This window comes from Musca vetustissima, unplaced genomic scaffold, assembly GCF_032173495.1.
Source record: "Musca vetustissima isolate MV318-11 ecotype Yass unplaced genomic scaffold, APGP_CSIRO_Mvet_v1 utg23282, whole genome shotgun sequence".
NCBI lineage: Eukaryota > Metazoa > Arthropoda > Insecta > Diptera > Muscidae > Musca > Musca vetustissima.
The window spans coordinates 89,225-151,683 of NW_026873961.1; the positions used below are offsets into that span (position 1 = coordinate 89,225).

At 34.8% G+C, this 62,459-nt stretch overlaps 2 protein-coding genes, 1 long non-coding RNA gene and 1 pseudogene across 3 annotated transcripts; 2 read left to right on the forward strand and 2 right to left on the reverse strand.

Annotated features, from left to right (window-relative positions):
* The first annotated feature begins 15,344 nt into the window (after positions 1–15,344).
* Positions 15,345–19,561, forward strand: LOC133329453 (ATP synthase lipid-binding protein, mitochondrial). The gene is made up of 4 exons (XM_061537929.1): positions 15,345–15,493; positions 16,345–16,460; positions 18,380–18,584; positions 19,201–19,561. The coding sequence occupies exons 2-4, from the start codon at positions 16,413–16,415 to the stop codon at positions 19,362–19,364; spliced, it is 417 nt and encodes a 138-aa protein (XP_061393913.1). The 5' UTR covers positions 15,345–15,493; positions 16,345–16,412; the 3' UTR covers positions 19,365–19,561.
* A 23,158-nt stretch (positions 19,562–42,719) lies between these two features.
* Positions 42,720–43,468, reverse strand: LOC133329432 (jerky protein homolog-like; annotated as a pseudogene).
* A 2,157-nt stretch (positions 43,469–45,625) lies between these two features.
* On the reverse strand, positions 45,626–46,780 carry LOC133329475 (uncharacterized). The gene is made up of 2 exons (XR_009754311.1): positions 46,478–46,780; positions 45,626–46,403 (listed from the first exon to the last, which is right to left on the reverse strand). It is a non-coding gene; the product is annotated as an uncharacterized LOC133329475 (long non-coding RNA).
* Positions 46,781–60,251: 13,471 nt separating this feature from the next.
* LOC133329443 (kelch-like ECH-associated protein 1) lies at positions 60,252–61,991 on the forward strand (the record flags this gene model as incomplete). The annotated part of the gene is made up of 4 exons (XM_061537919.1): positions 60,252–60,255; positions 60,815–61,149; positions 61,254–61,511; positions 61,572–61,991. Coding segments are annotated over exons 1-4 (1,017 nt in total), but the record flags the coding sequence as incomplete, so codon positions are not given.
* Between the last annotated feature and the right edge of the window lie 468 nt (positions 61,992–62,459).

A 62,459-nucleotide genomic window follows, 5' to 3' on the forward strand; every position in this document is an offset into this window, starting at 1 on the left:
TAATTAGCTTTTAAAGGTAAAAAAGAGAACGGAAGAATGAATTACAAAAATTAACGACTAGAAAATTCATTAGAAAAAGTCTGCGTACAAGGTACAAAAAATTAATAATATGGCTATTATTTCATATTTTATATTATAGCCAGTTGGATAGCCTTTACGTTTTAAAACATCTGCTAAGAGAGAATCCAATAGAGAATCCAAATCTTAACTATGTCAGCAGTGTACCTGGGATCATTATCCTGCTGGAAGTAATAGTCGTTTTCCCGACCTAATTTATCGGCGCCCGCTCCAAATTTGCCTTGAAAATATTTAGGTATGCATATTTATCCATAATAGACTCGATGAACTCCAACAAACTCTGACGCCGCTACTAGCCATACATCCCTACATCATTGCACCAATGCAATGCGTTTCTTTCTATCAATTAAAGATATGAAAGGGCTTTCTACGTGCAATACCGCCATAATATACATTTTTTCAGTATTTTTCGAAATGTTCTTTTGCGTGTCCTGCAATTTGCCATGCTGAAATAGATGAATTTTGTTGCAAACTTTGCGCTTTTCACTACTTGTGAGTATTATCGACAGGCCAGAACGTGGACGAGAGGAAACTCTTTGTATTGAAGAATGTGTTCGACCAATAATTCGACTAATTTCGAACGACGAAAATGCATTTGTTCAATAATTCATGTAGCTACAATTCACAAACTAATCGATTTAAACAGTGTTGCCAGATCTACAAGTATTTAAACGCCACCGATTACATTGAGACAATACTATAATGCGTATGATAAAACTTTGTGTAACAATTTCGTGTAGAAAATTTGTTTTCGAGCATTAGAATCAAAACAAAGTCAAAGGAGTCAGCGGCATACTTTTTCGCCGGCATGAAAGCCAAGCGAATGAGTTAGCGGCACAAAATGCCAATTATTTGTTTTTGCTCTGCAATGCTCTTCAAAATATCTTAATTTTTGATTGTGCTTTTGTAATCAGGAGGTTCCAAGTTATACAACATGCCATATTTTTTATTTCCTCGACCAGTTTTTCTTCCATTTTATTATTAATTCGGTGGTTTTTTCCTAAAATGTGGCAACTCAATATAGAGCAAGAGAGAAAAGTTGAGTATGACGCTGAGCAAAAATGAATAAAATCTATTCTAGCGTAAAGCCGCTAGACGCCAACGTCAGCCTTCGGATTTCCCGTTGCCAATAATAAACACACGGTAAACGATCGTCGTTGACTCCAGACTCTCTGGTTGTGTTTAGAATATTGAAGAACAATCTCGTCATAACTGTTCTAAACTGGCGAAGCCTGAAATTCAAATTCCTAGTCGAATAATTACGTGGCAAAAGAAGTGAACATAGATTTTGCCAAAAAAGACTAACCCCAATGACCACAACTGACCAGGTAGCCTCACTAAAAATATCGCTGTCCTTTCAATCGCCTAGGATGCGGCAAAGAGGATTAGGTTTCCGAAAGAGGAGATAAGGTAATCTCGAATTTGTCGTTCACCATAAAGAGTCGATCGCCAAAAGCAACCCTGATAAATTCGATAAATTCTGGTAAGCTTTAACACAATGAGAACACAAAAATGCCGTTTAATGAGGTATACAGTTATATGGGGTCTATATGAAACTAGGACCAATATTTATAATTTTTAGTAAAAAAGTTGTTGCATTTATCGTCCAAAATGTTGTAGTGATTTCAGGTGCAATAGATTTATTCTCCTTGTGAACATTTAATTTCAATTCTTTCTGCTTTGAAGACTAGTTTGGTACACGAAGCGTTATCCATCAGCAGTAAAATTCTTTTGTCTAGGACCAAAAGTGGTCGGAACTAAATTGACATAGAAAATTAATTTGATCAAGAATAAATTGAATTTTCGGTCATTATAAAACGTAAGGTTGTACCCAGACTTTTAGTACTGAAATTTGTATAGCTTCAACCGCTCAGAAAAATACATTGCACATCTTCTAATTTTTGGTGATTTCAGGTTCAATAGATTCGTCCTCCTTGTAAAAATTTCAATAAATTCTAGCGTGAAGTCTAGTGTAGGGCACGAAGCTTTATCAATCAGCAGGAAAATTCTGTTGTCATGTTAAGTTTATCATCTAGAACTTAAATGATTTCACACCATATATTGCTGCCCATGCAAGCCTTTTTGTTAAAGTTATATGATAGGGGAACGGGCTTTCCGCGAAAATACCTTGATTGTTTAAATTTACCGATTGGGTAAACAAATTTCTGGGAACCAGTTGCATAGCTTTTCAAAAAACAATGTTATTCGGTTTTTCGGTGTCTCGGCTGATATAACTTGTTGACCTTCATAATTACACGATTAGAGCCCAGTTTCGTCGGCAATATAATTGTACTCTAAAGTATGTACTCTAAGTATATTTCGTACGGGGCTAAATTGACAGAGGATTTTAAATTGATCAAGAATAAATTGAATATTCGGACGTTATAAAGTGTAAGTTTGTACGCCGACATTTAGTACTGAAATTTGGTATAGCTTCAACCGCTCAGAAAAATACATTGCACATCTTCCAATTTTTGGAGATTTATAAAACATTCATCGATTTATATTTCTTTGATCTAATATTTGTAAATATTTAAGAGAACATTTCTTAAATGTTTTGTAATAAGGCGAGAGTGGCTTTTCTCGTGACTAAGTACCTCAATTAAGTATAGACATTATAAATTATATATAACATTAATCCTCCAAGTCCACCATTCTCCACATAATTAAATTGCGCCTCAATAATTGACAATCATTAAAGCTTTTCAAAAAAAAAAAGAAGAAGAAAAAACACATTTGCCATGATATCGAATTTCAGGATATAAATATTTCTATTTTAATTAAAACGTATCTATGAATAAATAGTACTATGACCTCATACATATATAGATAGAGACACGCGTTTCACGTTTGCTCCTGAGGGTAAAGTTAGCTAGCTAGCTACCCGAAAAAACCATATGTAATGTATATTATACCAGTCAACTGTCATTACTACTTACTGACTGACGGCGGAATGGGGTGGGATATTGTGTCTTTGATGTACAATGATACAATATTATCGTAACGCTATGGGTGTTCTTCTTGTTCTTCGTCTTCTCCCATTGACTTCTATCTCTACACATGGCTCCATAAGACAATTTTTAAGGGTAAAATAGTATAATTTCCTTATACAACCACAATGTGCTACCTACCACATGCAGTTTCTGTTTTGCGCATTCAGAATAATTCACAGCCATTGTTATGGGATTAATAAAAATAATATCCAATCGAATATTTGAATTGAAAATCGTAGTAAAAATAAATAATAATAGAAAAAATCATCAAAACCTTGTAATTTGTGTGGACAAGTAGTAGCGCTCTATTCTAAACAAAGATTATTGGTAAATGGCTTTCTGTTCTAAGTGGGGGATGAATTATATTTCAATAAACCTATCAAAAATACGACGTAATTATAAATCATTCGACATGGCCCGGCATTAACACGTGTAACTACGTTTTATTTCTGATTGGGGTTTTTTCTGGCATTTGACAACTATGATTATACGAACAATGGATAGGATATAATTATATTTTCGGTTTTCTTTATGTGTGTTGTTGAGGGTTTTATAGAGAAGTTCGGTTTTATGCCCAAAAATAAATTGTTTGGACGGTTGGTCTTGTGTTGTAAATACCACCTTCTTCACGGAAGGTGGTATAGACTGTGTTAAACTGTTTTTGTTTTCCATCAGGATACCTGTGTGGGTGGGTGAATGGGAAGTTATGTCTCATATACTTCAACTTCAGCGTATAATTTATTGGTCACCATGGTTTTGATAACGAAGACCTCGGAAATTTGCTGTCATGCTTACAGCTTTGTGAATAAAGGTAATATTTATGTATATGCCATTTAGGGTCTTTAGTATTGACTTTGCATCCACTGTTTGACAATGGGACAACAAGGGATGCAGCTTTTATGAAAGCATTTCAATTAAAGCATCGAAAAAAATATTTCATATTATTGACAAAAAACTTCGAAGAGCAGCTCGACTTTAAATGACATCTGATTGTTTTATACCCTTCACCATGAGGAGACCATTTAAAATACCTAAAATCTATGGGGATTTTTATATGAAGTCTAGTCAATGTAAATTTTTGGTTGGAAGATTTGATAAACGTGTGAACAGACTCCAGTCAGAGACTTAAGACATTTTCCTATTCCAACAGTTGATACGCGTTAATGGACGACCTTCGGCCGTGAACTTCAATGTGTCCGAAAACTTCTCTCTGTTAAAAAGATGCAGTCGTCCAAGATATTAAAGTGATTTCAGGTTCATTAGATCTGTCCTCCTTGTGGAAATTTTTTCATTCTTTCTGGCTTGATGTCTGGTTTGGGGCACCAAGCGTTATCAATCAGCAGTAAAATTCTTTTGTCATTTTATACCTTATATTGCTGCCAAGCCTTTTGTTAAACTTATAAAATTATCGGATATAAAAATATTGTGTCTTATCTCAAAACGAACATTTCTTTTAAAAAGCTGCTGTATTCATCGTCCAAGATATTTTAGTGATCTCAGGTTCATTAGATTTGTCCTCTTTGTGGAAATTTAATTTCAATACATTCTGGTGTGAAGTCTAGTTTAGGGTACGATGCGTTATCAATCAGCTGCGAAATTCTTTTGTCATTTTAAATTTATCATCTAGAACTTTAATAATTTCACACCATATATTGCTGGTCATCCAGGCCTTTTTGTTAAACTTATATGATATGGGAACGGGTTTTCCGCAAAAACACCTTGGTTGCTTAAATTTGCCGATTGGGTTAAAAAAATTATAGGAACCAGTTGCATTGCGTATAAAAAACTATGTTATTCGTTTTTTCGGGGACTTGACCTCCATAACTACACGTCGGTATTATAAATGTCCTCCAAAGGATATGTTTCTCCAATAATGGAGGCATAATATATTCCCTGAAATTTGTGACGTACTCAAGGTAGACAGAAGCACCTTCGCCGTCTGAAAAAACTGGCTATAATGGCCGAATACACGTAGAAAGCCCATCATATATTTAATTAATAGAAAGAAATGTATTGCTTTTGCCAGGGAGCATTTAAAAAAGGCCTCGGGAGTTTTGGGAAAAAGTTATTTCCCCAGAAGAAAGCAAGTTTTGTGTTTTTGGAATCAAATGGGGCGCAAGATAATATGGCGAAAAATGGTACGGCGCTTGATAAGAACAAATTGGCAAGGACTATGAAAAATCGCGGCGGCGGTGCAATAATATGGGGATGTATGGCTAGTAGCGGCGTGGGACAATTGGAGTTTTAAAGGCAAATTTGAAGCGTAGGGCCGAAAGATAGGGTCTGGAGAACGACTGATATTTCCACCAGGATAATGACCCCAAGCACATTGCTGACATAGATAAGCTTTGTCCCTAAACAGCTTTGAGTGCCGCCACAGTCCACTGATCTTAACTTAATAGAGCACATATGCGATGCCTTAGAACGGCGAATCCAACATCGCAAAATTACCCCTAGGCAATGCTCAAAGAAGTGCTGCAAGATGAATGGAACCAAATATCATCGACAGATACTTCCAAGCGGATCTCTTCAATGTCAAAGCGCTTAGCAGAAGTTTTAAAACTTAAAGGCTACCCAACTGGATATTAACTAGAATGTAAAATATTAAATAAAAAGTAAATGATTAATATTTTGTTCCTTGTATGCAGACTTTGTCTAATGAATTTTCTAATCTTTTGAAATCATCTATTTATTTAAAGTTATTTTCTGAATGATGTCGAGTTTACTCCGAAAGTTTTTTGGCCGCTATATCGCCATGAACATTGAAAGTTTTTACAGGTTAAATTCTATTTTCTCCAGAAACTTGATTAATTTACTGTGGATGTTGAATTTTGGATACTCGGATGTAAACTTCTCTCCTGCGTAAATTTTTGGCAGTGAAATAATACATGATCAACATTTTCCCCAAAACTGCATGTTTCACATAAGGCTGATAGGACCGCTTTCAGTGTAGCTTTACAGAAAACATGAATTGTCAGGACTCTATTGATTTGTTTGATCTCGCATGGTTTGTGATTTTATGGAACCATGGCCGCTTTACAGTGTCGGGAAAGATCGCAAAGTAGTGAGAGGAAATGGACATGACACGGGTCTTTATATTCTAATGACCATGCAGACCAGAGTGTCTGTGAAATCTGGGCAACTGTGTCGGAAATAGTCAGATTCATTTTTAATTGTGTTCTTCGGATCTTTTTACCGCTTGATCTGTTTTTTCATTTAAAGCTATACCCGCACGGCCCGGGGTATAGTGTAGTTCAACCTCATCATTCAAATCATTAGACAACTGTATTATCTTATCAATCAAGAAATTGTCATTTACATAATTTTTTTATTGCTAGAAGTCCGATTAGACGATTCGATAATATTTCAATTTTCGGAATACTATTATTAATGGTATATTCTAAAGCTTGTTATAGCTATCAACTCAGCCCACATGGATGATATCTTCTTCTTACAATAGAATGAGAAGAGACGTATTGATATTTTATTCCTTATCATTAAGACACATATTTTTTCAAATTAAAAAAAAAAATAAAATGTATGTTTTAATAGATATAAACTGGATTTTTAAAGCTTATTTCTGGATGTTTTTTATACCCTCCACCATAGTATGGTGGTACCGCCCAATCTTCAATATTTTGGTGTTCTTGAGCGCATTTGCCAACCGAATTAGCTGAAATTTGGTACATTCTGTTCTTTTTGTGTACCAAATGTCTCCACTAAAAATTATAAATATAGGTCTATTTTTTTTTGGTTAGCCCCCATATAGAGGCACCCCCTATTTTTGAAATTTTGGGGTTCTTGAGCACGTTTGTCAACCGAATTAACTGAAATTTGGTATATTCGATTATTTTTGGGTACCATATGTCTCCACTGCAAATTATAAATATCGGTCCACTTTTTCTGGTAGCCCCCATATAACGGTACCTCCAATTTACGGTATTTTGGGGGTTTTAAGCGCGCTTTTAAACTGAATTCGCTGTAATTTTGTACAATGGGTTCTTATTGTGTACCACACTTATTCGCTCCCATATAAGGGCACCACCAATTTTTGGTATTTTAGGGTTCTTGAGCGCTCTTTTCCACCGAATTCGCTGAAATTTGGATTTTGTAACAAATGTCTCCACTAGATATTATAAATATCGGTCCACTTTTTCTGGTAGCCCCCATATAACGGCATCCCCCAATTTGGGGGTTTGCGCGCGTTTTTAATCCGAATTCACTGAAATTTGGTACAATGGGTTCTTATTGGGTACCAAATTTCTCCACTAAAAATTATAAATATAGGTCCATTATTTTGGGTAGCCCCCATATAAGGGCACCCCCAATTTTCGGTATTTTGGGGTTCATGAACGAGTTTTTCAACCGAATTCGCTGTAAATAGGTATTTTGTAGTCGCATATGGTAAGAAAATCTTAATACCAAAAATTATAAATGTTCGCCCCCCTTTTAGGGTAGTTCCCATATAACCCCCGTATATTTAAAATAGTTAGCTGATTGTTTCGTGCGTAGCGGTTGTCCACATATGGGCGTATTCTACCATAGCATAGGGGATATTCGTTACTCGAAATAGTCTGTTTTACCCTACAAATTATTGAATTCTAAGACGATTTAGCCATCGGTTGTAATCATTCCGCTTTTTAAGGAAATTGTGATAAAAAACGCGAAACTGACGATAATGAAATATATCGGCCAGCATTTAGGCATCTCCCTCATATAATTATACCTCTTGAAGAAAAGAATTGAGATATAAAACAATAATATTGTATTCGAAATTGACATATGTCGGTCATTAATTAGGCATAGACCTTATATAATCATAACCCCCAAAATATTCGCTAATTCCTACGCTATGTAATATAACTTTTTAATCTAAATTGTAGTAGTTAGAGGATTGTATATTCTACCATGCGTTATTAGTATCAGTCCACGCTTTGGGGTTTCATTAAAAATTGCTGACATTTTTATTTGGTGTACTTAATGGTTTAAATAAACCGGTTTGTAGAATTATCGGTATAAGTTCACTTTTTGATATGTTCCCTATATTTTCATTTTAAGTATGTGTTAGTATACCTATGGTGTAGGGTATTCAAAAATCGGCCCGGCCGACCTTAACGCTTTTTTCACTTGTTTTTTTTTTTTATTATTAAAGTTTATATATTGGTATCTTGTACGCAGACTTTTTCTACTGAGGGTATACGCGCGACGTAATATCATTCGTACGTTACGACAACAACATTTACAACTGTGTGGCAAATATTTCGAAAGTCAAATACAAACTACTTTTTTGTATTATTTCGCACACATTATTTCTGTCTGTTGTTTGAGATAAAAAACAAAAAATCACAGATCTACTGACAATTGCATGTTGTGACAAGCACGTGAATTTTTGCAAATCTTTTAGATATGTGCATACATATGAATATTTTAAAAGCTCCTATATGTCTTCTATCTATGTGTGTTTACATACATATATGTATGTACATACATAATTTATGTGTATTTACATGCCAACGAATTGCACACATAATATGTACATACATAAATACTGTCTAGAGTTATATATATATATATACGCGGCGAAGCATTGTATACATATGTTTGTATATACATATTTACATACAATACAATAGATACGTTGTATTCGCATAGACAGAAGCCTATTAAATAACAGCGAAAAAAAACAGCAACGAACATGATATCTTTTATTACCTTGTGTGTCACTGCAACTGCTGTTGTTCTCTTTTGTTGTTGTTGTTATTACTCCAAATTCAGCATTATTATTTTTCTATAAAATCTGCATAAAAAGTGGTTAAACGCTGTGGCTTTCAGCGGCAATATGAATGTTGTTGGCAAAACACAACACGCCGATACCAATAAAGAACGCCGATATTAATTATGATGATGACGACGACAATGAATATTATTGTTGCTGTTCTTGTTCATAAAATCCATTTGAGGTTTCTTTGCTCTTTTTTCTCTCATCTATTTTGTTTTGGTTTATTATTATCTATGTTTAGTTCACAACAAATTATTTGTTTGGTTATAAGTATGTAGGTATGTCTGTCTATCGGCTGCTGTATCTCTACTCTATTCCAGACAATTTATGATTAAAAACAAACACTTGGCACAGACACACCACATTTGCGGCTCTTGTTGTTGTTGTTGTATTGTATATGTAATTACTATGTTGTTGTTGTTTGTGTTATTGCGGATGACGATGGGCGCATACTTCAAATCATTGGACGGAATTTCGGTTTTATTTTCTTTTTTTTTTTTTTTGTTATTCTATTGTTAATTTCAATTTACATGTTCCTCTAAAGATATCTTATTTTTCTTCTGGTCGCACCGCAAAGCAAAGCATCAAAATGACAGTTGCTATGTTGGTAGATGGGCGCTAGTAGCGGTGACTGACTCTGACTTTGATGATGACGACGGCGACAACAGCGGCGGCGTTGGCGGTGTTGTTGTATATGACAAACGTAGTAGTAATTCCAAAGTGGTGAATTTATTGTATTTTTTTTTATTTTTTTTCTTCTACGATTTTTGTAATAATGAGATGTGCAAACAACAAGCACACAAACATCGCATATAAAATTCTCCTATTTCACACTTTTTTGTTCTATTTTGTTTTGTTTGTCTCTCTCTCGCTTTGAACACACCACCACGACGATTCAACTCTCAGCGGCCATCATCACGTACTCACTCACACTGCGCTAATTGTAGCCAAACATACACACACTGACGCTGTTATGCAATTTTATAATTTGGGGGCAGCAGCAATACAAGCTAAATACACAAAACGAACTTTCTACACTTCTTTTTGTTACTTTAACGCAAGCACAAACTTGTTCATAGTTTTACACGTAATTATTTGGTTACTAAATTTAACTAACACATTTACCAAACCGTTTCCTATTTCTTTATTAAAAACTAATTTTGTCAACTGAGGGCTCCGAGAATTTGTTGAGTTAATATTTGCCCAAAATACAGAACATGAACATGTTCGTATCGCGTTGCTAAGACGAAGGCAACTGGAGACTGGCAGCACAATTGAACGTTTACAAGCGTGTATATGTGAAAACGACCCACACAGAGAGTGACCGAGAGCACCGGAGAGAGACCAAAACATTGTTTTTTGTTTTTCTGTGGTGAATTTGTGGAGAGTGAAATAAGGCAAGAATGCACACACACAGGCACATATTAAAGCGGTAAATGACACCCCCCGAAAGCGTGGTTTTATATTTGTCGGGATCGGGATCGGTGTTGAGAGTTTCTCTCTCTCTCAGTGGTAAATTGTGAATTGTGTTGGAAAACATTACCACAGGTAGAAACAAAAAAGTACGAAAAGGTACCTAAAATTCTACTTCAAATGATAATAAATCACGAGAAATATTGGCCAATATTTATACCAGTTATTTGCATAAATAATATATGTTATAATTTAAGCGTAAATGTATTCACGAATAATAAAAAATATAATTTTTGTTTTGGTACGTTTATGTCAATTCGTACCTTTTGTGAACAAAAAGTACGCTTGTTACAAAATTAAAAATAGCGCAACTCTAATTACTCTCTCAAGAGAGAGAAACTCTCAACGCCGATCCCGATCCCGACAAATATAAAACCACGCAAAAAAAATATCTACAGTTAGTTCCTTGTGTGTTTCCCACTTCCTTTTTGCGCCCCATTCCGGTCATGTAATGTAGAATTTATTTTTAAACATCCTTGTAACCTACCCTTATTATTATTTTTTCGTTGATTGTTAGGTAAGGTTGCGTGGTACACCTGCAAAAAACAAAAAATGCTGACATACGTAAAGTGTGCCTGGTAGTAATGCTTTTTGTAAACCATACGTCAATTTATGTTATACAAATTGATTATTGCCGAAAAACCGAATATAATTGTTTATGATATCCTCCACCATCAAACGGAAGAGAGGGGGTGTCATATAAAAGTTGTTATTGTGTGTGTGTTTCTATTCGAAATGTGTATCTTTAATTGTTTGCTACTTCAAGTGCATTTTTTCCCATTACACTGTGCAGAGTTTCTCAAAAAAACTGTTATTTTTGAATATAAAGAAGAATACATTCTTTTGTGATAAATAAATGATAAATTTTAATTCCGTTGACACCACGAGCACACTTTCAGGATCATATTCATTTCATGCTCATTTGCATAACCAAACCGGAAAGTGACTGCCCTATTTCCTCGATAGATTTATATCTTTGAATTTTTTTATATTCGCTGAACTGTTGGCTTATATCTTGTTTATGTTCCAAAACTGCAAGAATATATTCATATTCAATATATGAATTTTTCGCCCAATTTTTTCCCAATATCTTAGTGGTGAAAGAGGAAACACGCTTAGGTCTCCAGAAATAATTTCTCTGAGCTTCGATTTAAATTTGCTTTTGAAATAATAAGGTGACGACGCCGCCAATAACTTCCGACCCCTTTTTACGCCATAACATCTTGAGCCCTGTTATTCCACAAACACAAAACTTCTAATATTAGAAAATAATTTTCCCCAAAATGTTCGTGGACCTTTTTACAGTACTTTAAGATATATGTAATAATTTATTTGTTATAGTTTTGCTGGAAATTTATTTTTTTATGAAAACAAAATGAAATAAAACTTTTTCACTCCACACATTAAAATATGCGATCAGTATTCTACTATGTGAACCCTAAGATAGTACTTTCATACACTGAACATACTCTTTCAACAACTCCATCAAATAACGTGAGCCATTACACAACACTAAAGTTACACTGAACATACACATACATACTGTCAATGTAGCATACTAAATATTCTTACACTGAACATACTCATTGTTGTACAATATGATTACATGAACATTAAATTATGAAACAAACTACATTATGAGAAGAAAAAATAAACAAAGTATATGCTTTGTTCTAATAAAGCTTGTTCTACTAGTACAAAAAATGTCAAAACTATATGGTAATACTGTAAAATCAACACAATCAGAATTTTACATTCCTAGATACCATTTTTATTCGACTAAATTTCTCCAATAAGAAAACGATATTTTGGCATGTGTTCTGATAAATTTGGTTGCAAGTTTTATTAGTTCGGGAAAAAATGACAAAACTAAACGGTATTTACATTAGAACTTTTTACAGGGTTAACCTACTTTATGAGGATTTATTTGACATATATTCAAAGGAATTGAAAATTTAAACCCACTGGGTTGACCTAATCCAGTTCAATGTAAACGGCCTTTTAGGTTGTTATTCTTCGAAATTAATAAAATAACCAATCAGAATTTTGGATACCTGATTACAATTATTATAGATTTGTTTTGACTCTCACGAATATTATTAATAATTACCGTATAAAATATAATGATTATAATTGTTTCTCGAGGTGGCTTGTTCTATCAAATCAAAATACATATGTGTGTATATAGTTTTCACCTCAAGTTCTGATTAAAATGGCAAGAACTAAATGATGTTTTTCAAATATTTTTAACTTATGAACTGTTTTACATATAAAATTATATCATGATTAAGACCCGTACCTAAATTCAGTGCGTTGCGTACTGAAATACCCACCTTCTCACCTTTACAGGGTTTGTTGAACGTCCGTATTACCCAAATACGCAAGGACCTTATTTACTTGACTGTCAATTGGAAATGGCGAAAATTAATGAAACATTTTCTTAATTAAATGAAAAATGTTTACATTTATAGAAGAACTATTTTTTTCAATAACTAGAATTTTATTTTCAAAAAACAAAAAATCCAAAAACGCATTGTCAATGTTGAAATTTGTCAACTTTATATTTTTATACGCAATACATGTATTTAACTTTTGAGGTATATAAAATCGTGCGCATAAGCATAATTTAGGTACGACCCTAAAGGCCGAATAAGGGGTATTTTCTTAATCTAGCTAAATTTGACATGAATTACCGTACAATCATCTTGTGGCAGTGTTTGTTTTAAATCATGAACGGGATCTTGGTACTAATGAGATGCAACGAGGTTTAGTACGAAAAAATACATCTCTCTCACAATGAACCAAAATTTGCAACTGTTTTCAAATTTTGTTTGATTTTATATCAACCGGTTTCCAAATACAAAAAGAAAAATTAAAATGATTTAAAAAATTTAATAAAATTTTGTGTTTACAGGTGATTTTCTTACTTTCCAAACGAACACAACATTGCAAAAACATTTCCCTTGCTGTAATTTTTCTTTTCATTTTCAACTTGCAAACAAATATTTTAGGAACAAATTATTATTTTTTTTTCGTCTTTACTCCTAGTCTACTTCCTATTTAGTATAGGAGATATAGGACCATATATCATGCGTAGAAAAAGTCTAAAAATCTTAAAAAAATATAGTTCAGCTTCAATAAGTTGTTATTTTGTGACTTAATAGGTTTTCCGTTTTTTTCTTTTTGTAAACAACTATCAGCTGACTTTCATTCCTAAATGATCTTAAAGCCTTAATTTATTTTCAGAACTTCGGAAAGTAGAACTTTTCAGGAAGTGTGTATGCAAATGTACTATTAGCATATGATTAGATTGATTATGGATTTATCGTGATGAACTCAGTTTGATTTAGCAATTAATTTGAGATAATGCAGATTATAATTATTATTCTAAACTCAGGTTATACTTAATTTCAATTATTAAATAATAATATTTTAAGATTTTACATTCTAAAGTGTTTTTCTTTAATTTGTTTGCAACTTCATCAAAGGATGCGAACCCTACAGTGAAATTGCATGCACTGAACATACTTATTAGAAGACAACATGGTGATTACGTGAACACCAACCGATGAAATATTAAATAAAATGAGTAAATCTTATACATAAACTTTTTTTAATATACTTGTTTGTCATATATCGCATGTTTTACACTCATGGTATGTCTTTATGTTTGTATTATCCATAAATATGAATCAATTGTAATACAATTTTTTTTACACTGAACATACTCATTGCGGAAGGAACAACAGGGTAACATAAACATACATTTATGAAATAAAGAAATTAATTAACATTATTTGTCCTATTGTGAGCAATTCCTATGAAATGTGACCAACAATTCAACAATATTTTTTCCCACACTGAACGTACTCATCAAAATAGACAATAACAAACAAAATTAAATAAAATGCACGTTTAGGTTTTTATTACACGCCAACGATAGAAAAAGGAAGGAAGCTATTGTTTTTATTATTTTTTTCTGATAATATAATAAATAAAACCTTCAGTGCAGAATTTATCGACCACCTTAACAACAAACAAGGAATTATTTGACTATAAATCCAATTCTACCGAAGTTAAATTTATTTTTATGATGAAAAATATATATAAATATATTTAATATTCAATATAAGCATTGTAAAATACTACAAGAAGAATCAATGGCTTAAAATATGCTTAATACAAAATCTGTAAGGAAGAAATTTACTATTTGTGGGATAAATCTAAATTATATTCTATTTCGAATTTGTAAGAAAAATCGATTATTATTTTTACGTTTTTAGTAGTAATATGTTAAGCATATGTAAAATAAACATATGCGTATCGGTTTCAGTAATATGTACAATTATAATTTCAAATTTTATCAGGAAAAAAAATTTCCTCATTTTTTGAAAAACCTCAGTTTCATTTATTTGTCGAGTTTTCAGTCATATGTTTAAAAAATGTTAAAACAACGATAATTGTATTGTACTAACTGTATATACAACAAATTCCTATTATAAAAAAATATATTCGAAAGGTTTTTTTTAAATTTGTACAGCAATTATAAGTTTGTAATATGTCTATAACATTTCTGCATTAATTATAATTTATAATAACAATTATTATATTTTTCTTTAGTAAGGTACAAATTATAATTTATAATGAATAATCTATTTTTTATTGGCCTTTAAAATTTGTCAAATTTGTAATTACCATGTAATATTAATAATTGGACGATAAATCATTTAATTTTCTAACACAAATGGCAGAAATACAACTCTTCAGTTTCATTCTATGCACTGAACACACTCCACATGGGAATTATTCCAAGAAAACTGGAAATAATCAACGTGCGGCTGGTGTTGCCATATTGTAAATGGCAAAGTTATATGCCTAAACAGAGTTAAATAATGTATTAAAATTTGCCTTATAACAAATATTTAATAAAATTAAACAATTTTCTTTATTCTTTAAAGTTAGTTAAATGATAACTTAAGAATTTTTAGCAAAAAACCCTCATGCCATTGTAATTTCACAAAGATGTTTGTCACCCTGTTGTAGATTTTGACATTTCTTGTCATTATTCCAATACACCACAGACCTATAAATTCCAATGCAGTCATTGACTTTGCTGGTGTTAGTAATTCTTCTCAGTTCAGTTTGCCACTGTTGTCAGGGTTCGTTCGAAGTGAGTACACGCAAAAAACTAGAAGCCGCAAAAAATAGCAAAGAAGAGATTTTCTTTACCAACCACATTGCTGCTATTGAATAATCAATCGGTGCTGAATAGAAAAAAAAATTTACAAGATTTACGATTTGTTTTCATTCTCTTACACAATGTTGTAAAACAAACGTAGAAACATTAATTAAGAGAATAAAATAAATTTGTAATTAGAAAATAAATGGAAAAAAGTGAAAATTAAATGAAAAAAAGAAATGGAAGAAAATTTGCCGATTTTTTTCTCAACTCATATTGTGTGAAGAGTGTGTGTGCTGGAGAGAAGTTACGTGAGTGGTGAATATGTTACGAAGCCATCAGCCATCTTGAGTGGTGGATAACGAAACACACTTCCAATATTTGCCGAAGCAACTTCTTGCACACGACGGGCGATAGTGCTTGTCAGTTGGAATCAAGTACAGCGGCTTTCAGCAGCTCTTCACCGATTGGGTTAAAGAAAAATGTTAGCAAACTTTACTGATTTTATAAAGTGAAACTAGAAAAAAAAAAAAATAATTTTGAAATAGTGAATTGAATTAAATAATATTAAATGTTAATTTATTTGGAAAATAATTATTAATTTTTATTGAAAATTTAGTTAATTTTCGGCTTTGCTTTTGCTGTGGGTTACGTAACCCCAAAGAGAAACTTTGAGAATAATTTGCAAATAAGAAATGAAATGTGGTGTTACCTCTTCTTGCCAACTTAAAAGAATAGCACTGGATTTATTTTTGAATGCGGCTTTTTGTTTTTTACTTTATACATTTTTTAATAATCCCTTGAATCCTAGTAATTATTTTATTGTATCTTTTTTCTTGCAGAGCTTACGTGCGCTAGCTTCAATTTCTTGTTGATCTTCAAAGCAACTTAAAACAAAAAACAAATCAAAATGTTCGTATCAACAGTCTCCCGTATTGCCCCCGTTGCCAGGACCGCTGTAAGTATTAAGAAACCCCTACAATATTTTTGCAAATTTATTTGCAATTACATAAGTTAGCTGCGAGGAATCGATTTTTTTCTATACAGCAGTAGCCGTCAGCCGCGCGCCTCTTTCGTCTGTCAATTGTAGTTCTTCATTTTCTCATTAATTCTATTCTCTCCCTCTCTTTCAATAATTCCATTGACTCTTTAGTGGTGAATTTCCATTGACCGCTCTCAATTGAAAGGTGTATTTGTCAAAGCAGCGAGAAAGAAACGAAAAAACGTTACATAAGTAAAATTTGAGGTTAGGTGCCTTAAAGTTAGTTGAGAGTTGATAAAAGGAAAAAAATACATTTGCGGTAGTAAAGAACAAGGTTTATTTTTTACTAAAGTAATATGTTTTTAAAGTAATTATGTAGAATCAATATATTAATAGCTTGTATTTGTTTACCATTTGTTGTTAAGTGGTTGCCGGGTAAATATTTTTTTGTTACTTCCTAGTTTTGGGATGTGGCACCGTATATACCGGTATAATGTTATGACATTGTGTTTATGCCTTATTGAATAATAATCCGCGTGATGTTTTTTATAATGTTATTAATATTTTAGAATACTTTCTTTGGTAAATAGTTGGAGTTTACAGAGATATTGTTCTAGTTATTGCAATTATGTAATTTTTGGAAGTTTTTTTTTATGACCATGGCCTATTATAACATAAATTACATAAGGCTCCGCCGAAGAGCAGACTTTGTGGTAGAAACTTCTTTAGCTCATTATGTTTATAACAATTTAGGTGGGTGTGCAATATAAACAATAATTCCCAGCAGCAGCTGACTTTTCAATACAATTGAATTAATTTATTTTAAAACAACATTGTAATATTCCGGCTTCTCAACTTGCCAATTTTTCTCAATTGCATAACTTATTTTTGGCACATGTATCTATTATTGGGGTATATGCTTTGGGCCTTTTTTATTCTTTTATCTTTGTCACAAAAGGTTGAATAATTTCCTTGCCTTCTTTATCTTGAATTGTTAAATAATTTTAATTTGAAGATATCAACAATATAAAAAGGCATACCGGCAAAGTAATTGATTTTTTTATTTATAATAAGTCAAAGGAAATAAAAGCACGTATTTAAAATACTTAGCAACATAAAATTCTTGGCACAATGGAATTATATTAATAAACAATTTTATTAATACTATTTTAAATGATATACTTCTTTACATTGTTTTAAGAAAGGTTATGTGTCGCTCATGTTTATCTTTACGTCACAATGCGGCGTTGTTGCGATTAGTGATTGACTTTGTTCTCTTACCTCTCTTCATGTGTTTGGCAATCAGCTGATTTACATGCCCTAGCAAATGGAATAAAAGGGAGAATTATTGCAAATAAAAGAAATAATGTTAAACAATATAGTGTAACATAATTAATACAATTTAATTTAATTTTTTTTTTTATATCATGGTAACATTTCTTTTTTGGCAAAGGAGAAAACTTGTTAGTTTTTCTTTCTCTCGCACACTGAACAAACCTAACCTTTAAATTTGCCAAGCCGTGTGTTCAGTGAATGGAATTGTCAGTGAATTGAAAGAAAAAACCTGCAAATTGTGATTTATAATTTAAAGAAATCGAAAATTAAATTGAATTTTGTGTTCATATTGGATAATAAGTGATTTAATGTGAATGTATTAAGAAACCACTGTGAATAATTAACGACCCAGGAAACAAAAATATCTATTGAAAACTGGTAGCCAAAGAAACAACTCCCTTCAACGAAATAAAAAAAACAGATGTTGCATAACTTTTGGTGATTGTTAGAACAGACATACAGTGCACTACTGCCTGTTTTAGGAAAAAATCGATTTTTTTTTACATAACGTTAACTAAAAACACAATTTATAAATATTTTTTTTTTTAAATTATTTCCAGCTCCTTAACGGCTCCAAGCAATACTTGCGACCATTGAGCAGCGCAGTCATTAGCCAAAGCCAAACCTTGGCCGCTCAGAACACAACCCCCGTTGCTTTACTGCCACAAATCAGGTCATTCCAGACCTCCCCCGTCACACGTGACATTGATTCAGCTGCCAAATTCATTGGTGCTGGTGCTGCAACAGTCGGTGTAGCTGGTTCCGGTTAGTATTGGAAGAGATAACAAATTCTCAACAAACATAGCAGTGGCAAAGAAAACTTTTTCCGTCCACCATTATTGGATGGATGGATTGTGCATATATATTTCACATTTGTGTTTACCCATAGCCGTCATCTAGTCAGTTGCAATCTAGCATCTGGGACACACAAACGAGTATCTGATTACTCTCAAAACAAAATTGTCCCGGGAAGGTCTGAGATATGGTCAAAAGTTCAACAAAAAACGCCAAGTTGTATGGTGTTTGAACTTGTTTATTTTCTAGCAGGAAACTTGTATGATTCAAGAGGCGAAAGTACAAGAAATTCTGTATTTTTGTTAAAATATAAAAATACATTGAAATCTTTTGTGACCAGCAATTTTAGTGCAATGTGCTCGCCATTTCCCTTGCCATGGGGGAATATGGAACTCAATTCAGACTAATCTGTGACTGACTATCTTCGGCATGGGAAAACATTGTGTGAATTTATTTGTGCTCACCAAAAAAAAAAACCAACAAAAAAGTTTACTTTGCCGCTGCTTTTTTAATTTTTTATTACAAAAACTAATTGCTTTCTTTTTTCTTTCTCTTCTTCCTCTTCTATCATCTTCCAATACAACAGGTGCCGGTATCGGAACAGTATTCGGTTCCCTCATCATTGGTTATGCCAGAAATCCATCATTGAAACAACAATTGTTCTCCTACGCTATCTTGGGTTTCGCCCTTTCTGAAGCTATGGGTCTTTTCTGTCTTATGATGGCCTTCTTGCTCCTCTTCGCTTTCTAAAGTGTATTTGTGTCCTAAGAAGACTTTAAAACTTAAAAAATATAATACAAACAACAAAAATAACATCTGTACCACAACAACAACAAACAGCTCCATCATCTTTATTGTTTTTAAAAAACATCCAAGAGTAATAAAAAAGCAACACTTTTATTTAAGTTTAAAACGGAAATAAAACAAAAAATTCGATAACAAAAAACCATCCCCGAACAAAAACAACTATTTCAAACAAAAGTTATTTATAGAAGAAAAACCATATAAGAAAATGGATAATATTTGGAATATGTTCCGTCTATGAAAACATTGCATTTTTTGTATACAATGTGACGACGACCGATTAGACGGCGTTACATAAATGAAACGACCTAGTGAGAGAAGCCATTCACCTTTAATTTTTTCTATTTCTGTTTCAAAAACATTTACCCGATAGAGAGAGGAATGGAGTAAGAAGTATTTCCTGAAATGTCTTACAGATGATTTCGGTCTATCTTTGCGCGCTCTCATCATATATAACTTAAAAAAAAGATTGGCGATATCATCTCTGATAGATAAATGAAAAATAACATCTTATTCACTTATCGTCTAGACATTTTTTAGAATACATTTTTACCCTCCGTTCAGTTTTTCCTCACTACTACATAGTCATTGTTTTCGAATTTATTTGAAAATATGCTATTTCTTTTGTTTATTACGTTCGTTTCTTTCGTTTCGTATTAGTTATTATTTAATTCTACTTAGTAGAAGAAAAAATAAACGAATAATACTAGCCAACAAAAAATATCTATATCTCTTCGCTAAAAAAGAAACATGTTTGTTCTCGTCATCATCATGTATATTAGAATTTGGTCTAGAAAACAAATTTTAATCTTTTTTTCATCATACATGAAATTGGAAAAAACAAACATCAAACTACATTCACTGCTGTACAAATATAAGTGTTTTGAAAATGAACAAAGAATGAATAAATTTCAAGGATTTCGTGAATTGAAAACCAAAAACTTTGCAAAGGTTATTTTATTCTATACAGGAATTTGGAATAATTATGACATTTTTATACGGTTATTAGCAAAAGAGTGGGAGGAGTCAGATATATTGATGAAAAGTTGTAGTAAAATTTGATTAGATACTTTACTAGGTTTCGAGAAAAGAAAGTATACAATTTCTGAACAATTTATCGAGGTCTGTTCGATTGTTCCCGTGTTGCAATAATCCACTAATTTTTTGCTATTTTCTTCGGTATCATAAAGAACAATTTGTTAACGTGGTAAAACCATTCTTGCAGGTTCTGGAACAGACCAATAGTATGTACGGTTTTGGTGTTTCGCGGCATTTCAACACACATTTGACTTACAACCGATTTTACGGCGCAGTTAAAATAATTAGCACGATTTGAATGAATTTGTTGCCGGCAAAAACTTAGCTGGCTTGGGGATCTCGTTCGTGGTAAAGTATCGCAGTAAAGCTACTTGAGATCTCATGTTAATTTCAAGATTATCAGTCTTATTCTGGATGTCAATTCCACGTGAATTTACTCGCTCTTCCCCTTCGACTTAGAACAACTTTTCACAGTGAATTTTTTCGCATTCTCGCTTTCGCCTTATTCCGAATGAAGTTCGAAAGCGAAAAAATCCGTTTTGGGGAACAATTACTTATTCTGGATTACAGGGAGTGGGATAATTTTTTTTACACATTTATTACTACTATTCTCAGAATGTTTGGTATTGATAATAAAATATATCGATCTACGATTTGGTATAGAACCAATTTAAATTGATAATCTTTGAAGGAAGTTTTGGCACCCAATAGGAATTTGATAAATCATGTTAGAGCGAATTCGATTAAAAACATGTCCAAACCCCCAAAAATACTAAAAATAATGGTTACCCGGAAACTTGGGCCAATAATCATAATTTTTCGTATGGAGATTTTCTACCCAATGAGAATCCAAAATATAAAATTACAGCTAATTTGGTTGAAGCATGTGTCTAAGCTCTCCAAAATACCGAAATTTAGAATGTAGTATTATATGGGGGATATTCTAAAAAGTGAACCAACATGGGCCAATGAGAACCCAATATATTAAATTGCTCCCCAAATTAGTTGAAACACATAATCAAGCTCCCCAAAATATCGATATTTGTGTGGACTTCCTTAAAAGGTGGACCAAATATTGAAAAAATTTGGTAAGAAGATTTACTACCATACCACAACCCTGAAACATAAGTCTAGAGAATCCAAAACACCAAATTATAGCGGCTCCTGTTGAAAAGCGTGTTTAAAACCACCGAAAATGCCGAATTATGGGGGTACTGTTATATGAGGGATACCGTAAAAAGTGGACCAATATTGATAATTTTCGGTAGGGAGATTATATACCCAATGAGAAACAAATTACAGCAAATTCTGTTAAAAACATGCCAAAAATCCCCACAATACCGAATATTTGGGGATACCGTTATAAGGAGGCTATATATTTGGGTGGATCCATGGCACAATAAATAGGAAGTCGATTTATGGCAGCTTATGACTCGATTAAAGTTCCGTTCGAGAACCTACTAATTTTGCAAGTTTTGCAACTGTTTAACCAGAAACCGTTCCTCAACCCACAAAACTATTAAATCCAAAACCAAATTTAAGAAGACTGAAAACAAAATGACCTTTTCTTTGTAAACTTTTTACTCGAGAAATTTGAACGAGTAAAAATGGTAAACAGGAATGCAATCTTCTGATAGGCTATTGTGTTGATTTTGAAGTATTGTCATCTAATTTTGGAATATTTATTAGATTTCGAACTTTTCAAATTATTTTGTACTCTGAGAGCGATTTTGAAATCTTTCCCCTTTTACTACCTTTACTATTTGAAAAAAGTAGTAGAACAGACCATAACTGTCAAAGTGTGTAATTTCTGCTTGAATTCGATGTGCAATGTTGCCAACCATGTGAAATATAATATTAATATTCACCCCTATTCTGTATGTCGTCGTCGACACGAAACGACGTCGAAGAGAGTCGTCTTTTGCAAATTGGTATTCCCCAAGGTATATTTAATAAGGTAGCCGCATCGGGCCAGCTGTTGGACAAATAAATGTCAAAAATGTTGTTGTAATGTTGAACCAAAAAATTAAAAAACAAAATTATAAATGAGAATTTCTAATAGCTTTTTTGGCAATACTTTTATTAACAGTTTCTACAAGAATTTGTGTAAAAAAATCTTGCCAATCTGTTTGTTTTGGCAAAATATTTTTGACATATCAAAATACAACAACCGATGTTTGTTGTAGAAATTCGCCGATGCGGCTACCTTGTATATCTACCTTGGTATTCCCTATGTCGTTGTCGACATTTATCGATAACTATTGAAACATTTTTGGTATTCCGTAACAATGTGTGACGACGACGATGTCGAAGATTTCTTCGTCATAGTTTTTGTTGACGACTGAAGCGTTTGAACATTTTTTTTGAAATTAAAAAAAAAAAACATGACCGGACAAGAACAGGATATATCATTCTAGAATCTATTCAATACTTAATGCAAAATAAAGTGTAAATAAAGAAAAATATATGGGATCTATATATAAATCTAAACCGATATTTACCAATGTCAATGTCTATGTGGAAATAAAATTTCATCCCAATTGGATGGATTTTTTTCCAAATTTCATCCCGTTCGGATCATAATGGTGGCATGTAACTTGTTTAAAATAATACATGAATGGAGGGACATGCATAAATCGACTGAAAAATAATTCTATGTACATACTATATACTAAAAAGTAACTATGGGTCTATCTCGTTTCTTTTTGGTCGTTGCAAACACATTTACCAAGACATAATGCCCTGTGCCACAGTGCGGTGAAGGATACAAACACATTTTTGCCCAAAAATATGCAACAAAATTTTTGTTTTTATTGATATTATCGATAAATAGTCGACATCGTCGCATGAGTGTTACAGAATACCAAATCAGTGTCGAAGTGATGTGGATGCGAAGTGATGTCGAAAGAGAAACGGAATAGGGGTGATTAACATAAGGGAAAATTTTGCAGGTGGTCGAGACAAAAACAAAGATTTTTAGTTTGATACATCACTTTATTATTGCATCATGTGTGGACCGATATATTCGATATTTGCGATATATCACATTTGCAATGCCAACCATCCTAGGAGTAATAGTGCAAAATTTCAAAGCTCTATTTTAAATATTGCGATCTAATAGACATTTCAACAGACGGACACTCATAAATAGACATAGAATTTTATTTCGATCAAGATTATATATCGTTAGCTAAAATGCAAAAAGGCGTAACTAACAAAAGCATAATTGCATAATTTGCATAATTGTGTAGGAGAAGCAAAAAACTGTTTTGAATGAAAACTATAAACATGTCATGTGAAATGAAAAAGTATGCCCGGCAGGGTGATATTGCATATGACGAATAATAGATTACAATTTGTTTAACAAATTTAGTTATTTAGTTTAATGGCAGTCATAACAATTAAGTAAAAATTTGCATTTTTTGTTAGTTACGCCTTTTTGCATTTATCAAATAAACCCACTTGTAGTTACGTCTTTTTGTTTTTTGTTTATATAAGCTCCTTTTTTGACCGCAGACGTGTAAAACTTTGTCAACACATGTAGTTTATTGACATTCACAATATTCATTCAAAAAGTCAATTTTCAATTTTTTGTTAGTTACGCTTTTTTGCATTTTAGCTGACGATATTCTTTGTGGGTTCTCCGGTGATTATTTCAATGTGTTTCAAACGGAATGTCAAATTTAATATACACTTCATATTATGCTGGAGGGTATAAAAATCCACATTGAATGCAAATCCTTTTAAATTTGTTCTTGTAACAGTCGGTGAAATTATTTTTATGTAAAAAATCTGAGCATATATTAAAGTGAGTTAAGGCTACGTTTAGATTTACGAAATCCACTCGATTCCAAACAGCTGATTTCCTTATATTTTCCTATTCGGAAAAATGCATATGTAATTAAATATCGTTTTGACACATTGAAATTTCCGTATCTTTCACACGACGAATTCGAATTGCATATTTATGTAAAGTGACAACACATATGTATGTAAAATACATATAGTGTAAAAGCACCTTAATACGTGTAAAAGAGTTCAGTACATGTTTTTTATGGTTTACGTCAAAGCTAATTAAGCGCTTACGCCAACTGCTTTAATTTAAATGTGTTCAATCAGAGAAGTAGGTTGGCAACGTTCAACAGCTGTTCAACAATCGATGATCTGTCAAAGTTCTTGTTTTCAATTTTGATATGTCAGTGTGTGTTTCGTGTTTTCCATAGAAACTTTTTTATTTTCAAAATTGCTTAAAAGAAATGTAAGTAATCAAATTTAAGTTATTTGTTTATTATTTAGATAAAGTAATATTCAATTATCTACATTTACTATCAGCTATACAGTTGCTATTACTATTGTTGTGTTAGGACATTTCTTCCTGAGATGGCCATCGCCAACAAATTGTTTACAAAATATTTAGCAACAATTTGGGGAATTTTATATGTTAAAGTTCAAACATTTTTTGTGCTGGTCATATTAATTAAAAAGATTATTTTGTTTTATTGCTATGTCAGTGTGAATGGATGGATGATAAATAACAATATAATCATGAGCAGGTTAGCAGAGATCATATCGAGCATAATAAGATGTGAATGATTTTGGAACAAGCTGTTGTTTTCATCGCAAACTGAATTACTCTGCCCCCCGTTCGCCCTTATGATTTTACTATTTATTTATTTGCATATTACTAACCAGTTTTCTGGTGGACCTGTAATAGTAATTACCATGTGGAAGATATGCACAATTCGGTTGTGGAACAAAATGTGTTTAAATATCGCCGACGTTATTATTTTCCAGAAAAAAATGTAATACTTTTTTATTTGTTTTAATTTAATCCGTGCTCTACCATTTGGGTTCCACGATCTGCTGGACGGCTATTCAGTGCCTGTTAAATTAACTAATTCAGATCTCATTATAGTTTTATAAGTTATTGAACCGATTGATTTGTACCTGGCTGTGCCCCAGTCGGTTATAATTGTGAATAATGCAAATCGCTTAAATTTCAAAACTATTTGAATTAAAAAGGTACCATAAAGCTGTATGGATATTTGCAATATTATAAAGAAATACTGTGAACACATTAATAAATGTGGGAATATCCAAATGGAGATTTCGATCATTGTAAATTAAAAGACTCAGCACAATTGCAATAAATCCATTAATCAAATATGAATGTCACTTATCAGTATGTGTTTTGTACATTTTTCAAGTAAGACTTGTGCTGCTAAAAGATTATTTTCTGATTGTGGATTACAAGGTCGCCGGATCGTATTGACCAAATATGTACATTTCTTAAAAAAAACTCATTTCTTCTTACAACTCAAGGTTCATTCGACGGTGATATTCACCGTCAACACAGATTGGCCCATAGATTTTTCGGAGAAATTTTCTCTCAAGAGCTGCCTCATCTGCTTGCGTAAGTACCCATGCTTCAGATCCATATAACATCGCGGGTAGTATCAGCGTCTTGTAGTGTGTGAGTTTGGTCTTGCGGGAGGTGTCTTGCTTTTGAGTTGCTTGCTCAGTCCATAGTAGCATCTGTTGGCCATCACTATCCTTCTCCGAATTTCAAAACTGATGTCATTCGTTTTATTTACGGCGGTACCAAGGTATATAAAATCTTTGACTACCTCGATGATGTAGTTTTCAAATTCCACAGTTGGTCCGAATCTACTGGACGTCTTGCGCGTTGATACCATCAGCTTGATCTTCTCGCCATTTACTGCCTGACCCAATTTGGCAGACTTCTTCTCAATTTGTTCAATGGTGGCTGAGAGCGGTCTATCAAAGGTTCGACCCATTATAACGATGTCATCGGCGTAGGCGAGTACCATGTGTTGTTTGGGGTACAGACTGTCATTTGTCTTCACCTTTACCTCTCTATGACCTTTTGCAGCAGGATGTCACCTTATCTGAATCCTCGTTCGGCATTAAAGGCCTCCGAGAGCTCCTTCCCAACTTTCACTGCTGACCTTGTGCCACTCATAGTTACCCTGCATAGCTGAATTAATTTTGCAGTAATGCCAAACGCAGACATGGCTTTAAACACCTCAGAACGGATAGGGCTGTCAAATGCGGCTTTATAGTCGACGAATAGGTGGTATGTGTCGACGTGTTTTTTGTGGGTCTTTTCCAGGATTTGGCGCAGAGTGAAAATCTGGTACTTCTTGAGTACTTCCGCCAAACTGCGGCTGTTCGAAAACTGCGGCTGTTCTGTATAGGTTCGGTTTTCTTTTTCTTTGCTTTTTCAGTAGGACAATGGTGAATTTGCCAGATCTGAAGCCGTATTTGTATGGTCCAATAATGGCATTGACAATTGGATTCAGTCGTGGATAACACTTTATATGCAAATTTTTGTTTACAGTTTCTTTATAAAAATAAAATAAAAAAATGACGTAGATGGCAAAGAGAATAAATGTTAGACATGAAAAAAGCACGCGATCTAATCCAACAACACATTTGAAAAAAAAATTGGCAAAGTCATCGTGATTTGGCGCAACGCGAATGAGTGTTCATACATATATACGGGTTTTTATACGTATACGAAGTTGTGTGGCTTAATGAAGCACCTAGCCTAGTCATGATCGAACAACACAATTTCATTTCATTTCTTTCTCTTATTTTTTGGCCAAAAGTAATGCTTACACTGGAAAAATTTCCTCTGTTCGCGTCGTAACAACAATGGCCGGCATCTCTCTGTCACAGGTGGTGTTTTTTGTGTAATGTTTGGAATTTTGCGAACACACACACACAGACGCATATATAGCCGGTATTCAAATATACGACCTATTGATTGAGTATTTAAATTCTGCTTTTTGTTTATTTCTAATAAAAAATTAGCCAGGTCTATGTTAATGGATCATTTATTTAGATATTTATTTATTGTGTGTATATGTATGTATTATTGTTTGTCTGTGTGTGTATTTTTTTATATGATGGATATTTTTTTATGTTTATTTTATATCACAAGAAGAAAGAAAAAAAAACGCCGTCAGCCATGACAAAGTAAAAATATTTTATACCCTGAACGTTTAGGTCGACCTATAAGATAACCTACATTGTTCAATGTAAAAAAAATGACTCAGGATTTGGAATACAAAATTTATGGTCTTTCCCAAAAATTTTCCCATTGAGTTCATGATACTAAATGGGGGTTACAAATCTATGACAGAGATAAAGAACACGGGTGTGTATATCCAGTGTTTTGTCCAATCAACACGTGCCCGCCCACTTTGCTGGGTTTACTGAACCCTAATTGTGGAATTATTTTTTTTCTCTAATTATAATTATTATTAATTTATCAGAAAATGGGAATTTTGTAGTTTGTGTGTGTGTGTTTTTAATCAAATGTTTGTCGTTATGAGATAATACATAACTACTACTCCAATGAAAATATTCCATTTACCAAACCATTTCATAGTCAACGATCAAAGTAAACGATTTGTTTTTTTGTTTTTTTGCTATAATTTATCAATTGTGTACGTAATGCTGCTTCAGTGTTTGGAAATGAAAATTCTTTTATCAGTACATTTATGTTTTACTTTTTTTGGTTTCATACATTCTGATAACGTTGATGAACTAATCGAATAAATTTTGCTTTCAATTAAAGCGAAAAATATAGTTTTTCTATTAGGAATGTTAAATATTTTCATATTTAAAACTGAGTTCGGCTTCACCGATAGATTTATACCCTAAGCCTCTGTATAAGTATTTAGGTGGACCATTTTGGACTAAATTGAATTTACAAATTTCGTGATATATTGCTCCTTCCATGTCGTCCTCTTGTATACCCTGAAGATAAATATAATCCGACTATTAAGTTGCAATATCCTTTATCAACTCATTCCACTAAATCCTCAGCTGAACATATAAAGAAAACTATATACTGTTTCTATCGTACAAACTAATCTAATTTAAAATCCTTTTTGAGTTCTATTGACTGGCCACAACTTCAATCATTAGGCTCTTTTTAAATCGTAATCAGACTGATTGCATTTATGTCGATTTTAGTAAGGCATTTGACAAAGTGAACCATATGTTAATGTTAAAGAAGCTGCGCCTCATGGGGTTTTCATATCTATTTTTGAAATGGATAAAATTATAGTTAACTGACATCGTACAGATGGTTAAATTTGGAGGAGTTGTTTCAAATAAAATATGTGTAAAAACCGGGATTCCGCAAGGGAGTCACCTTGGTCCAATCTTGTTTAGATTATTTATAAATGATTTACCCACTGTTATAAATCAATCGCATGTGTTAATGTATGCGGATGATACAAAGATTTTGTATTAAGGGAACAATATTTTTGGAAAATCGCCGATTTTTTACCAAAAACCAAGTTAAAAAATAAGGAAGATCTTCACCGATTAGCTTTATCCTAGGTTATACGATAGCTATACACTCACAGAGAAACGTGTAAAAATTTGGAATCGATTGGGTCATTAGTTTTTGAGTTATCGTGCCCGCCATTCACAAAAGAGAAAAACGCGTTTAAAGTTTGAGAAGCCCTTTAGCCGTCACTTGATGCAGACACAATAAATTGGCTATATCTTCAAGAGTTCTGAGATTTTCTCTTGAAATTTTGTATGGACATTCTTGAATTAGTGTAGATTTGAATTAAATCAAAAAAATTTTTGAACTTGAGAATGGTGTGGGGTCCCCTTAAGTTAATAATATTACAAACCAAGAAATACTTCAAGCTGACCTAAAAAGTTGCAATAAATGGTGCGATACTAATTTATTAGAACTAAATATATTGAAATGCAAACATATGTAATTTTTTTGGGATAAAAAGGATCGAAACTATTTATTATTTACATGATCAGAGAGTTGAATAGGTTGATTATATGACTGATCTAGGAATTAATTTAAATAATCGTTTGGATTTGAGGGAACATATCTCCCTTGTCACCTGTAAGGCTTATAAAGCATTAGGATTTATTAAGCGATGGTGCAAAGAATTACAAAATAATTATATATATCTTTTGTTCGCTGTATTCTAGAATATGGACCAATTCTATGGGATCCGGCTTATACAATTCATTCAAACTCAATAGAATCTGCACAAACCAATTTCTTCTAGTCTTTACCGTCTTACAAATTTCGATTAGGTTTTATGAAATTACCGACGCTAAAAAGTCGCCGAGTTATGCTAAATATTACATTTATATTAAAAATGTCATACAAGGTAAAATAACTTCCGACTTTATTTTGAATATAATTCTTATAAATGTTCCTTTGAGGCCATCTCGAAACTATCAGCTACTACAAATAAAATATTTTTCTTCTTCTAATTATACAAATAATGATTACGCCTTTTTGTTTAATTTATGATATTATACAATATTTTCGATCTTTCTGATAGTCGTGATATCGTAAAAAAAGAAAAATTATATTACATTTAAATACATAATATAAAAATATAATAATTATGTAAATACATGTAGTTTTTAGTTTAGTCTGTAAGGATTTTTGTAATCTATAGGCTTAATAAAAAAAGTTGTATTTCTATGGAGGGAGGGTTCAGTATAATTAAACCGATCACCAAGGTGGTTATATAGTTATGGATACTACCTAACTATATTTTTGCTTTATGGGCCTTCGACTAATTTTCTTGGATTCCACTATGTGTAGAGGCTAGTGTGTGAGTTTTTCAAATATGGCATTATCGAAGACCTTCGATTTTTCAAAATACATTAAAAAGTGCAGCTGATGTTTGTCAATTGGGAAACTTCTGCCTACTTTCCAGATTTTAGAGTTGTAGAGTTAGAGAGTTGTTTGCAACACCTCGAAATATTCACCGGAGACCCCACAATTTATATATAAATATTCTTGATCAGAATAAAATTCTGTCGCTAAGCAGGATGAGATAAAAAAGGAAAACTGCAACAAAGTCAAACGTCATAATTTTTAATTTTTTTTTTATTTTATTGAATGAAAGCAAAAAATTTCGGAAATAGCTTTAAATTTTAGAATATGTTTAGATTTGTTCGAATTGGTCATCTTTGACACGAATTATGGGCTTCAAACGGCCAATGAAACCGTCATACGCTGTCCGAATGTTGCTTTGCGGTATTTTGACCCATTCCCGGCGAAGCGCTTGCTTCATGTGATCGACACTTTGGAATTTTTTTAGTGCCAATCTTGCTTTCTAAAATACTCCAGACACAATAGTCCAACGGATTGGTATCCGGACATTTTGGTGGCCATTGTGCGCTGGAAATGAAGCGAGGAACCTCATTTTGTATCAATTCTTTGGTGGCGCGTGCTGAGTGCGATGCTGAGTCCTGTTGGAATGTTCAAGGTTTGCGGTCAAAATGTTTGCGTGCCCAAGGCTTTAATACACCCTCCCGAATATTTTCGCGATAATATTCAGCATTTATTCTGATGCCACGGTCGATTAAAACGAGCGGAGAGCAACCATCGGCAGTTATGGCGGCCCACAACACCATCACCATGGTCGACGAATATTGCTTCTCATAAGTAGTATCTATGCTCAATTTAATTTCAATAAAATCACCATACTCCGAGTCCGGACACTCCGACTATAATTAGTTTAGTGAACACTGAAGACTTAAAATCATTAACCACGCAATTCCTAAACAAGTAAAAAGTTAATCTTCTAAATCTTGTTGTTTCGGATGGGACCTCCGCTCACGAGCTGCTTTATTGGCGCCCAACGTGGGACCTGCTTTATTGGCACCCAATATGGAGCCTGCTTTATTGGCGCCCAACGTGGGGCCTGTTTTTTTTTGGAAGCCAACGTGGGGCCTGCTTTATTATTGGCGCCCAATGTGGGGCCTGTTTTATTGACGCCCAATGTGGGGCCTGCTTTTTTTGGTCCAAAACAATTTCATGAACCCCCGGTGAAGATCATTTCCTTTCCTTGTGGTCTTTCAGTCCCACCAAAATCACACCAAATCCCAAAGTACTATCAGCTCCATTGTTGACATAGCTTTATGCTATTTTATGGATGCAGATTATCTGTTTTGAATTTCGGCAAATTTTTAGTCAAATAATTATTTATATTATTAAATAAAAACACAATTTTGTTTATCATTATTTTCCCATGGAAAAGATTAATAACAAATGCATGAATTTGCAAGTTTTGAAATGATGATATGCAGCCAGGCAAGCAGTCAGGCATGCTTATCATAAGCAATCATTATTTTATTGTTTTTGTTTTATAAATATGACAACGTTTATCTTAATCTCAAATATACACAAAAAAATAAAAAAAAATAAACAAAAATGGAAATGTATTTCCAATTTGATAACCCTTTATCTCTGGAACAAGAACAAAAACAATGTTGAAACGCTATGAGTGCGCTAGGCACGGCACGTTGGCCGCCGTGTAGGGTGGTGTTGCTAGTCGTCGTCGTATTCATTAAATAAAACACCATGACTTTGCAGATACTTCACAACTTCGAGTAACAAGGTGCTAAGCAAGATATAAGAGTCGTTGACAAAAACAAAAATACAAACAACAACAACAACGACGTCAACTTTGGCGTTCTTTTTTTTTCGTTATATGTTTTTGAAACAATTTTGGCCATTGCATTGTAGATGGTTGGTGGGTTTGTTTGTTTGCCGATTCGTTTGGATGGTTGGTCGGTCGGTCGTTTAATTGACTACCACAGAGAGTTTGAACAATTTGAAAAAAATTCAAGCATTTTAGTTTCAACACGGCCGTGTTAGTTACAGTTTATGCCGGAAGAATACCAAAGAAACGAAAGAATAATAAAAATATAAATAAAAGAAAAGAAAAGCTATAATTCTAACTAAATAGTGTGTGCCATATAAACAAAAAATAAATAAAAGAAATAAACAAAATAATTTTTTAAACCTAAAGCAATTTTTTTATTACGCCCTGCCCACGTGAGCAGAACGAAAATAGTTTTATTTTCATTTTTTGGCAATTAAAATTAAAAAAAAAGTAATTAAAATAATAAAATTAAAAAATAGAAAAAAACAGAACCAAAAAAATAAAATAAAATTTTTATTATCAAAACATATATTTAAAAAAATACATTTGCTGTTGGTATTTCTGGAGTGATGTCAGCATGTATTTGTTGAAATTTCATAGATTTTGTTAATGTGTGTGTGTGTTGGGGTGCGTATGTAAGTGTGTGCGTACATAACGTTGTCGTTGACATGATGATAACACAGCATGAGTGTTATTAACTAATTTGCACATAGTACACAAATCATTGAACTTGGCCCCCCAATATAAAAAAAACAAAAAAAAAAAAAAAAAAAAAAAAACAAAAAAAAAAAGAAGAAGAAAAATAACAACAAAAATAATTTGAATTTTTTTTTTGGAAAACTCCCATACTTAAGATAAAAAAAGTAATCAGACATAAGACAGACATACGTCATAAACACTAAGAAAAAACATAATAATAAATAAATTAAATTATTAAATAACATAATATTAAAGAGAAACAAAATAAACAAGGATAAGCAAATCTGAAAATAGTTGAATAAAAAAAATTAACCTTTTTATTAATTAATTCGAGAGAAAGTGCAAGTGAACAGATTAAAACAAAATGCCACACCGCCTGGATAACAGTATTGCTAATCGTATTATGCTACCAAATCAACCAAATGCTTCATATGATTACAATAACAACAACAATAATAATAATTTTGATCACAACAATCTAATGGGATATAACAACAACAATAATAATATTAATTATAACAATATTCATTTGTTACCCCACCAAATGCCGATGGATGTTGAAGGTAAGCAGAACAAAATATATTCTGAAATAAAAAAAATTGAAAATCAAAAATTAAATTTCGATTAAAATATGGGTTCTAAGTTCTCCTGAAACATTTAAAATCGTACTTAAGCTCGGACAGGCAGAACTTTTCAATTGCAAAAAAAAAAAAAACAAAAATAAAGTGAAAAACGTTAAGTTCGGCCGGGCCTTTTGCCATTGATATACTGACAGGCACTTACTTAGCTGGCTTGTTACAGAACGGTTGTTCCATAAGCCGAGCTTAAAAAACATTTCCAAGCGCGTCGGTTTTATACGCATCTCCTCCAATTTGAAAGACCATTTTCGGCAATGTTGTCTTCGACATGATCTATCCATCGTATTCGTCGCCTTCCCCTTCTGCGTGAACCATCAGCTGGTTCGCTTTTATATGCCTTCTGGACTGGGGCATCTTCATCCATTCTCACAATGACCTAGCCAACGTAGTCGCTGCAGCTCAATACGTCTAACAATGTCGATGTCCGAGAATAGCTGGTACAACTCATGGTTCATTCGACGGCGATATTCACCGTCAACGCAGATCGGTCCATAGATCTTTCGGTGAAAATGTACCTCATCAAAATATTGGTTCTAGACCCCATGTTTCTTTGGACCAAATCCGTTTCAGAAGAACCTCAAAATACCGAAAATTGGGGGTACCCATATATGGGGGCTACCAGAAATGGACCTATATTTATAATTTTTAGTGGAGAGGTTTGCTTCGCAATAAGAACTCAAAGTACTAAATTACAGGAAAAATACGATCAGACCCCCCAAAATATTGAAAATTAGGAGGTACCGTTATATGGGAGCTACCGGAAAAAGTGAACCTATATTTATAATTTTTTTGAGGAGACATTTAGTACCCAATAAGAACCCAATGGACCAAATTTCAGCGTATTCGGTTGAAAAACGCCCTCAAGAACCCAAAAATACCAAAAAATTGGGGATACTGTTATATGGTAGTTATGCCTAAACGTGGACCGATATATCCCATCTTCGAACTTGACCTGCCTGCAGGCAAAAGACAAACCTATGCAAAAATTCAGCACCCTATCTCAATTCCTTGGAAGATAGCGTGATTACAACGGACATGGCTAGATCGTCTTAGAATTTTAGCCTGATCAAGAATATATATATTTTATAGGGTCGGAAATGAATATTTCGATACGTTACAAACAAAATGACAAAATTAATATACCCTCCATACTATGGTGGAGGGTATACAAATTGGAAATCAAAAATTATATTTCGATGAAAATAGGCGTTCCAATTATGTTTAACCCTCCTAAAACATGTAAAATCGTATTTAAGCTCTTAAAGTACATTTACATATACGATTTTAAATCGACCCGATTAACGAAATCCAGAAATACACCGAAATTGTTTACACATAACTTTAATCGTGATTTAAATGTCAATCAGCTGATGTGTTTTAGTGTACATACAAAATTATTTATTAGCGCCAAAAAAATATTTGTTTGCAATTTGTAAATTAATTCCAATGCTGTGATCGTCGGTAAAGTCAAAAAATTACCTAAAACACGCAAAAACTAATAAATAATTTTTGTTTTGCTTGAATTTTCATTTTTTTGCATTTGGCAACCGTTAAATTTAAAAACAAACAACATGTGAAAACAGTTGCAAATTTTGGTACATTGTGAGAGAGTTGTATTTTTTCGTACAAAGACCGCGTTGCATCTCAGTAGTATTACGATTTCGATCATGATTTGAAATAAACCCTGCCGCACGATGATTTAATTTTGTATGATAAATCGTGGTAAATTTAGCCTGATTAAGAAAATAAACCCTGATTCGTCCTTTAATCACGATCAAATGTTATATGTAAATCCCCTTTTACTCTGGATCGATATGAACCAGATTCCATAAAAAGTCTATGGGTGAACCCTTAATAACCGATACTAATAATTTTATGTTGGCAGAACTGAAATTATCAAATCGATGGAAAACTTATATAAGAAAATTAGGAAAGCCCTTTGGTGACTACACCTGTTTGTGGAACAATAGATCATTTTTTATACCCTCCGCTAATGAGGGCTACGGATAAAATATGCCTCATCGAAATATTGGTTTCGGACCCCAAGTTTCTTTGGACCAAATCCGTTTCAGATAATTATGAGTCGTTTTACAAATATCCGTCTGTCTGCAACGCACGATAACTCTCGAAGGACGTAACCGATTTCATACAAATTTTGCATATTGTAATATTTCTTCCTAACTTAAATTTTGTTTGAAGATGGGAACTTTTCGGTCCACTCCTTTTGGTATCTCCCCATTAAATATGCCTTTTTTATACCCTTCACTACACTGTGGTACAGGGTATTATGTCTTTGTGCATATGTTTATAGCAGGCAAAAGGAAACGAGATCGACGCATTATTCATTTAGATAATATGCATAGGACCATTTTTTGAGTCGATTTAGGCAGTCCATCCGTCCGTCCGCCTGTTGATGTTAAATTGTAAGCAAAGTACAGGTCACATTTATAATCCGATTTGGATAACATTTGGTACAGCTCATTTATATGGCCCTAGGACGAACCCTGTTGAAATTGGAAAAAAATCGGTTCAGATTTAGATATAGCTCCCATATATATTTTCGTTCGATTTTATGTAAATGGTGAAACTAAGTCCCTATATATTCTTCGATTTACACGAAATTTGGCATAGCGTACTATGTGATACCATAAACAATGCTCAATGCTTATGTGCTGAAATATCTATGGTACAAATATCTTCGAAAGAAAGTTTCAAGCTGCCTTCATCGATGTGAAAGCGCTCAGCAAAAATAATTAAACAATAATTTGAAATATGAAGCAAAGCTAAATTATCTATTTTTAGCTACTTGTCTGCGTCTCTTTTTCAAAAATATATATTTTTTATGTCTTTGCCGCCAATTGATGCGTTTAAAACAATGTTGTGAAATTGTTTGAAATGATGTAATTTTTTCTCAATAAAATAATTGAATAGAGCCCATCTGTTCCAATTGTCAAAATCATCGAAAAAAACCGCAATCAGTTGACAAAAATCTAGTTCTGATGAAATTTACAAATTGAAAATAATCAAAGTCTGTATTTTTGTATAGAGATTATTTCATAGGAAACGTGACAACTAATCATTATCCCCAAAAAAGACAAATTTGGCAGAAAAATCGTCTGGCAGAAATGTTTAGAACTTCCTCAATAACAAAGTCATTTCATTGTTGTAAGAGTCACAAATTAGATTTTTAATAGCGCATACGTAAAAAACCAGTGAGCGGAGCAGTATAGTCGGACGGAGTCGACCATATGATACCCTACACAACTTCCACGAAAGTCTAACTTTCTGTGGTTTCATGTTCTGAGGTTGGGCAATATTTCGCGATATTTGCACCCTCTTGACGGACTAGAGGTCAACAAATATTACTAATATTCAGTACAGCCTTTCTAATTACTTGTCTGGATTCCCTTCACCCTTGTGTTGTGAAGTTCGGCTATCAATTGTGGCCTATGGATCGACTCCAAATTACACAAAAAATAAGTTTTCGGTCCACTTTATCCCAAAGCTACTATCTGATCATCACCGAACATTATGGGCGTTGTCCTTGACCATACCTGGATCCTCATGGAAAATTTCAAAGCGATCAGCTCTATATTTCCGCCCTCTAGTGCGGTAATGGGTTACTAAATAATATATGAATACGTAACTACCTGTAAATATATATGTGTAACTCCCACATCCGGGTACATACGACAATATATTTTGTATCGATTTAAATGTCAACCACTCCTCTTTGATGTACTATCAACATTTTTGGTCTATGTCCTTCAGGAGTAAATATATACGGTATAGAATACAAATTTTGTAATTTTTCACACAAAAGTCAGGGTCCATTTGTCCCGCTAAATATTGACCGATCTTTATCAAAACAGACACTCTTGTTCTTTGGCCCTATCCGCTTCTCCCTGTAAAAATTCGCGTTGTTTGGCAATAATTGCGGCCTCTGGGGCGACCAGAAAAACAGAAAAAAAATTAGTAGTTGGTCCATTTCATCCCCTAAATATTAACCAATCTTTACCAAAAACAATAGGGATCGTCATTGGCCAGAACCCATCCTACATGCAAAATTTCGTGAAGATTGGTCCATTGCTGTGGCCTGTATCGTGTTTACAAATTATAATGGACAGACGTACGGACGGACACACATGTCTAGATCGACTCAGTCAGTCGAGATATGACGGTATACTTAAAGGTGGGTCTAGGACCAATATTTCGCGGCGTTACAAACTTTTGGGGCTCCACAAAGCTATAATACCCTGACAACATAGTTGTGTAGGGTATAACTAGCTCTTACAAATATGACTCCAATAAAACTTTACTTATAACTAGTAATAGTACGTTTACATTGTAACGGATTTCGTTAACCCATTCCATTGTATATATGTCAAATAAATCCTCATAAAGCAGGTTAACCCGATATGAAGTTATAATTTTAATGCCGTTTAAGACTAGAATTTATTACAGATAAAACATATAAAAATATTTCTAAAAATCCAAGACTACAGCTATATTTTTGTAGTTTAAAGAAATATTTTAAAAAGCGTATTAATAGCTCCAATACTATTTTTAAAATTTTATTAAAAAAAAAAAAAAAACATTGTACAAATGTTTTGCATAGAGCTTCAATCTTGTTGTTTTAATATCAACACTTCCTATATTTCACAATAATTTGTGAACCACGCGTATATATACCCCCCACAATATAGAATGTACCGAATAGAAATGTGACATACATCTTTATCAGTGAAGCGGGTAGTATGTTTAATAGGCTAGACAAAAAAATAAATTAAAAAATAAAATAAAAAAATAAAACTACAAAATATGATCAGTTCAAACTGGTTATTACCTCTTACATTTGGAAAAAACAATATTTATATTGTAAAACTTGAAATTCATTGAAAAAAGGGAATTCACCGTAATGAATAAATTTTTTTTATTACATTGATAAAAATTGTCTAAATGACTTCCTGTAGAATGAGTCAATGAAAAACGGAAACAGTGTAATGTGGTTTTATTGAAGTGTCACAGCAAACACATAAAAAACGATGGCTACTTATTTTTACATTTTCTATAATCAGAGAGAAATATTGCCTCTATTTCAAACTGTTAAGAGTCTAGACGCAACCAGAGAGTCACGAGTCAGCGTCATACTTTTTCGCCGGCGTGAAAACCAAACGAAAGAGTTAGCGTTAGCGGTACAAAATGTCAATTATTTGTTTTCATTTTCTGACAGAAAATTTTACGTTGTGCAAACCAAACTCAATTTATTATTTAATAAACAATAATGTCAAGGAACTTAGATAAAATTATAGAAAATATTTTTCTTCCATTTTATTATTAATTCGTTAAAAAACGTCCTCAATCCTTGAAAATAATTGTTTTTTAACAGCACTGCCATATGCTTTGATATAAATTCTCATTGAAATTTGGTAGCACTGTTGATTTTTACCTAAAATATGGCAACTCAATTGAGAGCAAGAGAGAAATTTTGAGTATGACGCTGAGCAAAAATGAATAAAATCTATTCTAGCGTCATGCCGCTAGACGCGAACGTCAGTCGTCTCGATTTCCCGTTGCCAATAAGAAACACTCGCCAAACGACTGTCGCTGACTCTAGACTCTATGGTTGCGTTTAGACTCTCATGCCGCTAGACGCGAACGTCAGCCGTCGCGATTTCCCGTTGCCAATAATAAACACACGGCAAACGACTGTCGCTGACTCTAGACTCTACGGTTGCGTTTAGACTCTATGGGGGAAACACATACGAGGATTCAGGACTGGCTTGCTAAGTTGACTTTGTATGAAATGTCAATTTATAAAGGAATATCAGAGTCAAACTTGATTTTGGACGCCGTTCTCCTTTATTTTTTACATAAATGAAGCTAATTTAACATTTTTTACAATTGAACGAATAATCTACTCGATTTGCTACTTCACTATTTTAGACTTCTATTACTTTAATACACTCAGTACAAATAGTCTGCATACAACTGGTGTGTTCCAGTACTTTTTTTAAATAGTGAAGCTAGTAAAAAGGGAAACATTTCAAAATCGCTCTCAGAGCACAAAATAATTTGCAAAGTGCGGGAACGCAAATCCATTAAATATGCCGAAATTTGATGGCAATACTTTAAAATCAACATAACAGCCAATCAGAAGTTTGTCATTTCGGTTTACCATTTTTACTCGGACAAATTTTTCGAATAAAAAGTTTACAAAGAGAACGGTGTGTTATTTTCACTTCACCTCAGAAGTTACCTCCTGCTCTGCATCTCACGTGAATTGAAATTTACGAACTGCGACAAAAATAAACGCCGACATGCTATTTTGCAAAAATAGTGTTGTCATACAATATAAACTGTATTCGTTTTTAACATTGTTTATGTTATTATTTACTAATTTCGTAAATTCTAACGATTATTTTATCATTATTTTTTAATAATTTATTATTCGTAACATAAAATGTAAAGACTCTTTAATATCCGGGTATGTTCGGGAACTCATGATGTGTTCGTTTCACTTCACACATACACTTCACCTCAGAAGTTACCTCCTGCTCTGCATCTCACGTGAATTGAAATTTAGGAACTGCGACAAAAATAAACGCCGACATGGTACTTTGCAGAAATAGTGTTGCCATACAATATAAACTGTATTCGTTTTTAATATTGTTTCTATTATTTTTTAGTAATTTCGTAAATTCTAACGATAATTTTATTATTATTTTTCAATATTTTATTATTCGCAACATAAAATGTATGTATAAAAGAATCTTTAATATCATTAATTTGTTGATTGACTCAAGGGAAACATTTGGTAACCCTATCTTGTACGATAGTATTGCAAATCAGCTGTTTGTGTCAAGCGAGAGATTCATTCGGAATAAATGCAACACAAACCTAAGTATTTAAAATTGAGATTTAAAGGCGTTTTGTCACAATTTTGTGCCTTTTTTATTTCGAAAAAGATTTTATTTTATATAGAAAAACATGAATACACCCAACTCTCACTATGAAAATGTAAGTGTAAAGAATACACCTCAAATGGGTGTAAAGTGTGTTACAGAACACATCGGCGTGTGTTCGATACACTTCTGCCGTTGAAGTGAATGCCAAAACATGCCCGTAATCCAGGGTATGACATAAGGACTTGTATGGAAATAGATGTAGAACTGGCAACAGAATTACAAAAAATCTAGTTTGGAACAGTAAAATGGTGATTCCCACATTGTATTAAAATGAATTATACTTTGCGTCAAGGTTTTTGTGGTGGCAAATTACTAATGGGAATGAAAGACCATAGTGAGTGTATGAAAACCCCAGAAGAAAAAGTTCGCCATAGGTCAAAGTTCGGAGATATGGCGTGATAAGAAGATATAGCTTCATATCTAGACCTGCAGCTATTTGATATATTGTTTAACAATATTTTTTAAACAAATCAAACCCAAAATTTTAAATATTTTTTTTGATGCGGTGTAAGTACTTACATTTTTTGGAATTTCAATGGATTTATCCCGAGCTCAGGTCAGGTCGCTTCTTTACTTTTCGAACCATTTCTGCTGATGTTGCTGTTTTCTTTCGTCCACTTCGTTGACATCGGGCTACGCTACCAGTATCACGGTAACGAGCGATGGCACGAGACACAAAATATTTATTCACATTTAAATGCTGGAGTGCTCTAACGATAGCCAATTGTGATTTCCCAGCCAAATATAAAGAAATCACACTATCACACTTGAATTCCATCACGAATAACTTTGCCGCTTGCCGTTTTTTCATCTTGCCCTGTATTGGTATCTTGTACGCAGACTTTTTCTTCTGAGTGTATTTAGTGTTATTTCGAATTTCTACATTTGAAAATGTTTCGTAATTATTCGTGTGTAAAGTAATTTTTGACATACTGTATGTCCATCCTTTTGAATATTGTCCTAATATAAATGTCCTCTTTTTTTGTTACCTTATCTCATATAAACAAATTTTGAAACATAATGATATTAAGCATTCCTTTGTTTGAGTGTAGATTATATTTCATTTGCAATGTCATTCGAATTTTAATGACGGCATGTATATTGGACAGGGGTTAGGGTTTCCTGCTGATATGAATAGTGGTCATTATAATATATTAGCATTTTATGACGTCAGAATATATAAAGATGAATATTATGGGAGAGAAGCGAATTATCATTTGGATGTGGGGAACATACAGTCGAACTTCCACATTGAATCATCATTGTCCCGAAAAAGAAACTTCCAAGTCCCCCGTTATAGAAGTTCTTACAGTTGAACCCCTTAATGCTACTCTCACTATTTGTGCATCGACTTAATTCGAAGAAATTCGACTGTAATATAATTTCCTTGATTTGAGGATTTACTTATCACTCCAATAATTTGTAACTCCATGTTTTTATAACTAATCTTATGTTTCATCACCTAAAAGGAATAATACGTGAAGTATGGAAATTTTAGCAAATCTATATTGATAAAGTTCTATTGAACAAAATTGTGAAATACCCCCCATAACATATGTGACGATAATCACGATTTGTCGAGTAGTTTGCATTGTCGTTGTCCAAATATTCATATTATTTGTATTAATATTATTTTCCATTTTGGTTTGAAATGATAATCTAATATACAATTTATAATTGTATTATAGTTCTTAAGATAATTATTACATACAACAATGTGACAAATCTTAGGAATTGTTTTTATTCTTTATTGAGTTTAATCACAAATAAACATAACATAATTTTTTCCTTAATCATTTCAAAATAAATAAATAAAAATCTTTTATTTATCTTTTCTTTATTTTCAAAGATATAGCAATAAAATTGGATTATAGGCTTATATCGTATTGTAGATTAGAGATACAGTAGTATCTCGATTCTTGCACGTAATGAAATCCAGCTTCGGTGAACGTTTCGAGGTTGTCTCAGGAACTGAGTTATTATTTTCCATACAATTTAACCTACATATCTGCTTGGCATTCAAGTTTAATAATTCAATTAAAAAAAATAAGTACACATTTTACGTGGAACTGAAATTTTTAATTTTTTTGTTTGTTTTGTGCAAACTTGTTTTTTTCAGCACCACACTCCTCTAAGGAAGCATTACTTTGCTCCGCCCATTCTAAGCAAATATTAAATGCTGATATAGTCTCCTCCGGTGTAGCTTTCTTTGTACTGTGTACCACGTCGTCGGTTTCTTCATCAGCATCGTCGGTTAGGTCATCATCGGTGTGGTCTTCATTTTGTGCTGTGGGCGCCAGTTTAGGTTTAACGATCCATTCCTCAATTTCGGAATAGGAACGGTTCTACTTCCTCAAGCAAAGTTGCAATGGATTGAATAGGTAATGAGTCCTCAGCTAGCTGAATACGCAACTCTGAAAGAGGTTTTTCTTCTTCTTCTCCATCACAGTCGGATGATTTATCAAACAGTTACAGCTACAAGCATATTGTGTCTTTCAGATTGATATTACGCAGAGAATTGTCAATTGTTTTTCCATGATGAACTATGTGGCTTAAATACCTTTTTTTGTAGTTCATTTTCGTAAGCCTTATAACGTTCTGGTCCATGGGCTGTATAAGAGCTGTACAGTTTGCAGGCAAGCACATTACCCTTTATAACACCATCATTACTCTGTAACTCGCCTTCTTTGGGATCGCATTGGGGCATTATCAATAAGTAAAAGAGCCTTTTCGAGAAGATATTCGCCACGCAGGAATTCTTTTACGTGCAGATCAAGGTTTATTCATAAGGTTAACAAGGTGGCGAATTCATGCCTCAGTCTTCTCTTGCTGTCAACTTTTTAATCGTGAAATACCAACCAGAACAGGATAAAAATTCCAAATATCTTTTCAAAAAGCGTATTGATAAGATTGTGTACGAATATTGTTTCGAAAAAAAAATTTGTTTATTTATTCTTCAAACAATAAATTTGACAGTCAATGAAGACTTTGAATTCGCCTCCTTGTTAACCTTATGAATAATCCTTGGTGCAGATCTAGGAAATTTGAAGTTAGTGGAAGGAATTTTTGAGGGCCAGAAATGTACACATCTCTGGAACAAATGTTCTGTGAAATCATTCTTCAAATAGGTCCAAGGTCATCCAAGCACTTTTATTTCCTTTGTAGACAACCAGCATTTGAGGAAAATTTTTGAATGAACGTGGATTTGATGTTTTTCTAATAACCATTAACAAGTAAGAAATATTATTGTTTCTTTACTGATTTTATGTTCCGGAGCGGAAGTTTCTTTTGAGCGCACAAAAGTTTTATCGGGCAAAAGCTTCCAAAACAGGCCAGACTAATCAACATTGTAAATCTATACCATTTTTCATGGTACAATTATAAAAGGTAACAGCAAATCCCAGCTGATTTGATTCCAACGTTATACTAGTGTCAATATGAATTTGACAAATTATGTTTTTAAAAATCACCCAACAGGAAAATTGGGAACGCATACAATTTAAAATTGTTCTTTATTAAATGTGCTCCTGTATTCAATTTACTCAATCTGCCTGCTGGGAAAGTTTGAGGAAGCAAATCTTTCATCAAGGAATAACTCGCTATTCCCAGAATTTTCATATGTGTTACACATATATATGGCAATGGGTCAATTATAGGAAAGATGTGGAATAGATAGAAATATAAATTTGATAGATTTTCATTCATGTTTTTCAATTTTTATTTTGAGGATTCGAAAATATTTCATTTTCAAAAAAATAATAATTTGATGATAATTTGTTTGTTTATTTACATTTTTCTGTCAAATGAGTTGACACTAGTAGAACTTACAAAAACAAATTTCCATGTGGTTGTTGTATCGTTTTTTGTACAACAACACTTGCTGTTACCTTCTATTATTATACCATGACCATTTTTAAATCTAAATCGTCAATTCTTGTGTTTTTTTTTTGCAAAATAGGTTAACCGAAGCAGACTTATTCGACAGTTTTTCGCCACATATTTTGAGCCTCCGGATTCCATGTCTTTTTTTAAAGGTTTAAACACAACCATTGCTAGCTTCAAAGTCACTCGGATTTTCTCTGATTTTGGCATGCAGAAATTTGGCCTTTTGCTTGAGCATATGGCCTTTTGCTTGAGCATATGTGATTGTCAAGTTCTTCGCTCGTTGATTTGCATACCATTTGAACAATGCTCTTTCCATTTTCGGGAACAACGAGTTATTGTTGATCTATGCACGTGAAAACTTTTGGCTAAGGAGTTAATGGTAAATCCAGCACTTAATTTCTATAGAATATCAGCTTTGTCTTTAATTGTCAGGAATAAACTTTTAATGCAATCCCCAATAAAATACATTTTTTTTATTGTTTATTTGAAAAAATGAAAAAAATTAAAATAAAATAAGTAAATATGTAGTATTAAATATGTGTGACCTCTCCCGATCCCACGAAACTCATTATCATTGTGCAAAAACACGTATTTTTTTCGTACCTATTTTTTCTATTTACAATGTTTATCTTTTTTGATTAATAATATTAAATAATATTTCTTTATTTTTTCGCAAGAAAAACAATCACACGTGCCTCTCAAATGTTTATTGCACTATTGTTTTTGTTGTTATTTTATTTCTACGAAAAAATCACACACACACTTAAAAACCCTATTTTTGTGTTTTTTACTCGAAAAATAATTGGTCTACCTCACAGCCTATTTGTCTATCTGTTTTGTCTGCTTATATCGTGTTTTGTCACAACTAATTTGTAACGTAATTTTCATTATTACAACAATGCAACGACGACGACAATTGACAACATATACGAGTTGTTGTGCACTTATCTACATACAGACATTCTCACTTCCATAGCTGCTAGCAACTGCTGCAATCTGACGTCTCTCATAAAACACTTGGCTCCGTGGTGTTTCATTTTCATTCATTCATTGCGATTTTTAGACGCTGTCTAGGGTCTACGTGAGCATGACATTGCATTTTTTATTATTGTTATGAATTTATTAAATAGCAATTACTGGCGAAAGAAAAAAATGAAAGAAAACAACCAAAACAGACACTCAGAAAAAATGTGAGTGAGACTATGCATAGAATCACTTTCTGAGTAGATTTATGCGTCCGTGTGTTCGTCCATGAATTTTTGTGAACAAAGTACAGATCGCATTTATTATCCTATTTGGATGAAATTTGCCACATGTCACTTATTGGGCCCAAGGACGAACCTTATTGAAGAATGTCGGTTCAGATTTATATAGCTCACAAATACAGGGTGAAATAAAAAAAAACTGCAACCAACTTCAGACTGCTGTCATTTCTAAGCCACTCGTCCGACAGCTGTTAAAATTATTCCAGTGACAGCTCATTATATTGTTTACAAACATACAAAAGCATTTTCGTGAGAGCTTTCCAGAAAAAAGTTATTCGTTATGGCATTCAAGCGTGATAGTGTAATTTCTTTCTATTTGGTTGGAAAACCTCAAGAGGCTATCGTTAGAGCACTCCAGCATTTAAATGTGAATAAATCGTTTGTGTCTCGTACCATCGCTCGTTGCCGTGATACTGGTAGCGCGTAGCCCGACCACAAGGAAGTGGACGGAAGAAAACAGCAACATCAGCAGAAATGGTTCGAAAAGTAAAGAAGCGTCTCAGTGGCCGAAAAATAGCTCGTAAGCTGAACCATATCGCAAAATTCCCTTCGGCAAATATTGAAAAATGATCTCGTGGCAAAGCCATTGAAATTCCAAAAAGTGCAAGAAAAAGAGTGCAGCAGAAAGAAAATAGACTCAAAAGAGCTAAAGAGTTGCTTCGCTTGGCCGAAAGTGGTGGACATTCGAATTTGGTTTTCTCCGATGACAAAAAACATTCGTTGTCCAGTAGTTTGTAAACAAACAAAATTATCGTGTTTACTTGCCAAAGGGGTCAGCTGAAAATATGCAGCTTCGGTTTGCCATCAGAATTCAAGCGCCGGCCATGGTGATGGTGTGGGCCGCCATAACAGCCAATGGTCGCTAACCGATTGTATTAATCGACCATGGCATCAGAATAAATGCCGAATAGTATTGCGAAAATATTTTGGAGGATGTATTAAAGCCTTGGGCACCCAAACATTTTGGCCGCAGACTTTGGACATTCCACCAGGACTCAGGACCACCGCACTCACCAAGAATGTGGTTACAAAATGAGGTTCCTCCTCGCTTCATTTCCAGCGCACAATGGCCACCAAAAGCACCGGATGATACCAATCCGTTGGACTATTGTGTCTGGAGTATTTTGGAAAGCAAGGTTGGCACTAAAAACACCAAAGTATTGATCAACTCAAGTAAGCTCTCCAGGAATGGGCCAAAATACCACAGACCAACACTCGGGCAGATTGTGACGGTTTCATTGGCCGTTTGAAGGCCATAATTTGCGCCAAAGGTGACCAATTCGAACAAATCTAATTTTATTCTAAATTTTGAAGTCATCTCCGACATTTTTTGCACTCATTCAATAACATAAAAAAAGGTTAAAGTTACGGCGTTTGACTTTGTTGCAGTTTTTTTATTTTCTTACACTAATTTTTCTAATAAGAATGCGCTTAGTACGCTTATCTTGTCTATTTTCTTCCGCATACCTGAAAACATTTCCGATAATTCGATCACACTTTTCCTCAACTGGGGGTTATAATTTATATTTGTTGTTGTTGTTGTAGCAACAGAATACATGTTGTTTTGTCATGCATCGTCTGGTTCTGCATCCTCTACCTCCAAATTCAGGAAAGCTGCAACTTCAGCGGGCTGCGCCCAAAGAGAATTTGGCGATAGGTGAGTAGGCTTAGCTGGGCAATTGAAGAGGTGCAACGTGTCGTGTGGTCCTAGTCCACATGCCGGACATGTGTTAGGTATCGAGCCGTCAATTCTTGCCCAATATGAATTGAGGCGGTTGCACCATCCTGATCTTAGTTGAGCTAAGACTACTCGTGTTTGCCTTGGCAGCTGCTTCTCCTCAGCTGCTATGGATGGGGGGTGGTCTCCAATTATGGTATTCACTCTATATTGCTCTACTGCTTGAGCGACTGCATCCGTGTGAATACCATTCAGACCTGCTTGATAGGCCTCTTGATCTAGGGGTTCACGCTTGTACCTTTGGACCTCTCTCTCTAGATCATGAAGATCTTTCCTGACGTGCCTGGGTGGGGGAGTCCTGTCCATAAGGCTATGGCAGGGATGTTCCTGACGATAACACCCAAGCAGGTACTGCATCGACAACATATAGTTGTGACGATGGACGGGTAAGATCTTCGTCTCCTCATGAAGATGGTCCACTGGAGTCATGAGGAGACACCCTGTTGCAGTTCTCAGGGCAGCGTTCTGGCAGGTCTGAATATTCTTCCACTGCGTATCACTGACATTCGCGAACCACACTGGCGCCGCATAGCTTACCACTGACCGGCCTATTGCTTTATAAGAGGTCAACAAGGTTTCTTTGTCAGCGCCCCAAGTGCTGCCGGCTAGCGACTTGAGGACCTTGTTCCTACTTCTCAGCTTATCGCATAAAGCAGTGGCATGCGCGGACGACTTGAAAAGGCTGTCGAACGTTACTCCCAATATCTTGGGGTAGTTGGTGGTCGGAATCAATTCACCATCGACCATTATGTTCAGCGGGAGCTTCATTTCAGCCGTCCATGTGGTGAACAGTGTGGCTGTTGATTTGGTGGCGGATATTTTCATATTCCTCAGATGGAAGTAGTTAACAATATCGGCTATGTAGACGTTTAGCCTCTCACATATATCATCAATGATGGGACCCGACGCCATGATCGTGCAATCATCCGCATACATCACGATCTCTATGCCGTCCGGTGGTTGTGGAATATCAGAAAGGTAGAGGTTAAACAGTTCCGGAGATATCACCCCTCCTTGGGGAACTCCCTGTTTCACTCTACGGGGTTTAGACTTCCTGTTTCTGAATTCCACATACGACTGGCGTCCACACATATAGTTGACTATCCAACGTTTCAAACACGGTCGGAGATTCGTCCTCTCTATATCCTCGAACAGCTTGGCATGGTTGACGGTATCGAAGGCCTTCGATAGGTCAAGTGCCACCATAACTGTTCGGTTGCACGGCCTGTTCTGGTTGAGTCCTCTGCTAATATGTGTGGAAATGGCGTGTAATGCTGTTGTTGTACTATGCATCTTACGGAATCCATGTTGGTATTGGGCAACTGGAAAACTGCTTCTCAACGATGGGAGGAGTAGCGCCTCAAGTGTCTTCGCTACCGGCGACAGGAGTGAAATCGGCCTGTACGATTCACCCCTGCTGGCATCCTTGCCTGGAAATTTCGTCCGGTCCCAACGCTTTGGATGATTTAGCGTTCTTGATGACATCTGCAACGTCCTCCTTCGTAAATTGTGGTGGTTCCTCCTCAGCTCGGAGTGCTCTTATGCGACGTAGCACACTCCTTTTCGCCCTGTCACTCTCGGGGTGCTCTATGAACTGCCGGTTAAAATAACTCGCGCACCTCTTCGGGTCTGTTACAGTTACGTCGTTAAATGTAACAGCCGTCCTGTCATCTTTCCTTCCAGGATTCGAGAGTGACTTAACCGTTGCCCACAATTTACTCGTTCCGGTGGCAATGTTGCATTGCTTCAGGTGGTCTAGCCACTTTTTCCTTTTGTGCTCGCATACTAATCTGTTGACTTCAAGGGTAAGCTCTCGCACCCTTGGGTCCTCAGGAGTAGTACGACGGAGCTCATCACGCTCATTGGCCAATACCGTTGCTTCTGCTGGGAAGTTAGGTCTTACTTCGGGTATTCGACCAGCAGGTATGAAGCGAGCGGCAGCAGTAGCGATGATTTTGCGGAAATTCCTCTCAGCTACCCGTGGATCTGAGGGAGTGGGCAGCTCTCTGAAGCGGTGATTGGTAAACTCTCTGAAGCCAGGCCAATCAGCTTTCCCATGGTTCAGGAAAGTACGGCTTTCAGAGGTTATGAAGTCTGGTGGTCTGTTTACGGAGACGATGATCGGAAGGTGGTCTGAGCCTAGTGAAACGACGGGTTGCCAGGTTACGTCATTTATCAGACCCGATGCCACAATGGTGATGTCTGGCGAGCTGTGGCAATCTCCTCTTATCCTCGTGGGGGCATCCTCATTAACCGTGCAAAATGTTGAGCTATCAATTTGCTCAGCCAGCGCTGTACCCCTCTGGTCATTACCTAGGACGGAATGCCATAATTCATGGTGGGCATTGAAATCCCCTAGTACCAGGCGGTTATTACCTTCTAAAAGCGGACTGATATCCGGTAAATAACGCGGTGTACAGCTATTCATCGGCGGTATATAAACATTGAGCACCTCTACCTCGGCAGTTCCACACTTGACTGCTACCCCCTTACATTCCATGTATGGGTCACTAGAGTCTAGCTCAAGCGAGATAGGTCTGTACTGGACAGAATGGTATAATAAGAATGCGAGTCCCCCACCTCCGCTTCTGGTACGATCCTTCCGCACAACGTTGTAACCATCGCAACGCTGCAAGCTACAGTTCTCAGTTAGCTTGGTTTCTTGGATCGCACCGACCATTATTCTCTTGCGACTCATAAAATCTACAATTTCGCTGATTTTGTTGCGAAGACCGTCGCAGTTGAACTGCAAAAACGATGCATTTTCAAGGCGCGGAACAGCAATATGTGGTGTTAAATGCTGCGCGTTTTGCTGTTGGGGAGACTGCGGGGGTGTCTCGTACTCCGACGATGACGATTCGGATGATGAATCGGACGACGACTCTTGAGACACACTGGGAGACGTGCTAGCGCAGCATGAAGCAACGTAACTCCTTTCGCAGTACTCCTGGATCCTGTTCAGTCCAGAGCAGCCTCGAAAATGCACCCATTCTCCACATCCATTGCATCTCACCGAGACAGATTTGTGGTGGATGCGGTTTCTGCAAACACTGCAGAACCAAGGTCCGGGGTTACTTTCAATCCCGGCATGGACCAGTAGGGTTCGGAGCAGGCATTCCGGGATATAATGCCGCTCCCATGACAAAAATGACGAACACGAACATGTGTTCGTCATTTTTGTCTCGGAGATGGACTCTGGTCGGAGTCCATCTCCGAGTCAATCCGGTACAAAGAACCAGCTGCCGTGGGATTGCTTATATTTGTTGTTATTGTTACTTTATTTTGTTCTAAATTTTAACTTTATTATGATTTATGATTTAACAATTATGATAGATATCAAATTTCAAAATTTATATAATTAGTGTTATTTCGAGCTTTTACATTTGAAATTGTCCATGTGTAAAGTCTATATATATATATTGTGTTACAATTGCATTTGTATGAACATCTCTTGTATGTATCCAAAGTGCGATACGATATCATATATTCGGCCCCATCAGACAATGATCCTTCCCTTACTGGTTATTTAATATTGATGACTGTAATATATTATATAGGTCGGATACCCTTATACTTGTAATAGGTTTCCACTTAACACATTTTTATTTAATTTTATACTCCATAGAACATTAGCCAATTTCTTCAGCCGCTAAACGCGTGGGTATGCCCACCCACTTCACTTGATAATGACAAATTATGATTCGATAATAAAAACATAAACTTTTCTCATATAAAAATTGAATCTTTCTTTGATAAGCTACGTTTATTTTAAGAAATATGTTTGTATATATATTTAATCATATTTATATAACAGTTCTTGGAATAATGCGCAGTTTCAAACTAAAAAGTCATGCCGCGATAAAAGGAAGACGTGTGCCATTTTTGCAGACATAATTAAATGCACAAAAAGAAAAATGCCGGTACTGTTTAATAGGTCTATAAAAATCTCATAATATATATATATTGTTACGTTCTTGGGTTTTACTAAATCCCGTGTAGACGTTGTTTTATTTCCCGATACAATTCGTACCAAATAAAACGCAGGTTCTTTCGGATTACGATTATTACAATGATTTTATTCACACAACTTTACTTTGCACTTTACTTTACACGACGGTTTCAATTCGCGATCTGATTCACAACTGACTCACTGCCTTTCCATTCCCTCTATTTATATGAGCCCTGCCTGTCGCTACAGAAGTTTCTAGACGATCTGGTAACACCTAGATCACGAACAATCTACCAATGCAACAAACACATTGAGTAACAATAACAACAACAAACTTACTGAGTGAACAATAACAACAACAAACTTGAGTAAACAAACTTACAATAACAACAACACATATACAGGCGAGGGAATAACAAAGAAAGAGGAATAACAACAACACATATACAGGCGAGGGAATAACAAAGAAAGAGGAATAACAACAACACATATACAGGCGAGGGAATAACAAAGAAAGAGGAATGACGTCTAACAAGAATTGCACGACAATAACAAAATAGAAAATGAAAGAGGAAATGGAAGGATGTAGAAAAATCTATACAGTGGTTGTTGTTGTGAAGTTATTCAAATAAACTGCGTAGTAGAAATTTACGTTACAATTCAAATTCTTAAATTAACGGAATTCATCTAAATTAACTTAAATCTAAAGTTATATTCGTAACATTGCCCCCCGCTTAAGCCTGTTCGTCCCGAATAGGCACAGTTCCCGTTCCGTAGGGGGTCAGCCGCTCCAAATGTACAACTTTCATCTTCGACCTGGGACTGTCGCTCCTCTGGATGCGATAAACGACGTCATTTATTTTCGTGACAATCTTGTAGGGTCCTTCCCAGTGCGTTTGCAATTTGGGGCATAGTCCTTTCTTTCGTTGTGGGTTGAACAATAGTACCAGTTGCCCTTCTTGAAACCCATCGGTATTTGCCGCTCGATCGTACCTTGCCTTCATGCGGTTGCTAACCATTTTTTTTCGATGTCGGACTGCATCGTGGACTTTACTAAAAGAGTTTTGGCTGTCTTCATCTTGGTTCACATCGTCGTTTGGGGTAGCACCGAATATCAAATCGCCAGGTAGCTTTAATTCATTTCCGAACAGAACTTTGGCTGGGGTCCGGGATGTGGAATCATGAATGGCCGATCTATAAGCCAATAAAAACTTTGGGGATATGCTCATCCCAGTCTCGTTGACCGCTGTCCACCACTTTCCGTAGATGTTCTTCAAGGGTGCGATTGAATCTTTCCACCATGCCATCTGATTGTGGATGTAGGGGCGTCGTTCAGGTTTTCTTAATTCCGTAGGAGTCACACATTTCCTTGAAGATCGCTGATTCAAAATTCCTACCTTGATCGGAATGAACCTCAGATGGAACACCATAGCGACAAATCCAATTTTTGCTGAACACATCCACAATTGTCCTGGCTTCTTGATTTGGGATAGCATAAACCTCCGGCCATTTACTGAAGTAATCCATGACCACTAAGACATACCGGTTCCCAGAGTCGCTTGTGGGGAACGGTCCAGCTACATCCATTGCGATTCTTTCAAAAGGGGCTCCTGAATTATACTGCTGCATGTAGCCTCGACTCTTCCGTGTTGGACCTTTAGCTTTTATGCACCTTTCACAATTGGCGATCCAGTCGGCAATGGATTTTTGACAGCCGACCCAGTAGAATCTCTGCTTTACCTTTTCAGCGGTCTTTGCTATGCCAAGATGTCCTCCACTTGGCCCATCGTGAAACTCCGACAAGACATCTCTTATTTTGGAGTCTGGGACGACGATCAAGTTCCGGTGAGATTTACCGTCCTCACTTTCCCATTTGCGATATAGGCAGCCATCTTTTATAAGTAGACTGTCCCACTGGGCCCAATAGGATTTTAAAAGAGGGCTTTCGGAGGTAATTTCTTTACGACTAGGTCGCTTGCCCGTTTCAATGGCCGAAATTACTTTGCCCAGAATGGGATCTCTTCGTTGTTCCGTCGACCAATCTTCACCCGACTCAAACTGCAATAGTCGGACATCAACGATATTCTCCTTATTCTCAGCCTTTGAGCAATGCCTGTACTCTACCTTGCATGGCCGACGAGACAGGGCATCAGCATTACCGTGTTTTCCGTCTTCTCTGTGCTCGATTCTGTTCAACGGTGACTCATTGGTGGATTGTTGAGCCATTCTTCTACCATCTTTCGTTGTAGGTGGTGACGATGACCTGGATCGTTTGCGCTTAGCTCTGCATTCGCGTGCAATATGACCTGCTTTATCGCAGTTGTAGCATCTAACCCTGGGCTTAGTCATCCCTACTAACTTTGTTTCTTCTATTACCTGCCTCATGGCGTCCTTGATCGAGTTAACGAGAGATTTGGTTTCGCAGCCTTCGGTCTCCAGTTGGCGAATCTTGTGGGTCTGGGGCTTAACAATTATTCTTGCCGTCTCTTGGGCAAGGGCAAACGACACAGTTTCGGCAAACGACGCTTTTGGTGACGCATATGTTGCACATTTAATCTCAGGGTCACGTATGCCATTCACAAAGGTTTCGATTTTCATACGGTCCAGCAATGGGTGATTCTCTCCTGGATACGCCATTAGCACCAAACGTTCCACCTCAGCTGCAAAGTCTTGTAACGTCTCGTTCGCCCTCTGTACTTTTCCCCTTAGTTCCATAAGGTAGATGTTTTGTTTATGTTCGCCACCGTACTTACGTTCCAGTGCAGCAATAACATCTTCATAGTTGCTTCTAGAAGAGACAGGAATACTCTGTATAACATCAGCAGCACTGCCCTTCAATGCCAGAAGTAGTGCAACCGCTTTGTCGCTGTCGTTCCACGAATTTCTAGAAGCCACTGTCTCGAACTGTAACTTGAAAACATTGAATGACGTAGAGCCGTCGAGTACAGGAGGTTTGATTTTTAGTGTGTTATCGGGAGCTCGCACCGGACCACCTTTAATTTCCATTTCCGAAATTTTCTTCTCCAGATTCGTAACCCTGTGGTCGTGGGCCAGAAATTTCTCGTCAACCGACTGCACTTTCTTATCCAACTCTTTAATTTGGACCTCCACGGTTTCCACTCTCCTTCCAATAACTTCTGTAATGTTCTCGAGTTTCTCGTTCATTATTCTCGAATTTTCGTCAAACATTCTACAATTCTCTGCCTTGAGTTCATCTAACTTTCTGGAATTCTCTTCGAACATTCGTCTCGTGTTTTCTTCTAACTTTCTGGAATTCTCTTCGCTCCTTCTGGAATTTTCCTCAAACTTTCTGGCATTCTCTTCGAACATTCTTCTCGTGTTTTCTGCTAACATTCTGGAATTCTCTTGGAACATTTTAGCCAGCATTTCTCTTAAATCGTCACCCCTGGCAGCTACTGACGAGACTTCCCCACCGTTGGATTCGCCCATTTCCGATAAATCCACTTCATCCTTACTGTCAAACTCATATGTATCGATGTTCATACCACGGCGCTCGAACTCATCCAACAGGCGTTTTTGTAGCTCAGCCTTGTTGCCAGTAGAGGACAATTCCAATTTATTTAGCTCCTTCTTCAAGTCTTCCACTCGTAGATCCTTAAACTTCATCTTAGTATTATCGTAATCTCACTTCCGACACCAATTGTTACGTTCTTGGGTTTTACTAAATCCCGTGTAGACGTTGTTTTATTTCCCGATACAATTCGTACCAAATAAAACGCAGGTTCTTTCGGATTACGATTATTACAATGATTTTATTCACACAACTTTACTTTACACGACGGTTTCAATTCGCGATCTGATTCACAACTGACTCACTGCCTTTCCATTCCCTCTATTTATATGAGCCCTGCCTGTCGCTACAGAAGTTTCTAGACGATCTGGTAACACCTAGATCACGAACAATCTACCAATGCAACAAACACATTGAGTAACAATAACAACAACAAACTTACTGAGTGAACAATAACAACAACAAACTTGAGTAAACAAACTTACAATAACAACAACACATATACAGGCGAGGGAATAACAAAGAAAGAGGAATAACAACAACACATATACAGGCGAGGGAATAACAAAGAAAGAGGAATAACAACAACACATATACAGGCGAGGGAATAACAAAGAAAGAGGAATGACGTCTAACAAGAATTGCACGACAATAACAAAATAGAAAATGAAAGAGGAAATGGAAGGATGTAGAAAAATCTATACAGTGGTTGTTGTTGTGAAGTTATTCAAATAAACTGCGTAGTAGAAATTTACGTTACAATTCAAATTCTTAAATTAACGGAATTCATCTAAATTAACTTAAATCTAAAGTTATATTCGTAACAATATATTAAAAATTAATCACTTCTGAATTGAACAGGACTTTTTTCATATGTCGATTGACTTATAACACTGAGTAACCAGATTTTGTGGGTTGAAATGAATTTCTTATGAGAGTGAAAGTCCTTTCATTTGAACAGGATTGATAATCAAATCTTGAGGAGATAATAAATTATATGCTCAAAATGTAACTAGCTAAAACAAAATTTAAATATCGAATGCAAGTTATCCATTTATAATATATTCTAGATTTTATTAAAATTATAAATATTAACAGTTTTATACTAACTTTTTTTCGTTGAGTGTATATACATGTAAAATAGAAAAAAAAAATGAAAAACAACGCAGAAAAGACTCAAGTCTTTTCGTAAAAAAATTAAAAAAAAAACACACACACAAGCTAAACAAATATTGCATTATTGTCTATTTTGTTTTTGTCTCCCTATTTTTTTTTTAATTTATTTTCTGAGTGGATTTCACTTCGGCAGGGTATAACCACCCTGCAGTGATAGCAGCCAGCCAGCCGGCATGTAATATTCAGTTGCCGTTCGAATGGAATACTTACAGATACTGCAACAACGTCGGCGGTGGTTATTTATTCTAACGAGAAAGTTTCGAAAGAAATATTGTGTAAGGTTACAAAAAATAATATGCAATAATAATAATAGCAACAACAAAAATGTGTAAATGGGGGAATCTCCGTTAAATTGATTAAATTTTTTTTTTTAATTTTGAAAATGTAAAAGACGTCACATTAATGTTGAGTGCTAATGTGTATGTATGTATCTGTATTATTTATTTTCTTGTGATAAATAAACCAGTTGATAGTTGGAAAACCCCGATGTTTTTTAATAATTGATTTTAAATTCGAAATATAGAATTGACAAAGAACCAGTTGAAGCAATGGCATTTGGTTCCAGGAGTTTAATTCCGGACAATTTTATCTCAAATGTGTAAAAATGTGAATAAGAAAATATATGTGGAAAAATCCAAATCGAAAAAATCCAAGAAACCCAACGTAAATAATATCCAGTTTCTTTTTCGTCATTTCTTAGGGATTGGGTCTGAAGGTTTGCCAAAACTCAGGGACACTTTTGAAAAGTGGGAGACTCGAAAATCGATATAGACCTATGGTTCCTTCAACAAAGTTGCTTAGAATTGTCCATAGTATCATCCAAGGGGCTAGATTTAATCGACATAGATTTAATCGACCATTTCGGTTGGCATTCCGGGACAGATAATGCTTAAACTTGTTTCTAGATTTGACGAACCTTAATAGATTTTAAGAATTTTGATCAGAGATGGTCCGCCAGAAATAGTGACGTAAATGGCATACATTTCCGACGTCAAAAACCATTAGGTTTTTGCAAAATAGCTATTTCCATTAATCAATTTGGAAATTACGAATGCTTTATTCAAATTCACATCAAGTTTCAAAATTTTCTTCACCAAAAAGTTTTGAATTTTTTATCAGTTCTAGTAAGGAATAGTCAGATATATGTAAAAATAATATATATTCTGGAAAATTAAATTTTATACTAGTATATGACGTTTACATATTTTTGACCTAAAAACACGGACCATCCCCGAAGTTCATCCGACTTATTGTTTGCTTTTTTGGGTTAATTAGAAAGTCTGTAAGTCATTCACAAAGATGTAGTCGCCCAGCCAATAAAACAATTAAGCATTTATTCTAGGCTATTCTCGGTGACCATCTATGCCAGCAAAGAATAAACAGTTACCCAATTCCTATTGGACACGAACTCTGGACCCAGCTTACGGATAAAGACATCACATATTGGACATATTCCACTGCCCATTTTAAGGGAACCAACACATTCTCAGTTACCAAAAATATAGTTTTGTTTTTTTATTTGATTCGATCCTACACTAAATCTCAACAACTTTTGAAGATATAGCCGATTTATTGTATATGAACTAGGATAAATTCAATCGGTGAATATCTTCCTTATTTTTGAACTTAGTTTGTGGTCAAAAATATTCGATTTTTCAAATAATTTGTTTCAAATGTACGCCATTTTGTTGAGTCAAAAATCCATACGAGAGCCAGACAAGTACTCATTCTAACAACGTTGGTATTTTCGGATTCCGATGTTCCAGTGAAGAGTTATCATGCCCGCGATCTAAAATACGGTCATTTCTTTAATAAGAAACCAGTAAGGAAAGCAGTAAAGTCAGACTGGGCCGACTATATGATACCCTTCACCACTTTGGGTATATTCTACATATGTATCCGAAAAGATGTCGCCTTTTTGAAGGAATTTTGTCATGAAATTGAACGAACTTAAATTTGTGATTTTTATGTCTTTCTGGAACCTATGCTAAATTTCATTTCATTTAGGCAAGTTTAGAGTCGTTTGCGCACAGTGTATTGTAAACAGCGTTCGAAAATAAACATTATGGTACCGTTCCATAGTGTTCTGTACCGTACCAAGGTGGATAGGTACACTAAAATAACGTACTGTACCGGTACACAAACACTAAAAATATTTGTAGCGTTACTGTTCCGGAGCACAACGAAAATCTTAGCGTACCAACTGCGGTACACTAAAAAATCGTAGTGTACCGACAGCGGTACACTAAAAATCGTAGTGTACCGGCAGTGGTACACTAAAAATTCGTAGTGTACCGACTGCGGTACACTAAAAATCGTTGTGTTCCACTGGTCGGAACACTAAAATGTTTAGTGTACCACTGGTCAGAACACTAAAAATGTTAGTGTTCCACTGGTCGGAACACTAAAAATGTTAGTGTTCCACTGTTCGGAACACTAAAAATCGTAGTGTTCCACTGGTCGGAACAATACAAATCGTAGCGTTCCACTTACTTGAACTGTACTGGTAGTGTACCATACACGTCTGTTTTGTTTTTTGAGGTAAAATGAGATCAAATAATAAAAATGAATATAGCTTTATTTGCAATTACAAAATATTGGTATTTTGGCCAGTTTTTGTGACAAAATTATACAGCTTTGGATAAAATTTTCATTAATTTACTGAACGAACATGATTTTTCAAATAAAATTAGGAGATCTCCTTGTAAAATGTTAGTATGAAAATTTTTTTCTTAAAAAAATTATATCTACGATTCATACTTTTAGGAAATTTTATCAAAAATATTCAAAATTTGGTGATTGGCACACAATCAACATAATTATTACCTGCTTATTCATGAAAAGAAGTGTACAAGTTACGCGGATATGAAAAAAGTAGTTTTATGATTTTGGGATAAATATTACAAGACCACATACAGGTACCATATAAAAACCGAATTTCATATTTCCGATCAGCGCAATCGATTATAACCCAAAATGCAATTCAATGGAATTTTCAGTTATGAGTTGGCCGTCACTAGACGCCCTTTTTTAGTTACAAAATATTTATTATGTTAAACTGTTGATGTTAATATAATATTACTATTTTTTTAAATAAAAAATAAACCAATACAAATATAAAAAGATATTTTATTTATTAAATTATTGAAAAGCAATAAAAATATAAATTTTATTCATACAAAAATAAAAGATGAATACATAATTTTGTTTTCCGACAAATGGAACACTACGATTTTTAGTGTTCCGACCGCGGTACGCTACAATTTTTTAGTGTTCCGACCGCGGTACACTACGATTTTTAGTGCTCCGACAGCGGTACACTACGAATTTCGTTGTGCTCCGGAACAGTAACACTAAAATATTTTTTAATGTTTGTGTACCGGAACACTAACGCTAAAATTTTTTTAGTGTTTGTGTTCCTGGTACGGTACACTACGATAGTGTACCGTTTTTTTGCGAACACTGATTGTAAATCGATTTAAAGCAAACTTGACACACGCTATTCGGTATGCTGCACTGTTTAAAATTTAATCTCAATCAGACACCTATTGATTAATTGGTGTACAATAAACATAAATAAGTCGAAATTATATATGGAAGCTACGATATATCTAGCTGACGATATACAATGCTGTAAAAACTTAAAGAATAATTTATATTTGAAAATACCTCGTTATCCCACAAAAAATCTGTCCAAAATCCAAATATTTGATTTGGTTGAATTCCAATTGTATTATCTGCTCAATTACATTTGACTGTCTGTAAATGAACGATAACCCAAATGTTTATCTCTAAGACTTGCTCTGCCGCCTTTTCGCATGTGTCGTTTTAATTAATTTGTCTAGAGACTTACAAAATTTTTGCGAAAGTCATTCTGTGTGGTGGGTTCTTTTAGAAGTCAAGTGATAAGAGGTCTCAGATTTTTTCCTTAAAAGGTAATTGATCAGCCAGCCATATTGAAATCGAAACATTTTTAACCACCCCTTTATGTTTTTTTAGTATCAATGTTGGCAAAATTGTAATTGCTTTAATTTTTTTCCAAGAAAACAAAATGTCTACATATATTCCCCTTTTCGCCTTCACTCCCCACCCCACGTCATGGGACCATACGGTCGTCATAAATCTATTTTTAATCAGATAATTCATTTCTATTGAATGACAATAAACAAATCGATTTCAAATAATCAAAGTCTACTGTGAACACACAAAGTTTGCGGATAGTAGATAGATAGCATACCACTATTAATGATAAAGAAGATAAGTCGCATAACCTGAAAAGTGTGTGACGTACAGGCAAAAACATAAATAAGTATTGTGATGCGCAAACTGTACATATACTGCTAATGTGTACGTCACATGTATTATACATAATGTTTAATTTAAATTATATAATTTATAAATTCTTAAAAATTTTTTCATAGAGTTAATCATCATCGTCCAATCATACGAGGGCAGATTAATAATGGGTTCGTTCGTTTAATCAATAATTTGTACAAATTATTAAAAAAAATTGAGAGAGGATATTTGACTGCAGTGTTACTGAGTATTTGCAAATTCTTATAAGGAAAATTTACTCAGTAACAAGACTCAGTATGAAAACGTAAACAAAGTCGAAATTTTTGACATTAGACTTGAGAAAAAACAGCTGTTTTCCGATTTCGATTGCTATCTTGGTGACCTTATTAATAGATCTTGATCGTTTCCTTGTGGTCATGATCCAATAATAAGGTCGTCCGATAAGGCCAGATGATTTCAGCCGAGCTGTCAAAATGCTTTCAATTTTAATCCAAAATTATCTATAACGATTACTTCTAAACACGAGTTTTTTATTAAATCATGAAATTTCTTGTACTACCAGCTGATATTTAATCAGCTGTTTTGTTAGGTTTTGTAAACAATCAATAAAATTGTTCTCAATTTCCATTCATTTTGTCTTTAATCTATAGGCAATTTTCTGTATGCCTTTTAAATAGTTTAGACCATATATTCTAACAAAATTCTCCATCTCCTTTTTTATACTTACAGTTACTGACATGGATGCTACATCCGATAGTAGTCGAAATTTGTCAGGTGTCTGTCAAAGTGCCTGTGGTGGTTCATCGACCCTCGAAGAAGACCACGATGATCTCAATGCCAAAGAAGATGATATGACATTTTGTATGTCGAACTATGCAAAAGAAGCTCTCAAAATGATGTTTATGATGCGTTCCCATAACATGCTAACCGATGTCATCTTGGAGGTTAAACATGAACTATTTCCAGCCCATAAAGTTGTACTGTCGGCAGCATCACCATATTTTAAGGCCATGTTTACCGGTGGTCTTAAAGAAACCGAAATGTCACGTGTTCAATTACAAGGGGTTAGTATTTAGTATTGGATAGGATTTCCATTTCATACCAAAGCTCTGGAAAAATCGATTGTCGACTAACAAACACAAAGGGTTTTTCTTAACATATTCATTAGGTGTGCCCAACAGCTATGGGTCGTATTATATATTTCATGTATACGGGACACATACGGGTGACCGAGGTGACGGTTTGTCAATTATTACCTGCCGCAACCATGTTCCAAGTGCCAAATGTGATAGATGCCTGCTGTGCCTTTTTGGAGCGTCAGTTGGATCCAACGAATGCCATAGGGATTGCAAATTTTGCCGAACAACATGGTTGTACGGAGCTGCAAAAGAAGGCCAATCATTTTATAGAACGCCATTTTACTCAGGTGAGAACCATGAACCTTAACTTGCACATAACGCAACTAACCTCTCATATTTCTCTCCAGGTTTGCCAAGAAGAGGAATTCCTACAATTATCTGCCTATCAGCTAATTGCCCTTATTCGCCGCGATGAACTCAACGTTCAAGGTGAACGTGAGGTGTACAATGCCGTACTGAAATGGGTAAAATACGACGAGGAGAATCGTTATCCGAAAATGGAACATATTCTCTTTTCGGTACGCTGTCAATTTTTGACACCAACATTCCTACGCGAACAAATGAAAAACTGTGATGTGTTACGTAAAGTGCCAGCATGTCGTGAATATTTGGCGAAAATTTTCAAAGACTTGACATTGCACAAAAGGCCCGTGGTAAAGGAACGTAAACCGAATACAACACGTATGATATTTGTGGCTGGCGGTTTCTTCCGTCAGTCATTGGATATACTCGAAGCCTATAATGTAGATGATAAAACATGGACAATGGCCCAAGGACGAACCCTATTGAAATTCAGAAAAATTGGTTCATATTTAGATATAGCTCCCATATATCATTTCGTCCGATTTTATGTAAATGGTGTACCAAAGTCCCTATATATCTTTCGATTTGCACGAAATTTGGTATAGCGCACTGGATTGAGTCTAGAATGAAGTACGTGAAGTTTTGTGAAAATCGGTTCCGATTTAGATGTAGCTCTCATATATCTTTTCGTTCGATTTAGTGTAAATGATGTACCGAAGTCCCTATATACCAATTTGCACGAAATTTGGCACAGCGTATTGAATTAAGCCTGGAATGATGTGTGTTAAGTTTCGTGGAAATCGGTTCAGATTTAGATATAGCTCCCATATATATTTTCGTCCGATTTAATAGAAATGACGCACCAAAGTTCTTATAAATCGTTGGTTCAATGTCATGTCAATGTTCTTCCAAAAATGATTAGGAGACTATGT

Coding starts and splice junctions, on each gene's coding strand:
- LOC133329453 (XM_061537929.1), top strand. CDS start 16,413: ATGTTCGTATCAACAGTCTCCCGTATTGCCCCCGTTGCCAGGACCGCT. Junction 16,461..18,379: donor CCCCCGTTGCCAGGACCGCT/GTAAGTATTAAG, acceptor AATTATTTCCAG/CTCCTTAACGGCTCCAAGCA. Junction 18,585..19,200: donor AGTCGGTGTAGCTGGTTCCG/GTTAGTATTGGA, acceptor CCAATACAACAG/GTGCCGGTATCGGAACAGTA.